The 71,722-nt window shown below is 38.6% G+C and overlaps 4 protein-coding genes across 6 annotated transcripts; 2 read left to right on the forward strand and 2 right to left on the reverse strand.

Annotated features, from left to right (window-relative positions):
* Positions 1-1,707: 1,707 nt before the first annotated feature.
* On the forward strand, positions 1,708-33,894 carry LOC145775589 (uncharacterized). Of its 2 annotated transcripts, none has more exons than XM_082586902.1 (10): positions 1,708-1,868; positions 2,524-2,596; positions 6,492-6,727; positions 8,164-8,340; positions 8,551-8,649; positions 8,884-9,151; positions 30,341-30,526; positions 32,475-32,646; positions 33,052-33,191; positions 33,388-33,894. In XM_082586902.1, the coding sequence occupies exons 1-10, from the start codon at positions 1,716-1,718 to the stop codon at positions 33,606-33,608; spliced, it is 1,725 nt and encodes a 574-aa protein (XP_082443028.1). In that variant the 5' UTR covers positions 1,708-1,715; the 3' UTR covers positions 33,609-33,894. The 2 variants fall into 2 exon arrangements, with proteins under 2 accessions (XP_082443028.1, XP_082443029.1); XM_082586903.1 differs by having other exon boundaries at positions 8,176-8,340.
* On the reverse strand, positions 10,640-14,031 carry LOC145775772 (uncharacterized). Its single transcript, XM_082587138.1, has 3 exons — positions 13,231-14,031; positions 12,703-12,924; positions 10,640-11,901 (listed from the first exon to the last, which is right to left on the reverse strand). Exons 1-3 carry the CDS (start codon positions 13,935-13,937, stop codon positions 10,749-10,751), a joined length of 2,082 nt encoding a protein of 693 aa, XP_082443264.1. The 5' UTR covers positions 13,938-14,031; the 3' UTR covers positions 10,640-10,748.
* A 5,231-nt stretch (positions 33,895-39,125) lies between the features above and the next one.
* Positions 39,126-44,744, forward strand: LOC145775792 (acyl-coenzyme A thioesterase 1-like). 2 transcript variants are annotated; one of them, XM_082587161.1, is made up of 4 exons: positions 39,126-39,277; positions 40,568-40,669; positions 42,483-42,583; positions 42,914-44,744. In XM_082587161.1, exons 1-4 carry the CDS (start codon positions 39,190-39,192, stop codon positions 43,205-43,207), a joined length of 585 nt encoding a protein of 194 aa, XP_082443287.1. In that variant the 5' UTR covers positions 39,126-39,189; the 3' UTR covers positions 43,208-44,744. The 2 variants fall into 2 exon arrangements, with proteins under 2 accessions (XP_082443287.1, XP_082443288.1); XM_082587162.1 differs by lacking the exon at positions 40,568-40,669.
* An 881-nt stretch (positions 44,745-45,625) lies between these two features.
* Positions 45,626-51,818, reverse strand: LOC145775867 (uncharacterized). The gene is made up of 6 exons (XM_082587253.1): positions 51,488-51,818; positions 50,929-50,979; positions 50,604-50,666; positions 50,018-50,092; positions 49,707-49,793; positions 45,626-46,702 (listed from the first exon to the last, which is right to left on the reverse strand). The coding sequence occupies exons 1-6, from the start codon at positions 51,753-51,755 to the stop codon at positions 46,506-46,508; spliced, it is 741 nt and encodes a 246-aa protein (XP_082443379.1). The 5' UTR covers positions 51,756-51,818; the 3' UTR covers positions 45,626-46,505.
* Between the last annotated feature and the right edge of the window lie 19,904 nt (positions 51,819-71,722).

Raw genomic sequence — 71,722 nt, forward strand, 5'->3', positions numbered from 1 at the left:
GAAATACAGTCAATCCAAGGATTAAGAGACTTTAGTGAAAAAGTTGAAATTTGGCCCAATAATTTGAAGCCTCTCTTGACAGCTATTTCAACTTTACCTTGTTCGACAGCAGAATGTGAACGTGGTTTCAGTTTAATGAACAATATTATCACATATCACGTACAACACTGATTATGGTTGTTTGTGAATTATTCCACTCACTATAGATGTCACTGAATGGAAAGCTGTCCTTAAAAATGCGTTGCTCAAGCGCACACTCTGAAAGTCGAACCAGCGCCGCTTGATAGCGTGCATAATACAAATGCCAAGGATGGTTGCAGTAACCTACGCGGAGCCTAGCAACGTTTCAGCTCAAAATGATTGAAAAGTTGTTTTTACATTTATATTTGTTTGATCGCTTCGCATGCTCTGTTAGTTTCCTTCCAATTGCTCGTTGATCATTTCCGTGACCAGGTCCCTCGATACGTTGAAGGGCGATACTTTTCTCAATCAAGAATGTAGTTGGAAAAGGTTGTCATCGTTGAAGAGCAGGCTACCCTTGTATTGTTTGCCAGTCAATATCCAGATTCACCAGGGTTAAGGGAGATTGTTCATTCGATAGTAAGCAAACCTGCAGTTTTATTGGTGTTGTACAATTAAGTGAGTAGGTTAGTGATATTTTGGTGAGATTTTTCACACTTAAGAATAGCCTACTGCTAATTGAAAGTTTTGGTAAACATAAGTTCAATGCAAGCACAAGAAGAATCCCCGCATTTCATCCAGCAATAGCCTACATCGTTAGGCTACATCCAGCGAATCCAGCGAAACTGCCATAACATTACATTCTCTTACCAATCGAGAGTAGCCTACTGAGAAAAACTGTTCAAAATAATCAGATTGTATGCTAGCCTATATTGCAATCAACTTGAAATGAAATCAAAGATTAATTCAATTTGATATCACAAAACTTGAGGTTGAAATCTAACAAGAACAATTTAACTCTCCTTTGGTGTTATAAATTTCTATATGAATAAAACATAAACCTACACTGCTTTCCACAACTGCAACCATTAGCCTACTGATCGTGTGCAGCAGCCGATTCAAGTGGGCCACTTGGTTACGTGCCCGAAAACAAATGAGAAAAATTATGCAGTTTCTCGCTGCGTTTGCAGTTTCTCGCTGCGTTTGCAAACATGAAATCGCTCGCTTAGTATAAAGCTTGCCTCAATCTAACCGCCGATATTAAAGTCAGAATTTGTTTCGAATCAGCAATGGATGTGAAGAGAGAACAATAGGTTAACACAGTGATTCTAGACCTTTTGCAGTCAGTGGCCCCCATAAAGTAACACTCAAAACCAGCGGTCCCTTTCTCCCCAATAAAAAGTGTAGATACAGTAGACCTACTTTCGAAACTTAAAGTCAAGAGTTTGATAATTGCTGTCAGTGGAAAACTTGCTCTTAGTCAAAGAAACGAATAAAAATAAAAATAACACAAAACGAAACGAATCAAAGACAAGAAACAAGCCTGTGCTAGCATACAATAGTTTTATAATAATATTCGTGGCACCCTGAGAAACGTCAGAAAATATTTTAAAAAGTTTCAGTGCGTATCCGAGAAGTATCCGTTATCCGTTGATAGAATTGCCATGTTTCATCCACGAAACTATTGAAGCAACAGTTTAAATTTTATTTTAAGAACAAAAATAAACCAGCGTTTGTTCAGAACAATGAAGTTTATGATAATATTTGGGTGTGCTTTCATAATGTCCTGGCTTGTCTCCCTTGACGCCGGCCCACCCCCATCTCGCCTCACAAGTCCATCTGCCATCCGAAGAGCAGGCATGGAAAACCAAAAGAAAGTGGCTCTTAAGCGAAAAGGAAAACATAAGGTAGAAATTATAATTTATCAGTTGCTTCTTGACTTGTTTGAAGATCTATGTAGGCTCGGGTCCGTTGAGAGAATAGTTGGACACGATACCAAAGAGCGGCCCGAACTATTTTAAAATATCGATGACGAGTCTGTGAGAATAGCCTAAGGATTTTTTTTTCTAGCTTATGGGCCCCTAAAAATGTCTGCTCCCCAAATGATCTCGATCCCAAGTCTAAGTGTATCTCTTAAACACCTTGTCAACAGCTACTGCTGTCGTGGATGACAAGCATTGTTGCAGTAATGCAATCCATGTCGTGCAAGACTCCAGATCTCGATGCTCGCCACTAGGCTACTGTTGATCCTATCAATTGAAACAACTGGACATGAGTTGTCAAATGGTTGTGATGGTCGTGCGGTAAACCGAAAGCTAAATTTAATGAGCTGCAACATAATGTGTCACCGCTTAGTCAAGTTACCACACTTGTTCTTCGAATCAATTTACTTGAAAGTCAACTTATAACTACAGTACCATCCATTGATGCAGAATATTTTGTTGATACCACTTATTAAACTATCTCGCCCATTAAACTATCTCGGGCTCGGCTGCCAAAGCAATATCTGGATTCATTGTAGGCTAAACGCCGTTGGTTGAATATTTCAAAACTGCATTTCAGAAAATGAAGACAAACTGCCCGGACACTTGCCAGCTGAAGCGCAAAGTTGGAAAAGTTGAAGCGTACATGAAATGTAAGATTGGGGTTGAAATGATCTGCTTTATTAATGATTTAAGTCATTATCAACTTTTTAATTTCCTGCTAGTTGTCGGCGGAGCGAGATCTCTGAGACGAACTTGAGAAACATCTTTAATCTCAATAGTAACGTCACAGTCGTAACCTGAAACCAGGGTCGGATTAACCATTAAGCTAATAAGGCTATAGCCTTAGGCCCTGGAAAAATTTGGGCCTCAATTTCTTTTAAGGTTAAATTTTTGTAAGGCTGATAGTGATACAGATCCAGTACCAGTACAGTTTTTGCTTAAAAACGAATGACCAAGTTGAGTCAATACATATGAAGAGCCCATTTCCAAAACCACGTAGGCGCCACTTTTACCGAAATTGAGTTTTGAGCAAGGGTTTTCAACCTGGGGTCGCGATCCTTGTGGTTTTCGTAGAGTCGCTAGGTGCTTGAAATTCCAGTTTATTCTTTTCAATTCTTTTTTTGCCAGAAAAGATTAAAAACTGTGTTTTTTCGCAATCCCCCATTCCTCTACTTGAGGTTATTATATCGTTCAAGCTTTCAGACGTTGCAAAAGGCTTTATCTATAGGAAAGCATTCGATACTTTTCACCAAGTTCTTGTACGTTGCTTTGTGCAGACTAAAATTAACTAGTAACCACGCTATGGTAAAAAAGCAAAATTATGTAGAATCCTATGCAAAATATAGATTTCTCAGTATTGTTTTCAATGGCATTGAAAATTAGTGTCGGCTATTTTATTAGAAAGTTCTTTCAGCAACAGGTGCACGCATTGACAAACTTAATACAGTAGTTAAAAATAGGCTATGCAGCACCAACCATCTCACTGAAATTGATTTAAATAAACCCATAACAGATTGCCATAAATTCAACCGGCGAAAGTTCAAAAACGTAGATTATTCTCATTATTTTTTCTCCTATTATCTAGCTAAGATTGATAGAAAATGGAAATAACTGGTCACAGCGAATAACCATATAGCCTATCTCCGTGGGAAAGTTGTAACATAAAATTCCCGAATCTTTTAGTCTGTATGCGATAACAACCAGCGAAACACACTTCTGAAAGCCTCTTCACGAATTGTATGTCAAAAAAAACTCAGCAACACGGGCCGTTAAAAATTAGTGCAATACGTATGCACTACGCAGTAGAAAACTTGTCACCGCAAAACAGATTTCTGGGATAAAAGACGGAAATTTTGCCTAGTTGGTAAGCACAAGCAAAACAGTTTTAATATTCGACTAACCTTTCCAGCGACAATTCTAAAATGACGAAACTGACTTAGGATATTTCAAACCACATAACTTGCATCTGTGACGTAACAGTCAATAGTGTTGTTGTGTCATTCCAGCACGAGGTAAATTTGGCTTATGCAATATTTCGTAATTTAAGATGATGAAATACCTTATAATTCGAGAGAGATGATGCAATATTTCCTCGTTTATAGAAATATTCTATGACGTTTAGACGCCAGGTTTAATGGTTGAACAGAACAGCTTTATGTGTCATTTGATCTGGGGAACGATTGTCCGTAACAATAACAATCGGAGGAAATGTAATAAAAGCCCTAATAACATGGCAAAAATCTTTTTTCGATTTGGAAGTTTACGTTAAAACAGCAAAACTAAACACAACTGGATGTCGGCATCAATCAAATTTGGTTAAATTTTGCATTAAATGTGCTTTAGTTGAATACTTTTATGGGGGGTCGCGAGACTACATTGATTGCTCTGAGGAGGTCGCGGTGGGAAAAAGGTTGAAAACTCTTGGTTTAGAGCAGGGGTGACGAACCTTTTTTCAGTCGCGGGCCACTTTGTCAATTACACATGAGTTATCGGGCCACACAACTTTTGAATCGTAACCTACTATGAAATCTTTTAGAAGCGACTCAAGATATTATTCATGAAAAGTAACAAACGGCAGATGAAAGTAATAAAACCCACACAGTTGAAATTATCTTATTTTTATTTTTTACTGCTGTATGTTTCGATTCTGCGTAAGCCTTACGCAGAATCGAAACATACAACAGTAAAAAATAAAAAAAAATCAACTTGAGCAAAAAGGATAGAGCAACAGTACTTGCACTGATAATGAAGACAATTTAATTTTCGAAGCGTTTGCTTTCATATGAGTATGATTTCTTCTTTTTTTTGGCTTTATCTGTTTTGCTCAAGTTGACTAAATGTTTCTACCATTATACTCCGAAGCAACAAATCAGTTAATAAAATTTCTTTTTCAAACAACAAACAAAAGCCCATGCGAATCATCTACAGCTGAAGCTATCTAATGCAGCATTGAAGCATAAAATATTAAAAAATAACATTGAAGCATTGAATTTGTTTGCTTAGTGGGATTTTTGGAAAGTTTTTTGCTTGAATAAGCGTTCAGTATTAGGTCGAACAGACGATGTGGCAACTCTCAACTGCATACTATGATTTTCATCTGTCAGCCTCGACCTGTAACGACTTTTTGTAAAGTGCATTTTAGAAAAGAACTGTTCGCATAGGTACGTGCTGCCGAAAACAGATGACCATTTGAGATTGTCGAATTGTTTTGGGGGCCGCACAAAATTCTTTGACGGCCGCATGCGGCCCGCGGGCCGCAGGTTCGTCACCTCTGGTTTAGAGTGTCATTAGGTAGAGTATTAGTATTGCATATAGGTACCTACTATCCATTTCTTTCTTTCCAAAATCTTTTCCATCTGCTTCAAATTTGACACAAAAAATTGCGTTTGTTTCCAAAACCAATTACGCGCCATCATTGGCTATTTTTCTGTTATGTTTATGTTATTTTGCAGTAAATAATTTTAATTTTTCATGTATGTATTCTTATTACTTTTGTAGTTTGGTTTGCAAACTTAGGCCCTTCTCTAGTAAACAGCCTTAGGCCTACAGTAACCAACCCTTAATTCTGCCCTGCCTGCAACCTACTGACTTGCTATTTAACCCATGATTGTATGTAAACATCTTAAACACGCTTAAATTTTCCATTATCTCGCTTCTACAGTACCTTTTTCTAGATTTCTGACAAGTATTGTTTTTCGCTTTGAAGCTTAGAAATAATAACCAATCAAAGTGATATCGCATGGATGAAATAGATGCCATGCTTGTAGTAGCCTAGTCTAGAGGTGCACTGTGCTAGGGTCAGTATCAGTAGGCTACGGTATTTATTTTATTACCGTATGTCGAAAGTTAATCTAACAAAACTCGATGGTGAGTTAATTTTAAACTTGAAACTACTCAACACCGCATCAGACAGTTTTCAGTTATGAGTCTTTGATTTTACGTTAAGGCTTTCTTTAATTTACGATGAGGATCTTTGTTGGTCAAGCTATTTGTATGGCAAGATCAGATAGATGAGATTCATTGATTGATTGTGTTCCACATACTTGTAGGCTACATACTGGCAGTTCCGCATACTTGCAGAGACACAAACTCGGCCACCAAGATTGGCAAAGTGACGTTTTCGATTAATGACGTGATGTTGTCTGTGAACTACTCCATCCACCAGGTGCCGCTGGAGAGCTCTCCTTAAAATGCGTCACACTGGTCTTGATGTTTCTCCGTTCGTGAAGTCTTCGTTGCGTCTAACTGACTGAGCTATTGTGACGGACATATCAGCCTCGACGGAGTCGGGTCGGATATTTCAGTCAAAACAATGACCCGGTTTTATGAACAAACAAACGAACAGCAAGATGAAGCAACGATGGTTCGACCTGTCTTGGATTCCGCTGCAACAACGTCCTTGTGCGTTACTTCAAACACCATGATAAATATTTTTCAATTGCATGCAAAACCTGGCCAGACAACTTGCTCTGTTGCATTGCTTCAACCTCGATGGCGTTAACTTATAAATAAGTTAAATTTTAAACGAAATATAAATTTGTTTAGCTCGATTTTTACAAATTGAAACCATGAGGATGGCAAACCAATCAGCTCCTATCTGCAACAGCTCAGCTACGGATATTTTTCCTGAGTCGTTTTCTTCAATCAATGTTGAGGATTATCTCCGCCAGTTACACAATAACCTGAGTGCGCAAGTCCAGGCTGAATTGGATCAAAACATTGGTGAACTGAAAGCAGTGCTACTGGATGGGCAAGCCACTATCACTGCCACGAGAGAGGAGGTAAGTTCGTTAAGGCTGATTCGTCATTATGTGGTCATTATGACCACATTTCAACGTCCTTACTTCAGATCGACGTGGCGTTTGCTGACCTAGTGTTTTACAAAACTTTGAAAGCATGGTTAAACTTGGCTTTCTGGCTTCTGCAAGTACAAAAAAAAATACATTCCCTGAACTCATCTGCTTAATATTGTATCCAGACTACCACCTGATGGTTAAATATTTAGATTAAGTGAGTGCGAAGCTAGAAAAGTCCATCTTCGAGATCACTTTCAGGCGTCGCATTAATGTCTTGTCTAGACACGACCCGTTCTCTTAAATATTAGATGATGATGTCGAACCGACGTCCTCCTTGGAACTGTTCATTGGACTTTGCCACGCGGCAGAGCTGTTATCCTTTATCAATGGGGAAGACACTAGCAGCTCCAAATGGGCATTTTGTCATACGCCTGCCTTCCATTTAAAAAAAAATAGAAAGAATCTAATGTTTTACGAAACAGCAAAAGTTTTGCTCACCACATTTGCTCATCTCAAAATTTTTGCTCATCAACCACATCAAATTAAGCAGCCAGCTGAGAAGTGATGGATTCAAAAGGTCGGGAATGTATTGGTCAAGCGCCCCTAAAAGATTAAGAAGAAATGTAGTTTCTTAAGACCCACAATACTTATGCCCACGCTGTAAGGGCACAGCAAGACCTTCCTTGTGAAAATAGGGAGGAGTTCTTTAAACTTTTCCTAGGCTGACTTGCGCCGCGTCATTCCTGCAAGCTTACACCCCCCTCCAGAAGACATGGCATCTCCAAGGTAAGAAAAACATTCAGAAGGTGGCACACTTGACGTGGTAGCTGAATGTTTTTCTTACCTTGGAGATGCCATGTCTTCTGGAGGGGGGTGTAAGCTTGCAGGAATGACGCGGCGCAAGTCAGCCTAGGAAAAGTTTAAAGAACTCCTCCCTATTTTCACAAGGAAGTAACTTCCTGCTGCAATCAAACTGTGGTCAGTTTTAGTCCAGCTGTATGAGAAGTGTCATGCTATGTGGCTTCGAAACGTGGCAACTATAGGCTACCAAGCACCATCAAGCGCCTACAACGTAATGACAGAGCGGTGGTATAGACCCTGCCTGGTTAAGCCTGAAGACAACATCCAGTTTGAGAATCTTTTATCCAGGCTTAAAATATGAGACATTGATGAAGTCTTTCACTCGGGAAGAATTAGATGGCTTGGACACGTTGAGCGCAACATTAGCTGAATCTCGCAGGTCAGATGCAGCAATATTGCAGCACACCGGGGTCAAAGTATAGCAAAACTTTCTTGGGGAGAAAAGAACTTATTAAGCGTAACATTGTAGCCTCGAACATGGACTCTTCCAACCCAACAGCGATCAACATATAAAATACTTTATCATGTTTCTATTTGTACATATCTCAAACACGCAATAGGTTGATCAACAGGTGTACGAGCTACTTCGGAGCATTCCTGTCACCTTGGCTCGCTTCAGTTCAGCGCCATCACCTTCGGTCGCCTCACCAGTGCTCCTCCAACAGACAGTGACAGCGATGAACCAGACGATACGGAGGATGAAGCAACAGAACTCACTTTTACGAAAACGAACCAAGGTGTGGAAAAGTTTATCATGTGAAGAGTCCCGTTAGAAATTTTGCACTTATTGAAAATAGTTCTAAGCTGCTTATCTAACAGCAGCTGATAAACATTCGTTGGAACATAATTAGCTGTTGAAAGAACATCATGACATCAGTTTTTGTCATTGGCTAATTAATTTTCTATTGGTAAACTTTCCACACAAAATAAGGTCACTTTATTCACAGGAAGCGCAGGATTCGACAAACGTGATCCGAGATCAAAATCACGTGCTCTCATCCCAGAACAGGGAATTGAGGCTGCACTTGCAAGGCATTGACAGACGTGTAAGACGAATTGTTTTTCTCCAGTAACATGAAAAGACCAAACTGGCTCCAAATTTTGCAGATAGGCTATCATTTATGCAATCTGTTGCTTTCATAAAGAGCACAGTAGCTACTATTAGTGCTTAATGTCACTGCTACATAATGTTGATGATAATTGAGAAAACCAAAGTCTATATTCGAACAGTTGAGTATCCTCACGGCATAGACTTGCTGCTTACATCATAACTATTACAGAGCCAAAGTTTCCAAAAGAGAATTCAAGATTTGGAAGCGGCACTGTTGGAATTGAACCATTCCCGCTACAGCGAAAATCACCAATCACAACAGAAAAATGAAGAGCTAGCAAGATTGGAAGGACGGATTCGGAATACTGAATTGGCCACCGGAAAAGCTCAAGAGAGAATAAGTAAACTCGAACATTGGACTCAAAGAGCTGTTCTCCAGGGAGGTTTGACACTTTCAACGACTACGCTGCATCCGCAACCGGAGAGTCCACCAAACGGTAAATATTTTTGATATTTAGTTTAATAATGTTCTAGATGTCTTGGAAACCCCTTTGCATGCCTGGTCAATTGGTTGCCGAGGTCTAAGTTTTCTTTTCCTTCGCTCCTTCACCGAGGCCTTCAACATTTATGTTTCTCACCATCGCAAGTATAACAACATATGAAGATGTCTCCTGAAAAAGACTTTGTGATCTCCTTAACCGTTTGTCCAATGGGGGGTCGGTGGGAATTGTCACTTTTCAAACCAATATTGCTAAACAACTACACGATCAACACTTCAAATTTTATGACTTTTCCATAAAATTATTCAAATGTTTGGCGTTAAATGACGTTGTTATTGTAAATAGTTTTAAAGATATGACATGATTTGCATAACATTGGTTGAAGTCTGATGTTTTAGCTTGCTACTAGCTAGTTCTTTGGTTTTTAACACACACAGATTAATAGGATTACTGAACGCCACCGTGTGTAGAACTGCGACACAGATATCCCATGAACTGGCTTTGTTGTAAAGCATTTAACTGCAATTCTTACGCATTTTGTTTGCAAACCCGGGTTTTGAGTTGCTCTGATTAATCTTTCGATTACATTTGAGTTTCTTTGAAATTATCAGAAAGCATAGGATAAACCATGCTGAAAAAGTGGACTTTTTGTCGGAAAGCAACAACGAGCGAGTTCTTGACCCGCCAATAAACTTGTGCATGTCGGTACACTTATATTGACACAAATATTTATGGATGCTGTTGACATGTGTTATAAAAACGAAATATTGAAAGATACTGAAGAGAACTTGATATCGGCTATCAAAGTTGCTATGCTTTTGTGGAGAAAACACTCGCAGCTAAATTGTGGTTTGAAAAACATTGAACACATTGTATCAGCATTGAATCTTTGCGTAAATGGTAATTTTGTAGTTGCTTGAGGGATTACAAATTTATTTTTTTCTTTACGAGAATTCTAGGTCAACAGGAAATAGGATTAAGTGTTGTGCACTTCAAGTTGTCAACCTCCACGTGGTGAGCCCTGGATTCGACTAATGACAACAAACCGACAAGTAGCAAAGAGAAAGCAAAGCTTATCTGCTCCGATTAATTCCGACCCCGATCAAGCGCCCTTATTAGGGCGGACATCAACGAATGTCGTAAGGGAAGGAATAACCTTGCTGCAGCTCAATGTATCTTGGCTGCACGAGGAGGCATTGCCAATCTAAGCTACTACAAGTCAAACGAGAGAGAAAAGAGAAGACTTCTTGTTGAAAACTAATATTTTATGCTTTTCTTTGCATTTTGAAGTTACAAGATCAAAATATTTTCTATCTTTAGACACTTCCGTTGGTTCGCAGTTTAACGCATGTGCTAGTAATAAGTTACGGAGGTAGTTACTTCTGAATTAAGACTTTTTATTTTATTTCTTTGGGTTATCAATATAGAATGAGGAAAATCATATAATTCGGTAGGCCTACTCAGTTCCAACCTGGCATCTTACATGGTTGACAAATTTATTAACACTGACATAAACAAATAAATAAAAAAATGATCGAGAATAAACACAAACAACAATTTTCTAACAGTTGTGCCAATAATGTGTCATGCAAGATTATGAAATATGAACATCGCGGTCTCTCCTGAAAAAACGAGTTGTGCGACTAAAATTTCTACCGATCGCTTTCGGGCAGGAATAATTCTGCTCATGATGACAAGTCCTGTTGATTATGTGGCTCAACGCACTACGGAAGTACGGCATTCTGGTTCCGTAAATCAAACAGTTCCAGAAGCTGTTAGAAAGCAACAACGTGGCTGTGACAACTAATGTGGTCACGTGTGTATTGTTATCCTTTGATACAAGAAATAGAGCAACCAGCAATGGCACCACCGCCACAGTGATCGCGATGATGACAGCAAATAATGTTTTGGCGATATTCGATTCAAAAGAATTTGACCGCAAGAATTCTTTCGCTCGATAAACTGACGATCTTCTTCTTGCTCGACTTGGCGTCCGCGCATACCGCGAGATGTCGCTACGGCGTCCTATAGAAGGACTCGGAGTGGGCGAAGGATTCTTTAACATCGTCGAGGAGGTTTGTCGCATACTTTCTGCTCTTTTAGGAAGAATAGGAGAAATATTTCTACTTGGAGATAAATTTTTTGTTTCGGTTAAATATCCATTCCAGCTCCGTCTGCACAACATGCGCTTGGCCACGTAGCCTGCAGGCAAACTCCCCTCACAAACGATATATTCTGTTAGATTTTGTTGAAGTTCTGTTGACCTACTGACCTTTTTTAAACTTTTATTAAATTCGTCGATCTTTCTATTCAAGTCATCATTCTCTTTTGGAACCGTCCAAGAAGAGTCGTAGCTGCTTGGACGCTTCTTTGTTAGCAAATGTTTTGTAGAACTCTCGTTGCTTTTCAAAGAAGACTTCATCAGCGCTAATGAGCTTTCTATTGCGCGTGTCCTCTTCGGAGAATGTTCGATGCATCGTTCCGCATCCTTCTCTTCTTGATGATTGGTCAATTCACAGTTGTTGTTTAGGGAGAAGGCGACAACCGGAGTCTCTGTGTTGCTATAACGACTGGTTTGAGCAAAGGAGGAATCGCCATCCCAATCTGTAGGCTTCCTGTCGCTTAGCTCGTACTTAAGACTTCGGGACGGTTTCCTTAATTTTCTCTTCCGCCTTTTTAACGAGACACAAAGAAGAAAGCTGAAAATCCAAGTGATGATGAGAGGCAAAGCAAGAAGCAAGAAGTACCTGGAAACAAAACAGGAAGGATTGAGCACTGTTAAGTTCATTAAACCAAAATTGTCACAAAAATATGCGGCCATTGATTGCGGAGTGGCCTATGCTTACAACTGGTGACATGAAAGGATAATTCGATCACATCAAAGGAATTATTTGTTTCTTTACAATGTAAAGACACATTGTTGACGCAGTTTAAGCTCAACATCTTAGCAGAAAGCATTTACGCAGATGACACGGAGACACAGGCTATCGCATCGATCAGTGTTGCCAATCTACAATGCTCCGTGACAGAAGTAAAAGTGAAATCATTCCAAAAGATTAAAACTATTTCAAGAATGAGATGTGTTTTAAACGTCACAACAAAAACTCTTCTTTATTTGTTAAGACAATGAACAACTACGCGACGCTTAACTTCACAGAAAACCAGTTTTCACTTTAATCGTTACACAAAGCTTCTTAACCAATATGACGTAATCAAGCATAATGTCCGGTGAAGAAGGAGCGGAGTTTGTCGAAGCTAGCAATTACATCTCGTCATATAATGAAATATAAGACAATTACTTCAGTTATCTTGTGGAAAGTAGCAGGTTGTCATTATCACGTCCACACGAAGAATGCAGCTATTGTGGTTGTAGTTGGAACGCTATTGTACCTCGTTGATTGATCGATTCGATTTATCGCGAGAAACAAAGAAAAAGCTTCGTAAATCAATTGCAGGCAGCTTCTCTACATTTTTGTACCGAGATTTTTGGAATGAATCTTAAACAAACTAAGAACATGAGAAACATTTGCCTCATGTGCTGCACTCACCATAGGAAAGCCAGGGTGGGGCTGGCATTGAAGACGACTGCCACAAGAAGATGTCCAATCATATGGTAGCCTCCTCCACTGATAAAGTAGAGAGGAGAGATGGAAAACAAAAGTCCGCTTAACCAGATGAAGAAGACAACCACAGTGGAGCGGCTTAGATCAATGTTAGAGCATCTTCCTCCATCTGTTGACGTATTGATCCTCACTCGGCGAAAGGAAGATCTGGTTTGAAAAACATTGAAACTTATTACGTCACAATAATCCACGTCGATAAAAAGTACCGGAAACTATTCCGTAGTCGTCTGCCGAGCACTTATAGATGGCAGATTGTCTTATCAGAGATTGGATGGATCGGATGGTTACTTTGCCGCAGGAAATGAAATCCATTTATTACATTAGCAAGGCTTGATGATAACTTACGTAACAAAGAAATTGTAGTCACTTTATCATTTTATTTCAACCGCAAAACCAACGCAAAACCAACGTATGCTAATACACATAATGTAACGAAAAAACTATTGCACCAACCTTGATAGTCTGATAGATCTGCTGATGACTGGCTTGGTAGAAATATAAAATCTATCGGCGCTCGCAGCAGCAAGAGTGTACATTGATACGAACACCGCAAAGTGGGTTAATACTCCCAGGCACGTCACCAGAGGAGCGGTATTTCTTGTTGTTTTGGTTGAGTTCCATACAGATACGTTCCATAGGGCCTTTGTTCTGTCTGTTAATACGTTATGGGAAGACGCGGTATCGTTTGCAAAAGTTATTATTGTTGAAAAATATGATAATGTGAGATTGTTTGTCGTGATGTTCGTCTTTAAAAGGGGCGAAGCTTCTCTCGCTACGACCATTTCTGACCAGAGTAAAAAAGCTGCCAGAGGTAGCACAAACGCTCCCATCATTGCATCTGCTAGAGACAAGGATAAAACGTAATTGGAATAATTTTGCATAGTTAGATTCCTCCTCAATATCCGACGAGTGTACTTCGTGAGATTGGCTGCGACCACAATCAGATTAAATATGGTGGTTAACAAGGCTAGGCCAACAAGGACGGCTGTGTAGATTTCCAAATGCTGTCTACAGTGAGGGGGCAAGCATTTCCACAAATACAAATCATTCTTACTTGTAACCGACAAAGACTGGTTCGAACTGGGACACTGGAATGGCTGGCAGAAAGGTACTTGATACTTAAAGACGTCTTGCTCCCCTTCTGCTGGGATCTTCGCCATATCTCAATAATGAATACCACACGTCAACCACATGTAGGGCTGCCAATTCAGTTTCTTTGCATGCTTCAGTCAAAGATTTTAGTATAGAAACCAATAAATATTTAGTCCTGTAAAAGCAACATAGATTACTTTATTTTTAAAGTCGAGGGTCGTTTGAATTGGAAGCAAACCTTCACTCTCTAAACATTGGCAAGCTGATTTAATGAAAGTATTTTCCCTTCTGCAAGCATCTGTTAGCGCCATACATCGTACAGTAACTTCATTACATGCTGCACTTTATTACTTTAATCATTTATAATTGCCAAACTCCATTGGAATTTCCGTGCGCTTAAACGAGGATTTTAATTAACAAGATTTTTATTTGTGCAAAGATTAAAACTTTTACCAGCTAAATTAATCGACTGAAAGTTTTAGCAGTAAAGTCAAATTTTCTATTTATACAAGCATTGTAAATCTTAGACGCTGATGAAAATGCAAACATTGTTATCAAGGATAAGAAAAAAATAAACGATTATTTTCACATTGTTTCAGCCCAGAGTGACGTAAAACAGATTTTATTGAGATCGTGACGTCATTACTTCAAAATGTCTTTGTTGTATTATACATCTTTCAGAAAAGGGTTAAATTTATTTTTCTGCGTGGTAAGCCTGATTTGTAATCGCAACTTGAGACACGTGGTTGGCTGCTTTGCTGATACGTCAGAAGCCTGGTTGGCACCGTGACCTTGCTGGTTACCGTCTACAAGTAAAAACAGACCAGACACGAAACGCCCAGCGCAACACAAAAGTCAGTGATTTTAACATAAATAAGTAATAGACTAGTTTGAACTTGCTTCACCCAAGCTTGTTTTGAAATAACGGCTCCAGCTGCTGATATCATGTTTATTTTCACTCCAATACAATTTTTTTGTCGGAATGCAACGGTTATGATGATGTTCAAAATAGAGCACAGAAGCAAGACCAACAAAAAGAAAAGGTTGCAAAATCACAAAAGTTGAAGACGTGCATATGATACAGACTTAAACCTTACGTGTCGATAGAAGTAAATTCAGCACTGCCACTAAAACTAACATTAACGAAATTATTAAAGAGTATTGCCATACATGAAGGTGAGACCTGGGAGATTCACATAAAGATCTTGTTCGCCATCTTGTAATAACTATAATTAATTATTATCATTAAAATCAACTTAAAACAACTAAATGTATTGTTGCATGCGGGTTTTTGCAATTGGTCAGGAACTCCTACATGGTTCTAGTCTTTGACAGACATCTTTGATCAGCCAACCAACAGAGTAAAGTTGACTTAAGAGGGTAAACATTCTTTTATTACATGACATCCATCTTGTTGTCACAAATGTCGATGACCATGCTGTTATCAAAGTTTTATGACGCAAGAAAGAAAAAGATTTCATAAATTGTTCCAGAACTTTCAAGACAATGAAGACCACTACATTTTGTTGAACAGCCACAAATACGACTGCAAGAAACTCACTGAGTATTTCGGCCCCATATAGATGCAACCCGAAGCCACGCTCTCAGTCATCGCGGTATAGCGCGATCGGGACTTGGTAAGGCTTAATTCTAGTTGCACAATTTAGTTACATTCGGCGGCCGCGCTTCAGAAACTGCCGCCGACTCCCAATCGCGGTGGTTAAGAGTGGAGAGGTTCGTGTGGATGCGATTAGAAGGTTACTCTACAACCGCCGTGGCTGCCTATTCTCATAATTTCAGGTCTTAAACAAATAAAACACCTTTAATTCTTATAACAACCATTAGGCTCAACAAGACATGGAGCAATGGTTTCTTCTACATTTAAAAAATGCAAAATTAGTCAGAAAAAGCGGCTGAAAAATTTTCAAGTTTGAAAAAATATTTTTGGCCATTTACATCACTATTTAAGAATTTTAAATGCACGCGCCATCACTACAGGTTTCAATTTGGTCACCTGTGTAAATCCATCACACTTTGTTTATCTACTAAGTTAGTCTACTACATCGATTTTACTCATCGCCTGATAGAAAGATCACAAAGAGTAAACAATCAACCGTCTGCTGCCCCCCTACAATTCAACAACCATGTGCAGTTTGAGCTTTGTAAGAAAAGATTGATCTTTTGAGATTGGCTGCTACACTTTCTGATCGTGTGCCAGAAATGGCTTGGAGTCTTGGACAAGCAGTAGCACTGATTTTGACAGTGGGATGTACAGAAATATTAGGATTGAGGCTCATTAAAGCTTTCTCAGTCAAGGACGTCTTAGTCGAAGAAGAAAACAAATTCCAGCAACTCAGCAATGTTGATAAAACTAACACTCGGCTTATGACGAAATCACCTAGGGGCTTGTCATGTTCTGTCCACCATAAACAATCTAACTCATGACAGCAGACAATACAACCGCGCTCAGCACGAGTCTACAGCTGCGAACTGTTATAACCTCTCAATTCGCTTCGTTAAGCCTATGACGTGTCACTCAAAATCCAGTGACGAATCTGACCGCCAAACAAATAAATTGATTTGAATCAGATCGAATTTCAAAGCGAAACCTTGTTTTCTATCATCGCAATTTTAAGTAAAATTTTCAACAACATTCCGTTTCCAACGTGTCGAGCATCATCGTGAAGCCTTCAGAGGGGGGACGCTTATTTCACCACCCACTCCGCTAACCAAGGTTAATTTTTATAACAGCTAATATATTGCCAGCGTCTCCGGTTTGATGCAATGATAATATTGGTATTGTTTATTTATTGTCGCTTTACAACTACAAAGGTCTTTCAGTGACTATAGTTTCCAATTTTGTATCACTATCACATCACCCCGTTGTTACCCCGGCTTGTCCTTACTAACTTACAAAAGAACATATTCGGTCCCTTTCTAAAATCTTTGATACACGACCTGGGTTCGAACTAAGGTTTCCTAATGTTATCTGGAACAAGGCCGTTCTGATGGAGTTAGCTTCTGCCAGCACCACAAACACACCAACCACTTGATCACTGAACTGGTACTTAGCTGGCTGGGAATATTTTCTATTACAAAATATCCATTAGAATTACCATCACAAAATATTGATCAACGAAAGCGTTTGATCTACCTCAGCACTTTTCCCTTCCTATTCTGAAGGTGATTGTAAGATAATGCTCTGTCACAGTTGGAACTTTTTGAACAAGCTGTAAGTGAACCTGTTGGAACCAATCAGCCGTTCAGTTGGAATCAGCTCCAGTGTCAAGTGAAACGTCACCAAATGCCTATCTATGACGTGTTTGTCTGAAGAGCCGGACAGGTGGTGGATGGCCACATTTTGACGCGAATGATCATTTGATGTGGATACAACGTTTATGATTGTCAGTTACCTAACTGGTCTAAACAATTTTTTGAAAACAAAGTAATTATTATCTGCAAATAATATATCATGGACGAGTGTACGTGCTGCAGTAGTGACTGATAGCGTAATCATGTAAGCTTTGCTGATCTACCTTTGGTTGGCTGCTGCCAAGAAGTTTCCCATTCTGGCAAACAAAGCTATTGTGACATTGCTCCCATTTTTCACGACATATCTGTGTGAGGTGAGCTTCTCGAGCCTGACTGCCATCAAAACTAAAAACAGAGAGCGACTGAGAAGCTGTTGAGGAAGTGCTTCGTGTGTGTCTTTCTTCAATTCCTGCCAGGATATCAGCTTTTTGTTTATCCAAACAGGCACAAGCTTCACAGAGTGAGTAAAATACACTGAGATTGACATTTTTTACATGTAACTCTTCATATTTCTCAGTGTAGAACAGTGAAATCTTTTCCAAATTTAACACCGGTCGAAAATCAAAATTACAACAGCTTCGCGTTTGTCTTCTGCAGCTTCTGCCCGAATATCAACTTTGTGATCATCCAAACAGGCCCAGATACCGCACTGACAAAAACTAAAAGTAAATGAATTGTTGTTGTGTTGTTTATTTTATTGTATCATTATAAAATTTCGTTTAGTATTCCGTCAGATTATTTTAATGCATAAAGTGTTCCGTGGCTCAAAAAAGGTTGAAAAACACTGGGCTAATGCATAACGCCCGGTTGATGACATGATACAGCCAACCAAATTACGTCATCGCGACACGGTTTGTTATCTTCATACACTTTTCTAGATATTTTGCTTCGGAGTAAAGAGAAGTTTGATTTTTACGAAGAATTTATGAAATGTTTTTGTAAAGCTCTGGGTAGAGAGTTCACATTGTTGAAGCACAGACATGCAAAACTGTGAAACATCTATGGTTAAGCTTATTCAAATAGAATCTAAGCTTATTCAAATAGAATCTACTAACTGAAGATGATCTAGCTGCCAGCTGATCGAAATTGATTTTTAGCTGTTTATGATTGAACTGACTCGTGTAAAAATAAATTCCTTCCTTTTACAAGACATGGAACCGAGTCGTTCATATCAAGCATTTGTTGTGGGCAGTAGCGTAGCCAGGAATTTTGAAAGGGGGGTTTTGACCACCCAGCGGCGGGGGGTCTGGGGGGCCTCCCCCAGAAAATTTTGAAAAATTACTTTGAATTTGGTGCATTCTGAGAGCATTTTCAACAAAAATGTGGGTATGAATATTCCTGTAAAATGGTGCTGTCTGGTAGCATAGCAAAAGGAAAAGATCATGTTTTCTTCGGCATTTTTCGAAAATAAAGCTAAGTCGCTATGTTTTCTTGTTGCTAATTTCTGGCTGAGATGGTTGAATGTTTGGTATTGGCAAAACCCGCTCTTTTAATGCAATTTTGTTTAAAATTAGGCAATTTTTTTTTAGACTGAAAGCATCATTCTCAATATCGTGACGTCACACGCGTGCCAAAGGGGGGGGGTTGTGACCCCCAAAACCCCCCCCTTGGCTACGCCACTGGTTGTGGGTTTGACACCTGTCAGAAGATACTTCATTTTCTTGATGGTTTTATCATTTTTCATTGATGAGAAAAAGTATATGTGGGCTACATGAACAAACGAGACAACACAACGTTGTGTCCTCATTAGAAATAGCCGAACAATCATTACATAAAGAAAACGACAATTAGAGTTTAGTTTATAAAAGTGAATTACTGACAAATGCTAACATGACGCAAGACCATGCGCAGTTTTACATCGTTTTTGATTTCTGGACTTCTCATGTGTAGCGTATCGTTTCAAACGCACAAAAAAAACAAAGTTATTTGGGTTTCGATACAAAACTAAGCAGAGAAATTTGCGCATACAAAATTCCAAACCACAATAAGACGCCATTGACTGTTCTCTATACTTTCACAATAGCTGCTCTCAATATTGCCACTACCATGGCCACCTGGAGATGTGGCCTGATTTGTCACATTTTACAGATTTTGATTACAGCTACTGCTAATGCTTGACTGACATTTTTTGAGATGTTTTTACTTTTTGCGGTTTCCTAATGACATAAAACTTTTTTGTTGCCTTGGGGAAGCAGTAGCAAATGAGAAAAAGTAAGTTGAAAAACGCAAAATTAGACTGTTATTGAAAATTAACAGTCTGACTAAAATCTTCGAAATCAAATTTTCTTTGTTTTTCAACATGTGAGGATGTTAAAACCTATTGTGTCATCTGGGGAAAAGAATAAAGAAAGCTTAAAAATTTAATTTTTAGAAAAATTTATTTAAACGTTCGCCCAAAGTTAGAAAAACCTGGAAATTTTTACAAAATGTGACAAATCAGGCCGTATCTTTAGGTGGCCATGCCACTACGAAGGTTGCTTGACAAGCGTGACATAGGTCTCCACGTCTGCACCATCCTCTATCGCTTGGCTCACTAATTAAAACTCAACTGTGCGACATTAAACTTGCCAGCGCCTTTCGTGAGCCGCCTTAGGGTTCTCGTTTTCTCCGAAAGCGTCAAGTGCCGATTGTTGCTTGGCATGATGGGAGAAAAAAGTTGTTTTGAAGTTTCTTCCAATTCCAAAACAATCGACGCCCAAAACTATCTTTCATTCAATTATCGTATCCTGCAGGTTGTAGTATTGAATACAAACAGATCATGGCGTTGAATACAATGGTGGATCTAAATGGTGAGTCGGCCATTGTCATGATTGGCGCTCCAAAAGTTTTGCTTTAATTCTTATTTTAATTTATTTTGCTGGATTTACAATCATCCTTTCCCGATGTACGTTTTCATGCGTATCCATCTCATGGGATGAAAGATAAAATGAAGCAGAGGAAAGCTTTTCCATTGGAAAGCGGAATTTGTCAGATCTGGCCTGGATTAGAAGCAATTTTTTATATTTTCCTTTTCTTTGTTGATTAGTTTAACTTTGATGTCACATGGCTGCCTTTAGAGTTTCTCATAAAACTTTTTTATTTTTCAAAATTACGCGACGAAGCTTTTTGCTTTTTAACAAATAAATAGAATTGTTGATTTCTCCGGACATTATCTCGGCATTAAAATTCAAACAACCAAAACTTCATTTTTCTGGTCTCTTTCCAAGTTCACGGCTTTTAGAATAGAAAGATTTATAGAATACAGGTTGATAGATTTAGCAACGCAACATAAAACAAACTGTTTTATTCCATTCTGTATCGTGTCATACTTATCAATCATCCAGTCTCAGATCAATACTGGCGCTGTCTGATGAAACCTAATGTTTCCAATGCTTTTCTCGCTGTGCCTTGCAATATGATGACTTCATAACCACTAAAATAGATTTGTGCGCATTGTCTTGCAATAGTTCGATTATAAATCGCATTTTTAAATATTTTTCAGCCCATTTTATTAAATGCTTCCGCTTAAATATTCATTGATTTAACTTCATCTCGCCGACCAGGTTTTAGGTTTGGTCGATTCCGCTCTGACTTTGAGCTAATAAAATTGAACTCATTAATATTCCAACAGTTCAATGCAACACGCTGGAAGCAACCAATCGTTTAAAGATGCGACAAAAGTAGCTGCTATCATTATGACACGTTTTATGATGTATTGGACGGTTTTGACAACAGCAATGATTTTAAAATGCCCTCAGTCGCAATTACGTTATGATCTCTTTATTGAAGCAACTTTTTTCTAAAAATACATTGTTTCAACATCTATGATGGGATTGCCATCCTTCTCATCCAGTTAAAGTGCTTCTTTTGACGTTGATTTAATGTCTGCTGCTTTCTTAGATCTGCTGAGAAATCTTCTGGCGGTAAACTATAAGTGAATGATCCCGATAATATTCCATTATTTTGCGCTTGTTTTGCGTAAGAGAAAACTGTTTAAACTGCCACAGTCAGCTAACGACTAAGGGCACCTGAAGTCTGTTGCTGTGTGGAGCCTAGGTCTCCTCATTTTGCAATTGAATGGACGTTCAAGATGTGACACAGACTTGCAGAGGTTATAAGACCTGCCGCGCTTCAACAAAGCATAGCGATATGTTTGTCATAAATACTTTAAGATAAGTTCATCAATAACGTTAGTCCTACAGAAACTGTCCATCTCGATTTGATTGACAGTATTTTTATGGCAACTGAATTAATTAGTCAGTGACCAAATTCGCATAAACTTAAATTTGGTTTCAACATCGTTCGAAGGCTGCGGGTCACCAAAGTTGCTCCAACTACAATTTTGAATCACTTCTGAAAACGTTTAAAAATCTAATGATATTTACAAAAGGTGGTTTGACCCTTGCTGTTATTTACTTGAAATGTAGCCATTGACGTCACAATGACGTAGACAGGTATCTTCTAATGATTCACCGTCGAACATGATTTCGTGAAAGTTTATGCATTTTGTCAAAACAAATTGCTTCTTAAATTTTTTTTTGTCAAACCGAGTCACAGTGCCGACCACAAAGCAACATGTTGAAACATTCTCGCGGCAAAGGATACTTTCTCCATTCTACAGTGAGTTGCATTAAAATAGCCAAAGCAATGGGTGCGATCATATCCAGCTTAGCCTTATCCATCTGTGCGGTCGTTAAATCTGTGATCTCATTAAAAAGCTTTGCACGTTCTGTGCCGCTATGTTCCAATTTTACTTTTAAGCAGCAAACCTTACAATTAGAAATAAACGCTGCTAATATGTAAGTAGGTCCATATCATGTAGTGACCAATGCGTCGCGGTTTCTTTTTATAGAGAATTAACGTTTTTCAAAATCCATTTTGAATCTCAATTTGTCAAATCTATAAAATATTAAACTTGGCTTTGACACTAAGGCATTGAACACTTGGTGGCGCTTTCAGAAGAAATCAAATTCAACTAAATTTGTGCGGTCTGTTACTTGGGGTCATTACACATCTTCAGCAACCCATAATCCACCCATAGGTAAGCCAACCGCTTTGTCATGTTGGCGACTTATCTAAATCGTCAAAGAAACGTTTTTAGTATTTCTTTCGCGTGTGGATTGTTTTAGTAAAGCTTGCAGCTTTTAAAAGACAATTTTGTGGTGAAATAACAATCTGAGCACATCATCCCAGCAACAGAGAAGGCATTTTGAACAGGGAAGGCATTTTAAACAGATACTTATTAATCCTATTCTCCATCGAACTGTGTGCATTGAACAACGATGCGTGATTTTGTTGGTCTGCTTTTGAGTTGGAGTTACATATTTCTTACTCCTTAAATTCTGCTATAATTTCGAAGTTTTGCTGAGTCAGCAAACATCTTTAACACAAATGCAATAAATTTGTATCTAATCTACCTTCTACCAATAACCAGCAACCTTTGCTCATTCGCATGGGCTAATAAGATGCTTAGTTTGCCGTATTTAGGCTTACGCCCGGTGATTGAAGATTTAGATTAAGTGGACGAGAAGGCAAGGAAGTCAATATTCGTGTCCACCTTCAGGCATGCCTTTAGGTGTCTTATCAAAGACACAGCCGCACGCTCTTGAGCGGTGTCGAACCCGCGCCCTTTCGAACGTCGGTCCAGGGTTCTCACCACTCCGCAATGCAGCCGACATTCAGATACTGAGCGTCAGAAAAGGAAAAAAACTACATGTTTATTGCAGTAAGCCTAAGGTATTGCTGAATGTGGTAGAATGTACAGACACTAATGTAACACCACACGGGGACTTCAGCGGCCATGCCAACTCAATTGAAGGTAACAACTAACAATATACAGCTCAATCAAAGCGACTGAAAACAAAAGCAGGAAAAGAACAAGCAACTTACATGAGAAAGTAGTTGAAAGAAAGTTGGCTACTGGCAGCGTTTTAATAATTATTCTTTCCTCTTCAAACTTGTTTATTGATGAACCCGACGATATTCTACAAAAAATCCAAATTACGGTAGTTTCAGTTTCTTTCAATCCTGGCTAACTTGATACAACTGACTTAGAATCAAGGCTAAAAAAAAACACAAAAATGTTACAAAAATCTAAATTTATTCTACTCCAACAGATTGTGAATCAATGTAAAAATCATGAATTTTGCTGCCTGGCTATAAACTTCTTGAATTGTTCCAACAGTCCAACACAAAACCTCTTTGTGGCAGCTCGGCCAGTTTCAAAAATGTATTCCATTTCGGTCAAATAAATTTGGCTTCAGATAATCATACAAAAATCAACTAAAATTGGAACATGGGCTTCATGTTTGAAATAAACAAAAAGTAGGAACAATTTTGAACAAACCAAAAAATATTTCTATCTTTTTAACTGTGTCAGCAGCTAGAAGAAAGAAATATTGTTGATTGATTACAGAGAACAAAACTTACTCATTGTGTAAATTACATGTTTTATTAGGTCTTCTACTTCTAGTTACCTTGTTATTTACTATGACGTCATTGTAAATCTCTCAATGTCGAACTTTAATTGCTTCAAATATTTTATGTTTATTAATTTTAAGGTTTATCCACGTTTAGTCAAGTTGTCACGTTTATGGTTTGATTTGTTATCATGTCAGTAAATTTGCTGATCTGATATTTCCGAATACCTCCTACCTGCGGGTTCGCTGACTAGTCGCTTACCTGGGAAACAAATTAACTTCACAACATTTGTGAGCTAGAATCTTGGCAACCAAGACGAGTTTGTCACCGTTTTGCAGCAAGGCATTTTACAACATGAAAAATTCGTTCTTACCAACTATTTGAAGTGAAGGAAAATCGATTCCAACGAAGTAGAAGCACACCACAAACCTTACACGTAAATGTCCTACGACTTCTGTATAGCAGAATAAGTTGATCAAACTAGCTTGTTCATACATTCTCCGAGATTCAGAGGAAGCTTAGCAAGGTACCTCGACTCCCCAGCCTGGCCCTCGCGACCTAAGCTGGTGGACTTAACCCTCCGGGTGCATCGTCACCCCATAAATCACGCCGCTCCCCGCCGCCGCGGGGTGTGGCAGGCCGGTTTCTTAAAGTCTTCGACCTGGCTATGTTTGTTTGTACTCTCTCACCGTGTCAATCTTTTGTACCGTGAGCCACTGATGCGAATAAGACAGTTCAACACTTTTGTTTGACAAAGCGATGCCACGTGCTTATCTTTTGTATGATGATTTTAAATTATGGCGAAAATAATTGACCTCGATCTGTTTGATTGCTTGTCACATCTCAATCCATTTACACTCAGTAATCGTAATATTCTATCGTTGTAGCTTCGATGAATAACAACAATTTCACAGTTTAGCATCAGATCGCTGTCGCTGCCAATCGCTGCTGCATCGTAATGCACGATGAGACATGAGAGTTGTCAGTGTCAGCTCTTTCTGCGGTTTGTCCGCAAATCTCACGCGTTTGCTGTCTTGTGGTTTCGCAGAGGTGTGTGCTTGTGGCGATTCAACATTATTTAACATTGTAAAAACGTGACAAACTTGGATATTAGCTAAAAAGCAGGCGAGCCACTGGCTAATCGTTCAGCAACTGCAGCTTCTCCACTTAGTTTTATAATCCCTCTTTAAACATGACTGCCACTGGCTTTAGTCTGTTCATAAATTCTACAGGAATAAATTATCATCATAAAGAATAGGACTAATTTGCTGGTTAGAAGATGGGGGAAAGCGCAAGGCTAACATATCGTATAAAACAAATGACAGGGTTTCTCGTCTTAACAAACATGTTTTACTTTGTTTCATACTAATTCTTGATTTCGTTTCGAAATTCAAAGTATTTGGTTTGTTTTCAGCAAGACAAAAAATTACAGCTGTAGAAGATTGAAGTCAGGCTTTAACCTTCATTCAATGGTGTATTTTATATAATTAAATTTTGTTAAATTAAAGTTTTGTTAAGTTAAAATTCTTAAAGCAAACAAGCTTCCTTTGTTTATACCAGCACAACACATTCCACCAACTTTGTGCACAGGTTTGGATTTTCCAACTTGCTCATATGTCAAACTAATTAAAAGCGAAAGTTTAATGTGACACCAGTAAACAGTCCCAAGGAGTCTTGCAGAGGCAATAGTTTGTGCATGAGCAGACGCCTGTTGTCAACAAACGTCGTTTCAACCATTGCATGTTGTATCAATGTTGTCGCACTTACACCGCAGGATATCATTAGATCGACCTTGATTTTAATAGCAGAGTGCGCTGCTTTCCCATGGACGGAAATATTTCATTGCTGTTAACCTGATGATTTATTTAAGAAGCAGTTGCTTTCATTTTTAAACAATGATGCGCTGACAAACGATTGTTTGTGATTGTAAGTCACAGAGACCAGCAGTTCACTCTTAGAGATATTACTATTGGGTAGATCTGGATTTGATTCCAAGCGGGACTGTGTTCTTTCCTGCATAACAAAGTAAAGATAAGTCGGGTAATAGTTTAACCTCATTTTAAATACGTTATAAAAGAAAAAGCTGATATCCGGTAGTGACAACAATTAAATGAAAACAGCATAGTATTAGCAAAATTAAAGATTGGCAACACTAGCAAGCTTCCTGTGATCTCTTTGCTGCCACATTTTGTCGCATCGTTTGTGATGCCATGGAGCGCTGTGTTGAAAGGGTGGGTGCTACAGTATTTCCCTTTTTGGGCGCATTATCGATTCCCTCAAGTCAAAGAAATCGATAGACCACTCCGCCATGCAACGACAGGTCATACCACCTGTCCGCACGTCTAAAATCACTGATGTAAGATTGTGGCTTTGAACAAAACGTTTCACAAAACTCAGAATTTCCAGGATTTCGCGTATTTTTGGTCAAAAAAATCGATAGTTTTATATTTTAAGATTTTTTTTCTAATATTTTTCTTCAAGACAGTTGACTCTAATATCTTCTCCACTAAATGGATGAAACTTGCAATCTACAGATGCCACTTGCTAAAAACTAAATGTTTGATCAAATAAATACTGTAGATTTCGTTTCAGTCAATTTAGATCGGGTGACGTCAGGTAGAGGTGTCGGACTGAGACTTCCCCACCTAAAGATGGGGAAGTCTACACTTTGTACAAATTGTTCTGTCAATTTCACACCGAACTTGGTAGAGTCAAAGCAAATATATCACGAATGTGCAGCTTTCTCTGGGTCGCTCTCTGCTGCGATTCCAATGTCAAGTGAACATTCCACGACATTGGATTGGCGCAGAAAATTTAGGGCTTGAGCTCGCAACCTTTTATTGCTTCCCCAGACAGCAAAATTTCTCCTTTTTGCATTGATTCAACGTCTGTAACGGATTTTGCTGTCTGGGTCGTTTTTTCAAAAGTTGGAATCACTCAACCGAATCGAAGCATCGGCTTACATCGCGTCTTGACGCGAATAATAATCTTTTCTGACTCACCACTTGGGGCGCTTATCATCATAACGTCATAGGGTAAGAGGGTAGTCTCTCACGGCGTCATGGTCCCTAACTATTCAAGAGCTCTCTATACGTTTTCAAAGACCTTAAAGTCCTCTAGTAACTTCTACGAATTGTTAAATTAGAAAGGCGTTCTGATAAGATCAGAATAAACTCACAAACAACAAACAAGGCTTGTGGGATGGTGGGAAGACAAACGCTTTCTTTCCCAGAACTTGTAAAGTTCACAAAAACAAAAACACTGAGCGCTGGATGGGACTTTGTTAAGAGCACGTTTTCAAAGGAGTCGGCACAAAACCTAAAAAAGAAATCTTCATCATTGGCACCGCGCAGGGAGAGTGAGAGAAAAGATTCAGTGGTGATTTGTCGATATTTGAAGGAGTCATAATTAAATGCGTGACTGACACTATCCAGACTCCATCCTTTCGTTTGCTCACGTGCTTTGTTACATCACAATTACTTGCAACATATTGGGTTGCTTCACTGAATAAATATAAGTAATAGACTACCTATGGCAGGGATGGCCAAATAATTTTGGCCATGATCCACTACCGGCAAATCTGAGAACTTAGTGATCCACAATGAGCTGAAGACGACACCCAGCGGCGGGGGGTCTGGGGGCCTCCCAAGAAAATTTTTAAAAATTACTTTAAATTCGGCTGGTGGGATGGCGCAACGGATAAGGCGTTGGCTTTCCAATTATGCAAACCTGGTTCGACTCCCGGCTTCAGCTGGTTGTTGAAAACACCGCTCACCTCTACCCAGGGTGTAATAAATTGGGTGGGCGTAGTTGCTGAAGTAAAGGCGGCCGAGAGAAAGGAACTGGCCACCCTGCTCTCCTTAGTGCCGAAGGCTTAGTACAATGAGAACCTTATCTTCTCATACCCGACACTTGAATCAAGTATGGGACACTCCTTTACTTTTTTACTTTAAATTCGGTGCATTCTGAGAGCATTTTCAACAAAAATGTGGGTATAAATATTCCTGTAACATAGTGCTGTCCGGTGGCATAGCAAAAGGATAAGATCATGTTTTCTTGGGCATTTTTCGGTAATAAAGCTAAGTCTCTATGTTTTCTTGTTGCTAATTCCTGGCTGAGATATTCGAATGTTTGGTATTGGCAAAACTCGCTCTTTTAATGCAGTTTCGTGTAAAATTAGGCAAACTTTGTTTTAGAGACATAGAAACTGAAAGCATCATTCTCAATATCGTGATTCGTGACGTCACACGCGTGCCAAAGGGGGGGGGTTGTAACCCCCAAAACCCCCCTTTGGCTACGCCACTGGCTGAAGATGTGCATTTTTCCTTTTGTATCATACAAAAAAGATGGAATTATTTGGGTACATCTAAAACAAGGCGTCAAGATACGATATATACATAATTTGATTAAAAATCAGTGAATGAGTGTGCTGTAATGAACAGGTCTGGTATTAGAGAGAAAAATGATGAGTGGGCTTTGATTTTACAATACTATCGAAACGTGGTTTCCTGTTACTTACAGCGACTTTTACGAGTTCATGAAGATGAATATTTAAAAAAAAAGTAAAAAAAATTAGCAATTTTTAAAATAAATACTTTGAAGTTTTTTTCAGAGCCAACTTGAAAGATCCACAAAAAAAGTTGAAAAGATCCGGAACCGGATCGCGATCCGCCATTTGGCCATGCCTGACCTATGGCATATCTGCCCATGCACCGTACTATAAAAGATACCCAGAAACCAAAATCCGTCATTTTTACATTGATTCAACGTCCGCAGGTGTTGAAGGATGCTCAGCGGATGATGGACATTTCACGATAGATGAAAATCACCTACAACTCAAAGCTATGTCTCTTTTTGTGAATCTCCAAAAAGGCGTCAGTTGATGCAACTTTTCAAAACTTGTTGAACTCACTTTTGGTTGATTTTAGATGTAGAACAGACGAACGCTTTTGCCAAGCCGTTTCCTGAAATTGAAGATTGTGACGTCACAAAGTAGACAAAGCCATGTATTGTCGTGACTGTCTGCTTGCTTCCAATCTCCTATCCGGAAACCTATTTCGACCAATCAACGCAGCTGCAAAAAAACTGCAACGAAACAATGGATTTGCTCAACAACAACAGCTGTGACCAACAGAGTGGTGTGCCTCAAAGAATTCGATGGGTCGATTTCTTGGAAAGATCTAGTTACGACATTCTGACAAGTAGTAAATGACGAAGAATGTTTGTTGAGTGCCAAGAAATGTTAATGCAATAAATAAACACGTTGATTCAACATGAGATTGGTTGAAGGTCAAGATTGGTCAACAGGCTAGTTTCATTATCACATCAACGTATAAGCATTGTAAGGCTCGCAACAACCTGTCGAATAAACTGAATAATTTTTATTTTTGTGCTCATTGAAGCGAGACAATGACGTCAAACGAAGCGGTGACTGAGTTGTTGCAATGTTGGTGCAGCAGAGAAACACATGGATGTGGGGTCAGACGACATACATAGGCTGCTCGATTTTTAACGGCCCAATTCTGATGGCAGTGTTGATATATTTTGTTTAGATAGACAATAGACATAAGGATCAAAAATGACTTTTATCCAATAGTTCCAAATAACTGTACCAGAAAACAGATAAAAGTTTATTTGTTATGGACCAAGAAAATTAGCTCTTTACCAAAGTTGTACTGCGCTAGTTTGCTTGAAATGTCATATTCATGCATTATATATTTCATTGACTAATACCCATCGTTTTGTTATTCTATTATTCATTGTGGAAGGCTATAAAGGACAGTATAGCCATCATCATTGCATTCACAGCAATGGCAAATCTAAACATGTGTGCGCCACACTGCTTGAATTTTCAGCGAAGATTCGAAGCTTGTTGCTTTTGGAATGAGTTGTAACGACAGCGCGAATTACAAAAATATGTTTTTTTTTTAATTTTAATGTCTGTTTTGATGCAATGATATTTCTTTGGTGTGGAAAGCTTACGTGGAAAAAAATCAGCAAACACTGTGAATTTACTCATAATCCACTGACCTAAGTGAGCACAACTATGCGCTTGATGCTCCTTCTAGCGGCAATAATACTTTCAGGCACCATGCATCAGGAATTGCATCCAAAACCACATTAAGCCACCCTCCTTTGTTTGATTGTGTTATGCTCATATCGGTACTGGCACAGTCTTATGATTGTGAACCCAAGCGCAAGACTGAGGTGTATCGCCGCATAACACCAGGCTGTCGCATCTTTACTTGGTCATGCTGAAGGTGTTTGACTAGGCACGGGTCGGCAACCTTTAGCATTGAAAGAGCCATTTGGTCTCGTCTCCATCAAACTAAAACCTGCTCTGGGCCGCACCATCTAATTGACTGCTTACAACAAAAAACTAATGCTTACAGGAAAGCCTTTTGTTCGAGTTATTCGGCCGCATTATGTAGAACTGATTTGTAGTTACCATTCCAACAGCTGCCAACTCTTAACATGACTGGGAAACACAACTAATCGGTTCATGGTCACCACAATTATTGCACCACAATGGTTTATTTGTGACACGAACTAGTACAAAAAAGTATCACGTGAACCAGAACGCAGAGATAAAAGAGCCACATGCGGCTCCAGAGCCGCAGGTTGCCGACCGCTGGACCAGGTAGACCCACGTAACGTTTGCGTCATTGTTACGCAACAGACAGTTTTATAAATAATACCATTAGGCATTGTGCTCCCACTTGGTTGTTGTTTTATTATAAAATTTTTATTTTATTTTCAGACTGTCAGGAGCTCTTGCAAATGGGATTTGCCACATCTGGAGTATATCGTATCCATCCGTGGCAGTCTCAAGAAGCATTTGACGTGTACTGTGACCAGAACTACTACGGAGGGGGGTGGGCCGTGATGCAGAGACGCAGAGATGGGTCAGTGGACTTCGATAGATCTTGGGACGACTACAAAACAGGTTAGACAGAGAACAACCAAAAGACCGTTGCAACTACCCCCCCCCCTTAGTCCTCAACATAGGCCCTATGGAATGGATATGAAAAAGTGGTGCTTGGCACATATTTTGATTTACAACCAATAATGAACCCTTAGATTTCTAGAAGTACGGAGTGCTAAGCTACCTTTCCAGAGTAGAGTGCGTTAAACAAAAGAGGTGCCAGTTTTTTCAACAATAGTTTGCAAAATATATAATACATTTTTCATTGGAAAATATCACTGTATTTCATAAATTATAACAATTATGTAAGCTTTGTAAACTCGTGATTTTTGCACAAATTCGCGACGATTATTTTTCAATGGGGGAGCGCTCCCCCTGCTCCCCATTTTCTACAGCTATGCCTCTCTCAGTGAAACGCAATCAAACGCACATGTTCATACGCTACATCTGTGTAGTCGCATTTGCACAACACGCACCACATATCGTGGAAGCTTAAGGCAGTTTCAATGGCTCTTTTACTATCATTCCAAATATCATCAAGTAGACGAAGTTCCACACTTCGGTTGGGACTTTGACTTTTACAACTACAATCTTTGTAGGCTACTTGGCATACTTTAGAGTTTCCAGGTTCAAAATAGCCAAACTAGCAACCTTGAACTGGGGTTAGGCCTGCCTATTTATGGGAGTGGGTGGTATACCACAACTGATTGGTTAAAAGACAACGTACCCAGACAGAAAAAATCGTCATCTTTACATTGATTGAACGTCTGCAGAAGTTGAATTAATGTAAAAATGACGGGTTTTGCTGTCTGGGTAGGCTAACATTTTTATTCTTGCACTTGCCTCAAAAGCATCGAAATACTTGATGGTTATGAACCACAACGGGAGATGTGGTTCAAAACTTGCTTGTGTAATATGTCATCCAACAGCAAGGTGTTTCCATTTTTTAAATCACGATTTAGTACTTTTCTTCATTTCCATGATTCACATTTGGCAACGATTGACCACAAAAGCACCAAGGTGTGGAGATGGACATTCCATCAACATAATCCTCAGCGATCATCCTTGTTCTCTCGTCCACTTTGAAATATACTTTCGATTTTAGTGATGGCACTTTTGCTGGTTGCAATCACATTTTTAATTAACATAAGTGCTGAGATACCAAACGCCTGTATAATTAGTTGTTATATTTTTCAATAATCTGCGCAACGAAGCAGTGACCAGGTTCATATATCTTGTTGAAGGATTCTCTGCTCAAACGGAGGGCAGTTTGTGGCGCTTGATGGCGGCAGTGAGCTATAAAATATTTATTAGAATTATAAAGCTTTGGATATAATCCATCTCTCAATTGGCAGTTATTCACCTGTGGCTCGTCGTTCCGTTTGTGTGTGTTCTGATTGCTTGTGACGTGCCTGTAGTTTACACACAGTATAATTTACTCGTAATCATACTTGTGTCATTTGTCCAGTTTGTGCTTTTCGGTCCGGAGTGTCGTTACAGTTGCAGTGCATAGTCAGATTTATCTTATAATTTTCATTTTATGTATATTGCAGATTTAAGTAATTCTTGATGATGACGCATGTACGTGTAGAAAATATTTGAGTTGATTTTTTTAAATTATTGTAGGCCTACATCTTTTTGTAATAAAACATGTTAAACTCGCTAAAGCTACTTTGTTTTGTTTGTTGAAATTAGATTACATCTTTTTTCATTTTGATGACAATTAATCCCAGAAGCCAAAATTTATGTAACAAAAATTAAACAAACCTCAATAAAAGGTTTTCGGATAGCTGCATGAACAAGGTGGCAAAGCAAAGACAAGAAACGTCATGAAACAATCTTGTAAAAATACACTTATAAGGCTCTTCTATGACTAGGAGTGATGCTCTTTTGGTCCAACGAGTGGGGAACGGAGTTTTCTTCATTCACCATTCCTACATTAGATGTTTCTTCCTTTGTTTATTTCAAGGGTTCGGAGATCTCGATGGAGAATTCTGGCTGGGCAACGAAAAGATCCACCAACTGACGAATCAGAACTCTTACCGGCTCCACATCGTCCTACTGGACTGGAATAATGAGAGAGTGTATGCTGAATACGATGGCTTCCGGTTAAGCAGTTTGAGGGATTACTACAGTGCAAGGTAGGCTTCTTGTGAATAAAGTTGTGTGGTTTTTACGTTAGCCTGAGTACCGGTCGATTTCGGCCTTTTGCTGTTACATTTGGTGAGTTGTTTTTGTGAAGAAAAAGCATGTTGCGTTAATGTTGCTTCATGCAATAAACGTTAATTGTTTGTTTTGTTATGGCCAGGATGTGTTATGGACGACTATGGAAAGAAACGTGTATTTCATGTCTGATAAAGCACGTCTGCTGTAAAAGTCAAGAAATAAATTGCTAATTTTTTAACTAGGTTTTCCGGAGAAGCTCAGCTGAACTAAATTAGAAACTTGTTATTCGACAACTTAAGTGTCCACAAAGTCACAAACAATAATCCAACTCACAATCTGACGCAAATTGTTTAACTGACGCACATCGCCACCACGCGCAGGTTTGGACAATACGAGGGGACAGCTGGGGACGCCATGAGGGGAACATCAGATGATGGGTCAAGGAATCTTTATCTCTCACGTTTCGGAACAAAAGATCTCGACAACGACAGTTGCCGTCCTTGTTTGTATGAAGGCGCCGGTATGTTTTTTTCAATTGTGACATCGCCATGACGTGGGTTCAAATGTATCCGATCTGTAAAAAACAACTTTAACCTACCGGTTATAAATTATATAGTAGACTGTAATGGAAGCTCTCGAAATACTTTTGCAGCAATTCACTAAATTGCTTGACTTGGAACTAGTTTAATTGTCTACATTGCGGTTTTGCTTCTCAGCCTTTGAAAACTGCGCTCAACTTCAACACAGCGGGTGGTGGTACCGAGCATGCGCAGATGCCAATCTGAACGGAAGATACATCCCTGAGGCAAACCTGACGGACTGCAGTGGAGGAGAATGTTTCGGTATCTTATGGAGAACTTGGCACGGGGAATCCAACTACTCCCTCAAAGCAAGCTTGATGATGCTCAAGCCAAACGGAGCAGAAGACGAATCTTAAAATTTATGTCCATGAAGCGGTGCTAGTGCGCTGAGCGACAAATTAAAATTGTTGATGAATTTTAAACAGTAAATACTTTGCATTGCCTGAATCTTGTTTAAGACAAACTAAAACAGAGAAAAATTGTTTTTCATTTTTTGTCAATAACATCTTCCTCAATCTTCCAAGAATGTTTTAATTTTACAATGATAACTATCTTTGTCTTCAATGCTCAAACTTTCCCGGCTCTAGTATCGTGATCAGTCAATAAATTGATGAAAGTCGGAAGTTGTCAAAGCACTCGTTGAACACGCATTGGTATAGCCAGTGGCGTAGCCTAGGGAGGGGGGTTTTGGGGGTTACAACCCCTCCTTTGGCACGCATATGACGTCATGATATTGAGAATGATGCTTTCAGTCTCTATGTCTCTAAAACAAAGTTTGCGTAATTTTAAACGAAACTGCATTAAAAGAGCGAGTTTTGCCAATACCAAACATTCCAACACCTCAGCCAGGAATTAGCCACAAGAAAACATAGAAACTTAGCTTTATTTTCGAAAAATGCCCAAGAAAACATCATCATATCCTTTTGCCATGCCACCGGACAGCACCATTTTACAGGAATATTTATAACCACATTTTTGTTGAAAATGCTCTCAGAATGCACCAAATTCAAAGTATTTTTTCAAAATTTTCTGGGGGAACCCCCCCAGACCCCCCGCCACTGGGTGTCGTCTTTGGCGAAAACACCGTCGGGCTTCGCCCGCCGGCCGTCAAAACCCTCCCCTTTCACAATTCCTGGCTACGCTACTGGGTATAGCCAACAAAGTAAGTCTAAAACTATAGACAAAAAGTAAATATTAACCACAAACATCAACCATGAATCTCAAACATGTCAGACAAAACAAATCTACGCTAGTTTCATTAACCCACTAGTGTCACCAACTCATGCAAGAAGATGCAGACATGGCGTGGAGGGATTCGCTTCAGTGGAACCAGAAATCATCGGCAGGCATTCACCTTGGTTTCGGATTGGTTTGCATCGTCACCAGGGATCACGTGACTTTGTCTGCGATGATATCTGCTAACTGGAATTTGTTAAATATACAAAAGCTTTGAATGACCTTTTGAATTATCATCATCATGGCGACAGCGTACTTTGACAGAAACTTGCCTGTCCTGTAAACAAAATCGAAATGACCATTTAACAATGTTTTATGATGAACCAAAACAGGAAAAACTGTTTGCAGCTGTCTTGCAACATTATTAACGTGTTTTAGTAGAGTAGCAAATAATATTTGAACTTTAAAAATCATGTCAATGCTATACAATGCAATTTGACGCGAAAAGTAATTTTCAGGGGGGGGAAGGGGGCTTTGGACAAAAAGTTCCAGCGGTCTTACAATGTTCTGTTGTATTCTAAAACCAGGGCTAAGGTTGAATTTAAAATTAACCTCCCCCACCCTATAGATGATACAAGATATCGCAGGTTTTTACTTATATGTGGATAATAATCATCCTTATGGTGTAGAATTGCGGTAACGTTGCAAAAATTAAATAACATGACATACGTTCTGCTGGTGCAAACTAAGCTAAGTTGAAGTTTTTCTGGTTTAAAAATTTGCGCGCGATAATATTTTTTGCAAATTGAATTTCATTTTGCTTGTTTGGTTGGTTTACACTCAGCAACATGGTCCAGTGTTTTTCCAAGATCATGGAAAGCCTGTGTTTGCCATGCTAGGTAGGTAGTCACCACCTGATCTAGCTCCCTGACGAAATCAGTCGTGCCTGATTGACAAAACGTCGGTATAAAAGCAGATTATCACCTCTTACATCTTGTGATAGTTGAACTTAGTTTACGCTAGAAGAACGCATATCATGTTATTTAACTAAATGCCTGGTGAACAGGCAGAATAGCTTCACTTAATTTTTAGTTGCAAAAATTATCTAACTTTTAAACACGATTGAGTCTCTGCGTGTTTGTAGTATATAAAACACTGTTTCCATTTTATATTTCCAACTTTATTTGATTTTCTAGTTGGCGTGTCAAAAATGTTTGATAAATGAAAGTTTTGAAACTTTTTGGACTCCCAAACAAGCAGATGTCGTGCTGACGTGTTTATTAAGTTTTGTCTTTCCGTTGAGCAACGTTTGAACAAACCAGGGTGAACAGTGCAGCATGTTTATTGCAATGAAGAATGTTGGTGCTCATTGCTCAGTGATGTTTATCTTGTTGATGGAGAGCATTGGGTTTTCTACCTTCATCGTTTAATAACTATATTCTATAGTTTAAAAGCGATAGCACAGATCACACAGGGATCTTTCTCACTAAAGAAAAGACAGTCAGCTGCATAGTCGAGTGTGGGGAAACCTATGGAACAACGTCCGATAGGTCACTTGTTCAACACTACTCAAAAGCATGTAGCTGTTTTTGGCAGGATGCTCAATGGCATGGTTATTATTGGTTAAAGGTGGATACAAAGATTGGCTTCTTTGCCTGACTGTTTCATCTTCTATGCAAGAATTTCAATTTTCTGGCACGAAGCCAGGATATGATAAAACCATTGACGAGTGTCACAATTCGTTCTAGTTTTAAACGTAAAGAGACGTTGGAAAGATTGATGACGTAGTTTATTGGGATATTAAACGTTAAACAGTCAGATAAATGGTCGAACAGTTTTACTTGTGAGATGATAGATGAAAATTCTTGAGATGACAAATGGTTTACCACTTCCAATATATACAGAAATCAAATTCTGAACAGCAAACGTCTTCGTCGATGTCAAAAAATATATGCAATACTATTTGCAACAGTTACTTTACAATTGGCAAGAACTTCCACTTTATAATCTTTTCAATATCGGCCAGAACTTTACAATCGTTTTCAATGTAGGCTACAGTACTTTTCATTACAATTTCAAATCCCCATAATACACAAGCATGGACTTCTAAATAGTAGCATCTGGACTGGAAACTCAGTGGGCAACAGTAGGCCAAACAGTTGGTACAACAGTTGGCCAACAGTGGGCCAACAGGGTTAGTTACTTGGCTGTTGGCCAACTGTTGTACCAACTGTTTTGCCTACTGTTGCCCACTGAGTTTCCAGTCCAGATGCTACTAGCCTATTTAGAAGTTCATGACACAAGTCTCAACACAACTCTAATAATAATAAAAATCAACTCACGTGGCTATTTATAACAGGTTTGCTTGGACCAGAAGCTTTCAGAGACTAGGGTAATATTACATCATAAGAACTGATTCTTCTGGTCAACATACCAAAAAAGTTTCCATACTCTTACGTACTCAAAAAGTGCTAGAAGCAGATTTAACAAGAAAAATTGCGTAACTAAAGGTTTCCATCGGTCAGTAATCGTCTTCTTCTTTCGTTTGAGACTCGAAACACCACAACAGAATTACACAATAAAATAGTTCACCTATTCAAAAACATGAATGCGGCCTGTCTCCCGAGCTACGCATATTGATTGTGACAGAGGCATCCTGGAAACGGAGTAAGTCCGATCCAAGACTGGAATTCAAGAGTTCTATTTACGTGAGTTATTTGTCTAAGCACAAACTTCAATCTTTCAGTGAATTGCATTGTCTATTCCTGGAGCCTATTCTTATATAGCAGTCGTTTGATAAAGACACAAGAAAAATTAAACATCTACTCATTTAATAAATAAAGTGAGTAGTAATTAACTCAGTGTTGAAATAGTTAATGTCTATGCCTCGGCTCCTGATGAGTGCTGGTTCGATACCAGGCCTGGTCTTACCACAGACTTTAAATAATAGGCTCATTCTTTCTTGTGTATAGCGGTGAGGATGTATGAGATTCAGAGCAACAATGTAGTTGCATTGCAGATAATATTAATGTATTTTTTATATAGCGCTGTATCCATTGCAAATATACGTTGCTCTTAGCGCATTACAAAGCCGACAGTGTAAGTGTAGCAGCTATAGTAAACAGCGTGCAATTGTGAAAGAGAATACTTTAGCAGTTGTAGAGTGACAGTTCATGAGCCATGATATTATTGTTTTCGCTGCTCCTGGGTAGTCAGATTGAAGGGCTAAGAAGTAAGCGTACTTAAGCTTTTCTCTGTGAATTGCAAGTTATTGTGATGTAAGCTATCTTTTGTAGAATTTGTTTGGCAAATACAGTTGTTTCACTCTCCACTTTTGAGGCTCACCAGGCTATGTGAGTCACGTAGCCGTGCAAGCAGTGAGAGTCCTTATAATTTAATTGCCGTTCAAAATTAAGCTGACCTGCACTGACTTCTAAGGTTTGCAATGATTTTTTCACTTCATTGAAACCATGTTTGTAGACGATTCTTCAACGTCAGCTGAGCGTGTGTAGGCACAGCGTCACACGTCAAGCGTGCCCATTTGAAGCTAGAGCATGATCGGCGCAAGTCATTGTTTTCTATTTTCGTGTGAAATTTAAAAACCGTTTCAAAGCAAAGCAACATACTGAAGTGCAATGATTGCCTAACAGAAAGATCTCTAGTCATAGCCAGGTCTGCAGAGGATTCAATTTTGAAAGCGATCAAGGTAACTTAGTTTGCTCAAGATAATGTAGCTTACTTTGGGTAAGTTATTTGTTAGTTTTGATACGTCACTGATGACCAACATTGATATTCTTCTTTGGATGGCACTGATGAGTGACCTTTAGTTTTTATTGCTGACAAAACAGACGCAAAGTCAAAGTCACTTCAAACATCAACTTTAAAACTACATTGAACAAACTATCGCCCTGAGCAAGGCGTCCATTTTATTGACCAATCAAACAAAAGTAGGCACTTTTTGAAAACGAATGGAATTTAAGTGCTGTATTTGTACACATAACCTTCCGTCGACCTGAGTTCGATCCCGAGAGCAAGCTTCATTTGCTAAACAAGAACAGTGCAATAAAGCGAGTCATGGCATGTTGAAGTGATTTTCAGCCAATCGTGTCGTCAGCTTCCGGTTTTATGAAGTTGCTTCAGCATTTTATCAAGTGCGAGCTAATTTTTGTTTTGCTCAGTCAGCTTCAGCTGGAGCTTCTGCAAGATAACCATACAAGCCTGACAGCACAAATTCCAATGTTATTGATTTTGTTTAATCATTAAATACATCTTTTGCAGTCTATTTGTTTCTGAATTGATTCAGTTAGGCCAGCTTGTTAAGGCCTAATCAGAATTCGTTAAATTAACGCGATATATCATCTACATTTTAGAAATGCTATAAACATGTGATCGTGGGCATGTTTGAGAAGTCTTCATAAAAAGTTCTAAAGAAAAATGTTCGCTTTCTTTCCTTTAGAAATGTCATGTCAGACTTTCCATGACCTTTAATTAATTGAATTGGCTTACTGCTTGAGCGCAAAAGGAAGTTTTTTTAGACAGTAAAAATAGTGTTTTGAAAGGTAGGCTATTTGAGAAACCGAAGTGGTCTCTAAATACAGTATCAGTAGTAGGCTGCATTACAACAGTTGAGGAAAAACGTTTTAGGTTATGTCTTTTTAGTTTGCGAGCTTTTCACTGGCTGACATATTTTTAGATCTTTGGTGAGAAATGTTTAGCTTGTCGACGTAGGCTTTCTAAGGGAACTGATTGGAAGTGTGAAGAATGGATGACATCATCATAGATCTTCCTTGCATTCAGACCTTTCCCAATCCAAGCCGGTTTGACGAGAATATAAAAATTGTCGTAAAAGGTAAAGAAACGTTTATCAACGTTAGAGCAACGTAAATTAGATTTATCTTTTCACAACAATAGTTTTGCACATCAAAATATTTTATTTGTTGGTTGCTTCAAGTTTTAGTGGCAGTAACAGCAGAAGTGTTTGAAAGGAGGCAATCATTTATGGCCAGCAACGTTGGAGCTGGTTTGCAAGCGTTACTGCATAACTGAAGATAAATTATTTACTCAAATTAATCATTTTAAGCTGCAAACACAATTTGCAGGTTAATGTATAGTTACGTTGTACTAACGTTTGATTCGCTTTAGTGGCAGAGCGTTGTCTCTCATTGAAAATGATGTCATGATTGATCATCATTCTCTCTAGACATCATTTTGTTAATTAAGAATTCGTGACTTGAATAACGTGGTGCAAAGAAAAACCAGCAATGATATAATGCCGTTAGTTCGCAGAAAACTATAGTTGGCGAAGAAGCAAATTCATGGCTGGTTGCAAAATCATTCAATTATTTTATCTTTCACAAAACAGAGGTTTCATTTTTTAGAAACTAGAACGGTGAACCAACCATGCTGTAGTGCGATTATATGAATTGTTACACACAAAACATGCAGCTTTGTGTTTTCGTCGAGCATTATCGCAAGAACGATACTTGTCTGAAGATGTTTCTTTCCCTCTTGTTTGCACTCTCAATTCTATGGCAATCTACATTTTAATCCTTCGAACAAGATGCGCTGCTGTTAAAATCACGGAGTTGTTTAAAAAAATTACGATATTAAGCTTGTGGCAGAAATTTTTGTAGCTTTAAACATTGAGTTAAATGGGAAACATGTCCTGGACATTTCAATCGTTGAATCACTTTTAATTAATGGTCCAAACCACTAAATATAATATAGGCCAAATGCAACCTTCTGTATGATGGACAACTGAACCATGTGTACGACGCCAAGAATGAAAAGGCAATTGCCTGTTATTTGACAAGCGCTTGCAATTAACCTTCGGCAGCAGGAAGCAAATTCGCTGAGTCGTTGTTTGTAGGTTTGCTTAAAGATATTTATCTGACAACAAATTTATTCACACAACGAAAATACAAATAGAACTGCATTGTTCTAACGAAGAGAATGTTTTCTCTAGTTTCCAAACCCTTGAGTTGGTTTCAGAGCTGGAATTACGACCCTTAACGGAAAGAATTGCAAAATATTAAAATTTATTTATGAAACTTTTAAGACTTGTATATTTTGCAAAGGCGTCCACTTTGTGTTCAAGCTAAACCAAACACAGAAGGTAAAGTTTTTTTTTTTTTTGCAGGGTTGACCAGCAGCTCTGATTACACTTTGTGCTCCAGCGCATCGGATGACCGGGGTTGCAACTCATTCGAGTGCATCGCTCACTACACCGCGGACGCGACAGGTACGACGGTTGGTTACGTAACTTGCGATTGCGATGGCCCACCCATGACGTAACGCAATGATGCTGTCTGGTCTTCTAATCAGAGAAAAATATCGGTTTTAGACACCCGTCAAACAAAGCAAGACTTTAATTTTGCAATTAAACGCTTTAGCCCTTTGACAGAAATTGGGAAGTCTGAAAGTAGAGTGGGCGTCAATGTAGCAACTAGTCGACTTCCATGGAAGGTTTGACTCGGTTCAATTTATTTTTATTGCCGATGTAAAAATGCAGAGAATGGATAATAAGGGCCCCTAAAATCTTTCCGGGCGCGGGTTTAAAAGTATTCCTTAAACCCCCCTGCCAACGCTACAGGCTACGGCAATAATTGCTATCATATCATGGCATTCATTTTGGAGTGAAACGAGTTACTAAAGGTTCAGATGGGAGCGTGACAAGAGGGAGTCATAACCTCATTCCGTCGTACTACCACCGCCATTCTAGCTGTCGAGGGTTCAGTCATTTGCGAAACTACCAAGATTCGTGAGAGCAGTAGCGCTACTATCGTTTCTTCGGCAGTTATAAGTTGCTGTAGTGAAATAGGGCAGACTTAAAGAGAAAAGTAAAAGCAATGGTAGGAGGGACAAGCCACGGGATGTAAGGGGGCGTGTGCAACTCTGGTAGGCTTCATCATTAATCATTATGCTAAGTTGAGATGAGATAGGGACAGTGGTTGTCTCTTCTTATTTCCCTCATACAATCAACAAAATGGATTCAAATGTCTGCCACGTCAACAATTGGAGAGATAAGAATACTTTAACTATTTTCTCATTCTTTGCTTTTCTAAAATTGATGGTGGCATTTTATAAACGACAGAATGTTTGATAAACGCTTTGCCTTCTGAGCCGTAATTATGCAACAGCACTCTGCAGCCAAAAAAATTAGGAATTAAAGAAAGCGCTGAAGTCACATCAAAATTGGTTAAGCTTACTTCGTAAAAATTACAACCGTTTAACATTAAAATTTCTCCCCTAGATCTTTACACAACGCCCAGGAGAAGATTCAGAGGAGCACTTAGTCACGTGCTCCCAAAACAACAAAAAAAAAACATGTGATTCTTATTTCATTTTTGTAAAAAAAATTTGCTTGCTTTGCTCACACAGCATTACCTGTTAACTGGGTTATTGTGATTATTACTTGTAATGTTTGTTTTTCGCATGTTTGGTAGTAAATATGGACCTTTTGGATTGATGCAAATAAAATAATGATAAAATTTTATTAATTTCTCGGTAATATTCAGCAATGAGATGAGATTTGAAAGATAGAAGTTTTAAAACTCCTCGAAGATTGCTAAGTCAACCAGTTATCTATTAAATTAACCTGTTCCAATGTAAAGAAGTATGAGCTAAGCATAATGTCGGCTGCATGGCCATTGGTGAGAACTCAGGAACGGCAATCGAAAGGACGCCGGTTCGACACCGCTCAGGAGCATGCGGCTGTGTCTTTGGCAGGACACCTAAAGGCATGCCTGAAGGTGGACACGAAGATTGGCTTCCTTGCCTTCCTGTCCACTTAATCTAAGTCTTCAACCACCAGGTGTAAGCCTGGATACGACAAAAACAAAAGCTAAGCATATTTAGGGCCTACTATAGGGAGAAACTTGGGTAACCTTCTTGCTTCAACCTTTTTCTAAACCTCTGCTATGTTTGGCATATATTGTTTTTCGTAGTGATCGTCAGAAATAAAAACAAGCTAAACTGAACATCGCTTGCTTTAAGTAATGTCTTAATTTTGAAGTGTTAAATGTAATTGTGATTTTGATATTTTATTGTTAAAGGCAGCATCGACGTGTCAGTCCAGCCATCCGTTGGTGGTTATTATACGGGAATCCAGCCCATGGGACTCATTTGGCTGTTGCGGTCATCTGGTAAGAACAAGGCAAGTAAAGCACGTTTGCTGTTGTAGGCTATTTCAACTTTCGTCAGCAGTTATAAGCAAGCTTCCTCGATTATAACTGCTGCACGCTTCCCGTTTCGTCACGACTTTGGATTATACTTGCTTTGTATTCAAAGCATAATTCATAATTTCACAGGAAAAACTAAAACGTTTGTGGCGTCAGTTTTTTGGCTGTAGTTAAAAAACTTCATGCAATGTCAGTTTTGTAAAACGCTGAGAGCAACGTGCATCTGCGATGGCTGCAGTGCAGCATGACAACATAGGCCTACATTTATAGTATTATGATGTAATATTGTGGCGTATTTAATACAGAAATCACCAGCCAGACACATAAGAAATGATGCAGTTGCCCAGATGGAAATCCTGATCAGCGTATACAAAGGCTTCATCCAAAATCTCGGTGCTGACGACAAGTCTAATCTCCAGTGCCTGTCCAGAGCGAGAGTAAAAAGAGTCTTGCTTCCACACGACAAAAGCAAATCAGCGTCGCGAAAAGGAAGCGTTCAGGACATCACATTTGCTGCGCCAGCGATGAAGCGATCCTTCTCCGAAAGCGACAGTTCTGCGTTTGAACAATCCATTCCAATTTTTTCAACAAACTTTTAAACTTTCAACAAAAGCGTTTGTTTCCAACCGATGTGAACAAAGTGTGTTTCATTGGAAGCTCTCCCGCGCGCTCGTTGCAATAATTTATCAGATTGATCCATCCGAGCACTTTACTGCACAACGGAGAAGTCATTCAATGCACGAACATTACTGAACTGTGTGGATAGTTTCCCTATTCTTGAACATGATAGATATTTAAGCCAATAAATCAACTGGCTGTGAACGTCATTTTCTAATACAGTGGAAGTGTCGTTGTCAATGAATTCCCTTCGCTTACCGCGGAGGTCATGAAGTGAAACAAAAGTCAAACTATTGCGTAATTTCCAAAACCTACAATCTGTAGAACAAACAGTTGCTACTCTGACGCCAGGACGTAGCTACGGATGAGGAGGGGTGGGATTGGGGGAACAATCACCCCCCAACAAATATTTTTCCAATACTATATTACAACGTTTTAATGACATTGTATTTTGAATGACGCTTTATAAATGTTCGGCTGCATTTAGCAGCTATACTGTAATTGTAAACAATAAACACTTTATTTCAAGCTTTAAAATCTATATTTGCCCAGTTGTGTTTGCCCCTTCCCTAACAATTTCTCTTGCCTCCTAAAATGTTCTGTGTAACTACGTCACTCATTTGATATGTTTTAGCCGCAATCTTCTTCCTCGCCACTTCAGGGGTCGAGGGGCTTTGCCTTTTACCACCCTTGAACAGTGGCGTCCACTCGGCCTAGATGTTTGGGCAGGTGTCGAGCAGCCACTGAATAGAATCGTCGTCCAGTTTACGCAGACCACGCACACCATTTGGTGCATGATAGATGGCGCCACAGTTACAGATGGTGTAGTCTGCGGTTTGTTTCTTCTTGCCACACTCACAGATCGCGAATGAAGTCATTCCCCATTTGTGCATGTTGGAGCGGAATAGTCCGACGCCAGTACGCAGGCGGTTGAGCCGCACCCAGGTCTTCCTTGTCAAATGCATTCCGTTTGGGTGGGGGCTGGTGTCGGAGATGAAACTTTGGAGTCTTGAAGAGTTCTTCTTCCACTCCGAGCTCCATTGGTGGTCCACCCAGGTAGCCGCACTGATGGATTGGTCTTCATCAGGAGTTGTGCGGCACGTACAAACGGGTGTCTCGATTTCAGTCGCTGAGGATGCTCGCTCACAGACTCGTAGAGACTTGGGTGGAGCAAGTGGTTGCAGTTCATATAGGGATGGTAGAAGTAGGGGGTTGCTCACTTAAATGCAGTAATGATGGACAACTGGATGGTCATAATGTTATGACAAAATTTTGTGCAATTGAAGCTGGGTGTCTACCGCCATATGTCGCATACCAAGGTGCACCATATGTGACCTGGCGAGATGAATGTATGGAAATATGTGATATCATGTTTATTTAATTATGCACTTGACGAAATAATAGCGGATTATAATCCGGTAGACTGAAAATCAGCAACTCTCAGAAATTGCTTTTAGAATCCTCACCCCCTTTGCAATGCATCTTCATTTAAGTTCACAACAGAGAAGGATTTGCTTGACGGAATAAAAGCAATAATGTGTGTCTTTAGTTACCGGTACTAGAAACCGCAGATATACGTTGCCCCTCAGCGCTTTATAAAGCAGACCGGATCAGTGCAGCCTAGGGTGGTCCTTATTTGCCGACGTTTGAACTTTTAAATCGGGCGCTCTCGAAAACAGTTGCAAATTAGTTAAAATCGAAAACCCCAATTTAGAAGAGGATCAAGAAAAAAGTTGGGAAAAGACCAAAATTTTATAACACAAATGAACAATGCAATACCGGTACTAAATGTCCAATTTAATGAAACGAAAAAGGGGTGTGAGAGAGCTTGCTACCCAGAAAAATTTGACAAAATTGTCCTCCCCGATAGCTCAGCTGGTTAGGTCGTGACTTTGTGAACCAAGAAGCTTCAAGATCAAGTGGCGCTGGTTCGACTCTCGGGGTGTGCGCTTGAGCAACGCATTCTAAGGACTGCTCTCCATTCAGCGGCACCTAATGAATGGAATAATTTCCCGGCAACAATACTTCAACAATCGGAAACTTCACTCTGTTAATCTGTTAACGGCTTTTGAATTGCTTAAAGATGACGAAACGTTAACAGTCCAATCACATGCAATACCGCCCATACTTCAGGTATTGACAAGCCTTCGATTTTTGCAACTGGCCATTTCCAGAGAAGTGTTGGCGACTTGGCTGGGGTTAGTCAAAGTTCTGTTTGCAGAATTGTAGCGCGTATTTCTCGGTGCATAGCTAGACGTAAGACACTGTTTATTAAATTTCCAATGTCAGATTTGTAGAAGACAAAAGTTGACTTCTACAATATCGTCGGATTTCCGTTGGGAGTTGGAGCTATAGATTGCACTCACATTGGCATTATATCACCAGGAGGTCTAAGCCCAGAGATTTTTCGAAATCGCAAGGGCAACTTTTCCATCACTGTCCAAGCAATTTGCAATGCTAATTGAGTCATTCAATTCAATTCATTTTTGTTCTTTGTTGTAACATTGTTGCAAAATGGCCAGGATCGACACATGACACGTGGATTTTTGACAACAGCATCATTCGAGATAAATTTGAGAATGGAGAAATTGATGAAATCCTTTTGAGTGACAATGGGTATGCCTGCCCATGCCGAAAATATCTCATGACGCCCTTGACGGTACAACTCTTCACGTATTCGTACTCGGTATAATATTGAACAGACGTTTGGAGTGCTGAAAATGCGGTTTCGATGCTTATGCATTCCGCTTCGAGCAAAGATTCTTTAACCATTATTGTAGCTGTTGATTGTCTGTATAATTATGCTATGGAACGAAGCCAGCCTTTGCCAGACGAGGATGTTCCACTCCTTCATCACGGTTACGATATGGGTACAACCGCACTACCAGCAACATTAGCCGGACAAGCTGTACGGCAATGGATCATCAATGAGAAGTTTTCGTGACTGCTCTAAACGCACTCGCTTTGTTGAAAACTTAAACAATAAAAATAACAGAACTAATAAAGAAATTACAATCTATTGAATTCACAGGCCTAGTTAAAACGGGACAGCAAACATAAAGGTTTGGTATGCAGGCTATTCGAGTATACCCAGATGAGATCACTCATGAGGTTTGAACAGCAACCTACTTGTTAAAACGACACCGCGAGGAATTCTGAACGCTGATGCTCAGCATATCCAGGAACGAACAGTTAATTGTTAGCACCGCATCATGTTTCACTAAAACAAGGCACCCTATAGTTGGGGCCTAAACCCGGTCCTGGGTGATGCAACATCCCTCAAGTGTATTGTTGTAGGTTCAGCTCATGTTCTTTCACACGTACTTCGTATTCCCGAATCAGAAGTTCGCGTTCTTTCAGCTGAAGTTCTCGCTCTTTCAATTGAAGCTCTTTTTTTCGGAGCTCGAGGTCCTGCTCCATCAGCGATTGCCGTTTCTCAGCTGTATCCAGCCGCCGTTTTTTTGTCGGAGTAGTGTCTGTGTTAACGTAAAAAATGTTTAATTGGAAAAATGAATCTCCGAGTAAAGTTCTTAACGAAATAGCCTACAGATCTTCCTTTTCATGGTAGCACTGTTCTGTTACAACTAGACACGAATCAGTCAAAGGAAGGTTCCGGTACTTAGGCTACCAAAATTTTGCTTTGCAAAAGAAGTTCTTTGTGTGTTTGGATAGAACGTCGTCATTTCTTCTTGACCAACAGCTTTTAAATAAGTGAAATTACCATTTGAGATTGTACTTGGCACTGATATACAACACGTTCTTTACAAACAATAGAGCAAGTAGCGCGAAAGGCGTGCTGTCACCAGGGGCTCCGGACACTTCCTGAGAGTGGGGTGGTAATTTAAGCAGGGGCGGGAACGATGTTTTGACATCGACAGGGGGCTTATTGGATTATCGCATCACATATATTTCTGAGAGGTCACTCCCCAGACCCTCCTTCGCATTACCGGAAGCTTCAATTTTTGATACAGCGTCTTAGGCGGCATGTTTCGCGCCGAAGGCGCAAACTGTTTGCCTTTCAGCACGATTTAAAATTGAAAAATTATTTCAACGAATCTAAAATCGCGAGCAAAAGCTCTTTAACATTTGCCACATTTTTTGAGGTTTTTAGACAATTTTGACTGAAAGAGGGACGTACGCAAAAATTCCTCTCTGTATTCTTCCTTGGCTCAAGTCTTCCAAATTTTGCACTTCAGACACTAAATGGTTACATTTAAAAAATCAAAAGCGTTAAGGTCAAAGCTTTCTATAACTTAATTTACAATTGCATGAATACAACACGATAACCTGTGCCATAACATCCGCAGTGAAAGAAAAAGTTTCAGCATCTAGGGTTTAAGCCTACATTCAGTGTTGTACGTTGACGGCGTCAACTTTTTGTTGACGCTGAGGCTAGCGCCGTCAGTTTATTTGCCGATTTTTAGCGTCAAGCGCTATGCGTCATTTTTTGTTATCTCGTTTCACAAAGAGAGTTGTAAGCACTTTTGTAGTCGGCTGAATAGCCGAGTGGTGAGAACCCTGGAACGGCAATCGAAAGGACGCCGGTTCGACACCGCTCAGGAGCATGCGGCTGTGTCTATGGCAGGACACTTAAAGGCATGCCTGAAGGTGGACACGAAGATTGGCTTCCTTGCCTTCATGTCTTAATCTAAATCAACTACCAGGTGTAAACCTGGATACGACAAACAAACAAAGAGAGTTTCACAATGTATTTTGGCCAGCGCGACTCAACCGAATTACCCGCTTTCACGTTGGTTGGAATGGCTACCTGGAATACAAGCGGAAGAAGTTCGCCAAATGGTGATCACTCATATCCTGAGCAGTAGCCTATCGAGAACGAGGGATCAGAGAGAGAAAGCGAAAAATCAATGAATGTCATCGCGGAGGTTGAAGATACTTTATTTCAAAGGCTCTATGCCCCTGAAATAAATTTAAATATCTTGGATACATTATAACTTTCGATAGCAAAAGTGACACTGAAATTAAAAAGAGAATCGCCATAGCAAAGGATACTTTCAGTAAAATGAGCACAGTCTTCAGGAATCGCAACATGACAATAAAGACCAAAATTAAAGTTTTAAAAGCATATGTAGAATCAATTCTAACCTACGGAGGTGAATGCTGGACAATAAGTAAAGATATGAAGAAAAGACTAGAGGCTGCTGAGATGTGGTTTCTTAGAAGGATGTTGAGGATATCTTGGACTGAAAAGAAGAGTAATGACGAAGTTATGAAATTGACAAATGCAGAAAGGAGATTAATAACAACAGTTAAAAGGCGTCAGATGCAATTTGTAGGCCATATTCACAGACATGGAGATTTGAAAAAATTAGCTCTAAGTTATTGGGGATGATACAGGAAAAAAAAGCAGAGGTCGACAAAGATTAACTTATTTAAACAGCTTGAATCAATGAGCCACAAACACAACAGTTAAAACGAACGATTTTATACGAATGGCAAATGACAGAGAAGTTTGGAAGACCATGATCGCCAACGTCTGTATCAGATCAGGCACATAATCATCATGCCCCTGAAAAGAGCGATTTTGTTGCAGTGGACCTCGTTAAAAGATTTATATAATGCAAACCATCACAGCACGCTTGGAACAGTGATACCTTTCCGAGTGAACGTATTTAAGGCTTGTTTTTAAAATACAACACACCAATACCATCCAGCGCTGATGTGGAGCACGTGTTTTCACTTGGAAAGAACATTATGCGTTCCAAACGCAGCAGGTTGTCAGACAAACGTTTTGAAATGCTTGTGTTTCTATACAAGGAAATAACTAATAGGCTAAGCAGCTAATTACATTACAGTCTCAAAACATAATACATGCTCTTTATTCATAGCTATTGTTAGCCTAAACTTGGTTGAAATACTTCCATTTTGTGACACCCTGGCTAAAATAACGCTAGAAATTAGCGCTGACGCTGTCAATTTCTTTAAAAGCTGACGCAGTACTTTACGCCGTAAAGTTTTTAGGCGATTCGCGCTGACGCTGACGCCGTCAATTTATTTCATTGACGTGTACAACACTGGCATTCAATTCAGAAAAAATAAAATAAAAGCTAAAATGCATTAACTTTTACAACAACCGAAAATCTAAAGACATTGAAACAGTGCAACTGTAGTGGGTTTCGTTCGTGAGTGGTAAAGCGAAATTAAACACTTTGTACCAGTGAGAAACTATGATGTCACACATAGCGCATTGTGATGCGTATATTTTTGACAGGATACATAGTTTGGCCATAGATGACTTGGCGTTATCTTGCGAGTTTCCAAGCAAAACCTCAAAAGTTGTGCAACAAAATAAAAAATGAAAATGAAACACAAAATTAAAAAGTATATTAAAAATGAAATTTTTATCTCTACATTAGTGGGAGGGGGTAATTTTGCATTTTTTACCTCCCCCCACTCCGATTGGTGGGGGGGCAATCACCCCGCGCCTCCCTCTAACAGAGCCCATGGCTGTCACCTTACATTTTTCTGCACATCCACCCGAAGAAAAATGGCTTTGTTCTGCATATGCACCATGATCATCAACTTCGAATATTTCTGTTGATGATGCTAAAATAAACATATAAACAATTTAAAACGTGGTGGTTCCCAGCCCTTACAGCGGTGGTAAGCCTATACTAGTAAAAATATTAGGAATAGCCTAGTTTGCGTGATTGTTTATTTGAAATCCTGCACGCATGGCACCGTAAGCAAACATTGTTATCATGAAGCTCCAAGGCTTTACTGCGAATAACTTTGGCGCCTATTTCATTGCAAAGTAAGTTAAAACTTACAGTTACTCCTTTCGCCAACATTAGTTGATGTATCGTCTGTAGTAAGTATCATCCCGTCTCTTGTAGAAGTTGAAGCTGAATTAAACAACTTATGAAATTGCATATTAATAAAGTTCATTAGAAATAGCTGAGTGATCACACAGTGACACACGTACTAAAGTGCTACCTGGAAAACAAATCAATAGCTTTTTTTCCTTAGTCTGAACCTTAAAACGTTTGACCAGGCTAACACTCACAATAGTATTTCAATAAAATTTTATTTTCCACTTAGCTTTTCCCTCTTTTGAGTGCTACCTGGATTATCATTTGAAATGACGTAATTTTTATCAAGCCCCAATCATACTCTCACTCCATGTTAACCTATTCAATATAATGGCTGTGCCTTGTGAGAAGTAGGTTAGCCACAACAAAACGTTTTATTACTGTTGTGTGACACATAAATTACTGAAGGTTATTTTATTAACTGGGTGATGTGCAGTTATTCAAGTAGACTGAGCAGTTGTTCAAGTAGCTTTGTTACGTGAACTACATAGTCTACTTTAATAACATCCATTGCAACTCAATTTTCAATAGGCATAATACTTACGGATAGCACTTGGGTCATCATCGAATTCATTTTCAAGAGATAATATTTGTGCTGCGCCAATAGCTGCAATTAAAGTAACCAATTATTTGCTATTGATAGAGTTTTTCTTATAGCAGCTTTTAGCTTTTCCTTGAAGTAAATAATTATTATTTGCCGTTCATCTTACTTGCAATGCATGTTGTTATAAACTCGCTGCAAAAAAACAACAAAAAAACGATTTCAAAGTGTTTGCGATGCACGGACGGAACAGGTTTGCTTCATTCACTAAACATACGTAATCTGTTTCTCCCAGGGGCATATGAACAGAAACTGTTGTACAACTTACCTTGGACCTGCTCACTGAACTGACTCCCTTTAAACTCAATTGTTCCTCCACCTATGTCAACAGAATGTTGTGAAATCGTTACAGTAAATTTTCAAACACAGGGGCCGTTTCAGTGTTAATGCAACTTTTAATGCATTTGGAAAGACTCGTTTTGGCAGAGTGTTTTTTTGCTAGGGTCCAATAATGTTCAATAGCATTCACACCAATACGAGATTCGGGCAAAAAAAAAACATTCCACCAGAATGGTTCGCTTGAAAGTCCAAATCTGTCCTGCCAAAAAACTGCACTACTGTAACAGCAAAAGAACTAGATTTTCATGGCTTTGTTTAGATTGCGTAGCCTAAAGCTGTTATGGCGAAAGATATGTGTTATTTCATTATCTACAAACCCCTTAAATATTTACTGCAAAGCGATTTAAGTTCGTTGTTTTTTTTAACCAAACGGCAATCAAAAACAGCCTAACAATATACATCAAAGAGTAGCCTAATTACTAATTAGAACTCCTGGTAAACAGATAAACGTGCAAATAGTTTAGCCACATTTTATCAGATGAGGCTACCTGTTTTTCTTTGTTCTCGCTTCAGCTGTGCATTATCCTTTTTTGCAGCCTGCTTTAAGTTCTTCCAGAGCTTTTTCAGCTGATCTGTGGTCCTTTCAATGGTACCGGCACTGTTCGCGTTAAACAGTTTAGCTAAGTCATTCCACGCTTTATTTTTTTTGGAAAGGGTACTTCCATCAGTTTTTTTATTTTTCACCACTGGAAAGTCTTTGATGAGGTCAATAAGCAGTTGGCGTTCAGAATCGTTGTAAATAAATCCTCTTGGCATTTTTATTGAAATAAGAAATGATAATGCAATTTATTTCAAAGGGTCACGGGAATTTGTATAAACTATGTTTATCTAAATACATGTAATACTGAATTAATAAATCACAACAACAGTAAACTCGCTTATCAAGTTGCCCACTGAATTTAAAGCAATAGTTTATATCTTAGTATAGTAAGCCATGTATCTTATAGCCTATATGGCGTCTGAAATGACAGTGTGATCAAAGTTTTTTTCAATAGCTCATTTAATTGATGCGATATTTTTAAACGGCTAAGCACTTCTATCTATTAACGTGTAAAACTGACGCAAAGAAATCTTTGCGTATAGCTGAGCTATATTTATGTTGAATCAACAAATAATGCAATGTTGTGCTACACTTACAACTAGAAAAAAGTCCTTTTTTGTGATGTTGAAATAGAAACGTTATAGTTGCATCAGTAAGTTGTTCGTTAACGTAGATGCCAAGTAATCCATAACGCAACAGATCTGCTCCAAAAAGTAAATTCACCAGCAAGTAGGCTTCTTCTTCTCTCTCTTCTCTCGTTTGACTAATACTCATTTAGCACTAAAACAACGTTATGCCAATACGCACATGGCTTTCGTTTACAATAATCCATCAATTTGAAAGAATCAGATAACTCAGGTTATTTTTGATGCCTTGAAAGTTAAAAATAGTACAATTCTAGAAATACTGTCACCAGTTTATGACTAAATGGCGCATAGACTCCCTTTTAGTCTGAAAACTGTCAAATTTATGTAAGATAGTTAATAGACTTGTTTTTTTCCTGGCATTGCAGACAAAAGAAAAAGTATAACTAATCAGACCACCCAGTTTCCAAATAGAAAAGTTTTGGTTTCGCTTGCACAATTTTATATTTCAAAAGTGATGTTACAAGCAATATTAACCTTAAACTTTCTGAAGTCCAAACAATCAGTTACCAACTGAATTTATCGCAGTAGTTTATATCTTACTAAGCTTCTTGGTAGCGTCTGGTGATTCAACAACACAAAATAGGCTATGACAATATTTACACCACCAGCAGTCACACTAGTAAGCTACAGACTAGTGTCAGCGTCTGAAAAGTCCAAGCATTTTATGGAAGTTTTTCTGTAAGCTACTATCAGACCGAAACTCTGCCTGCAACCAGTCACACCTAGTTCACACAAGAAACTATCAAAAAAGTCTCATGCTTTTGCACCAGACGGTCTGTTTAAAAGAAAATGCTGTAACAAACCTCCTACTTTGAATACCTTCACTATTAGCCAAACACTTTTCTTTCAACAGAGGCTTAAACCACCTCCGCAGGTGGCTTATATCTTTCGGCTTATAAGTCAAAGGCCTTGCTGAAGTATAGGTCTGCTTTCTGAATAGCAAAATCAAAGCTTAAAGACAGACTTTTGTTAAAACCAACTTAAGCCGCCTTAAGTCGGGTTTCCGAATTCCGCCCTTTCAAGGCGACTTATATAAGAGCCTAATCCTATTGTGCCTCTGTTTTTTCGAGCAAAAAAGCATTGCTATAGCAACTCTTCGGTTGAGGGAGTTGAGGTAATGAAGCGTAAAACTGAAGGCTGTATTCCTGCTGAATCAACAAATAAGGCAATGTTGTGCTTTAAACTCACAACTAGAAAAAGGTCCTTTTTTGTGATGTTGAAATACGTTATAGTTGCATGATTTGCATCAGTAAGTCGTTCGTTAACTATCGTAGATGCCAAATAATGCATGACGCCACAGATCTGGCACAAAAAGTACATTCACAAGCAAGTAATACTCATTTAGCAGTAGCACTGAAACAACGTTATGCCAATATGCACATGGTTTTCGTTTACAATAAAGAATCAGGTAACTCAAGTTATTGTTGATGCTTAAATAGGAAAGTTTTGACTTTGCTTGCACAATTTTGTATTCAAGCAACATTAACCTTAAACTTCCTGAAGTCCAAACAATATTATGTTGAGGCAAAAACGAAAGATTATAATCAAGCTAAAAGCGAATAGCAGAAATTTTTATATTGCAAAATGTGCAGTAGGCCTATACCTTACATGACCTTAAAAAGGCACCATTGTCTCCTGCCCCCCTATCCACACAAAAAATTGAAGGCAGGGGGACATCCATCCCATAAGCGCCGACTTCAAAAAACCTTGGGGGGTCGAGAAAGGTGATGACGTCATAACTATAACGCTATTTTACTCAATTAAAATAGTCTTTGATTAAGCTTACTGTCTTGTTTATATTGACACCTAACTAGGTCGCAAACCGAATTTATTAGAACCGCTGCTTCAAAGGATTAGTTTTACGCATGCAGTACGCGCTACACCCAGTCGTAAAATTTTTAATATTGTTAGCTCATAATGGGAACATTTGGAAAACAAGCCTATTCATTTTCTTTTCGTGCGAGTGAATAACAACAATCAAGACAGTTAAGTTGTCCAAATAAAACGCAAAATATGACGATCTCAAGCAGAGTGGAAACCCGCTATCAGTTTTATTAACCTCGTTTTGCTAATGACTTACCTTTAAAGCAGTGGTTCTTAACCTATGGGTAATTACCCACATGTGGGTAATTTCAGGATAGCAGGTGGGTAATCAGCTGAACCAGAATATTTAGAATTATAGATGTAACAAACAATGTCACAGCTGTAAGTGGTAAAGTTGCTTTATTACTTATAGGCCTACTTTTTTTTTATGTTTTGAGTCCGTTCAAAACAACCAGACAAGCACAGTGATATTTTATCATTTTTAGAATTGTTTCGTCATAGTGATTTATTTTTCGCATTATTTTTGTTGCCGGTTTTATGTATTTCATATTTGTGACATGATAGTAAGATTTTTCTTGTATGATCAGTTCAGTTACAGTTGTTTTATGAGCAAGCTTGATGGCTGCGTTGCTGTTTGAAGTAGTTTATGTAGCTAAGTGTACATTTAGAGTTAGTGTTGAGACGAGCGAGCTATATTCTTTTGAAGATGAAAGCTTGGGAAAATGATGGGGAAAGCATATCCAAAAGTTGTGCAAAACCACTAACATTGTTGACTATGTCCCCTTCCACTTATCTCTGTGAATCAGCATTTTCAAGTGTTGTTGCTTTGAAGCCAAAATTACGAAACAAGCTGTTAGATCTGAAGTCAGACTTGCTTTGTGCAGTATCCAAAATCGCACCCAATATTGCATCTATTGTACACAAAAAGCGCAAATGTCTCACTGATACTATTGATGCCGTTCTTTACATTAAATGTTGTTTTTGTTGAATAACGCTGTTATATATTTTTAATATGGTAAAATAGATAAAATTAGATTTTGGGTAATGGGACTTTGATCTGGACAGAAATGGGTAATAAGGGAAAAAAGGTTAAGAACCCCTGCTTTAAAGCATTAACAACGGCGAAGTGTTTTCGGTTCTGTTATTTTATGACGTACATTACGGAGTGTGAAATGGGGTCGGCCGAAGTAAAAGTTTTGAATACGTTTGTTTAATGATTTCTTGTCACTTCTAAACTTTATGCACTTGTTAAACAATATACAAAGCTCACGAGACAAAACAGCAGAAAGAGCTGTTTTTAGAGATCAATTTTTTTTATTTTTGCCTGTAGGATATTGTTCTTATTACGTAACATTCGATGATCGTTAAAGTCGATGTCAAACCTTAGTGGCCGCATAAAACAGTGATGTCAGGTTAGCTAGGTAATAATAGCAGTAAGAGACGTTGTTAACCAGGCCCGTAACTAGGGGGGGCGAAGCCCCCCCTGCAAAACCGTTGGCACCCCCTGGAAAAAAATTATGTTAAATTAGCTCTGTTCGTTGACTTTTCAGTTTTACACTCAATTTTCTTGTGTTTAATTGTAAACATTGTGTGTTTAAGGGTGTGGTAGAATCAGTGGCGTAGCCAGGGGGGGTTGGAGGTTGCAACCCCCCCCCCCTTTGTCACACGTGTGACGTCACGATATTGATGCTTAGTCTAAAAAAAAATTGCCTAATTTTAAACGAAACTGCATTAAAAGAGCGAGTTTTGCCAATACCAAACATTCAAATATCTCAGCCAGGAATTAGCAACAAGAAAACATAGAGACTTAGCTTTATTACCGAAAAATGCCCTAGAAAACATGATCTTATCATTTTGCTATGCCACCGGACAGTACCATTTTACAGGAATATTTTTACCTACATGTTTGTTGAAAATGCTCTCAGAATGCACCAAATTCAAAGTAATTTTTCAAAATTTTCTGGGGGAGGTCCTCCCAGACCCCCCGCTGCTGGGTGTCGCCTTTGGCGAAGACGCTGTCGGGCTTTTCCCGCCGCCCGTCAACCCCCCCCCCTTTTTTTTTCTAAATTCCTGGCTACGCCACTGACTGTTTCTATGATAAACTAGTCTAATGTAAACGTTGTATTAGGCCTACGATTAATGTTCTTGCGTGAATATACCCACATTGTGTACAAACGTCGTTTTCGTACATGATTCGGAAGGTAAAAGTTGGGCCCCCTCTAGAATACTTTTTGCCCCCCCTGCTGCTCCAAGCTAGTTACGGGCCTGTTGTTAACGCAAGCAATATCTGCGACCAAGGCCATTAAACACATTTTCTTTTATCGGTTTTCGATTTAATTCTCACACATTGCAAACAAAACAATGCGTTCTGTTGAATCATAATTGATCTCACAGCGGGAAGTCCTGGTTGAAAGTAGCGCGTCTAATTTAGCTGGTTTACTTATTATTGCCGTGAATGGTTATTACGTGACTATTCCAGCAGCGTAAGTTACTCCATGATCTACTTGGCAATGACCAATGAGAGACATAAATATTCAATGCAAAGGTTGAGAATCGTGGTATAACAAGGAAAAGTAAGTTGAAAATTATGTGGTTGTGAATGCAGCTTTGTATTGAAAAGGCAGGCTTACTGAAATTGATACTTGTGCAGAGATAGGCATCCGCTACTTTAAAAGTAGCACGCTACGCTGCTTGAGTTAACTAGCACGCGCTCCCGATTCTTCGCCCAGCACTTTATGACGTCAAAATGACCTTGAGAACCAACGATATCATTCGTTTACCCTGCCATGTCATTCTTGTTACTGAAAACACGTTCTAGGTGAAATGTTTTTTTCCCACCTTTCAAAAATGCGAGCCGCTGAGTCCTGCCCGCTTTAGTTTTACACGTCTTTTCCAACGAACAAAAGTCTTTCCACCGCAGCAATAGCGAATGGAGGTGTTGTATTTAATGAACAAACGTTTTAAATCGGCACTGGGAAAACTTGCTTCTGTCGGAAAAAAAGCCTCCACAATTGACTTGTCTTTCCTTACCGACGTTTCATGCGATGGCGCCAACACCAAAAAATTCATCCTCGTAGTCGTGACCAGGGCCTCCAAGAGCCCTGCCGGGCCCCGGTGCAGATGTTGCTGCCGGGCCCCCCTAGCGCGACATGTCGCATGATCTCACAAATCACAAGCAAAATTTGTGGTGCGGGTTAATCCACAAGGCCAATGCACACATGGTGTTCTGAACAGTGTTTCTATTTTAATATCAGATCTGTTTAAAATATAATACAAAGAATACATTAGGTTTAACACTCCAATATTTCACAAAGAATGCATTACTGTAGTGGTGTTTACAACTTTAAATTCATAAATACATGAAGAATGCATTGCTATTGGTTCATGACATTAAGAAATACCAAGTTCATTTCTGGATCAATACTCAATAGGCTGTTGCTTTTTATTTTCACTCCTTTGGTTTTCTTTGCTTGTTTGAGTAAAATTGCATTTAAGCAGGATTGGAGGTCACTTTCTCTTCATTTCCACAGCAAGTGGTCAGTACTCAGTAGAAAACAAAGTTGAATATATTTCTATTTTCAATCTACCAATAATGTAAATGTACATCTATCACTATACTATGTATCGAGACTTTACAGACACCTTGCATAACTACAGAATGCCTGTTTGAGTCAACATCGACACTGTTCCTGAAATTCAAGAATAAGATTGGAATGGCCTGGCCAAAAAAGACTGCTAAGAAATAAATAGTGAAAACAAACGAAAAGAAAAACTTAAGAAAAAAAAAATATATATATTTATATCAAATGTAGTTATTACTATCTGAAGCCTTTACAAATTGTTTCACCTAACGGATCATCAGAAGGTCTTATTCTATTTGAATAAGACCTTCTGATGATCCGTTAGGTGAAACAATTTGTAAAGGCTTCAGATAGTAATAACTACATTTGATTTAATTCGCTCTGCTTTGCCTTTTTGCTTGGCATTGAGCACTTTTTGTAGTATTAATAGTTTTCATTGTTTTTTATATATATTTATATATATTTTGTAGTATTGATAGTTTTCATTGTTTTATATATTTGTTGATATACTAAACATATTTTTGAAAATCAGCACCTTTCTGCAGTGCTGGAAAAAGTAGGTTGCACTGCAACTAGGACACTTCTAATTCTGTCTAGAGTTAAAAGTACTTGTACTTCAACAGAAGTGAAGACCTATGATTTTTTACTCAAATATCACACTTTCACTCATCTTCTAACTTTTTTTTCAATTTCTGTTAGACTGTTATGACATTTGGCCCTGCTACAAGGACAAAAATTATTTTCCAGCACTGCTTTTATGAAACTTGCTTGCATTAATATAGCAAAATGATTCAACAAACCCTAAAAACTCAAAAATATTGTACTGTATATCAGAGATCAGAGAAGCTTCATGATTTCAGTATAATTGTAGGCTGTGTTTAGATATATTTACACTATATACTATAGTGTAAATATAGCCTCAGTAGCTTAATTTGAGAAATTCTGCCTTAATTTGAGAAAAGTTTAAAGCTGTTGAAAACAAAAACTTGTATTGTGGAAATTTTTGTTAGTCCTGGGCAAAGATCAAAACCCTAACCTTATTCCTAACCCTTACCTTAACCCTTCCTGACTTTAATCTTAACTCTGGTAACACCGGATTGTAACCATGGCAACAAGTGGGTAAAAATAGCTACTTTGACAATTTGTAACCGAAAAGAAACACTTGAACAGTTTTGTACCGTACTGAAAAAGTGACAGTGAGAACATCTTGCTCAGCAACTCTAACAATATTTCAATACACATAACTGTCACTGCTTGCTTAAGTTAAGTGTCATAAATTGACAATTTGTCAGAAACATGCATAGAATACCTTCTGTGTAATTACTGTAACCTACCCTGATCAATCAACTGCTGATTAAAACATACACACCCAAATATTCACATTAAAGCACCCAGACAAACACTGAAATTAAAACATTGAAATAAACTGAAATATTCACTCACACTGCAATATTTGCATTAAACATAAACACTGAAATATTCACAATAAAACACACATACAGCCCTCCAAATCCTTGACAGACATTTCCACCACATTCAACTATGCAGGGATTGCAGGCCTTGCCGGTGGACATGTTCGCTAGTCTCTGTCATGATTACACCTAGACTTCTTCCAACAGGATTACAAAGCAGTGACTGCACATCTGATCTAACTATTGTTAATTGTAGAGTAAGAATGTACAGTTATACATTTTGGAAGTTGTCTCAGGGTATCTCTCTGGCAGATGGTGCTGACCTGCTCGTTAGCACTGCTTGTTTACCAGTAGTAGCCTTGAAGTGTTTACAATAGACAATGAAAATCTGCAAATGATTTAATTTGACTTGGTGTTGCATTTTTAACAAGCCAAAGGAGGCAGTTCAGTTGGACCTCCACAAAAACTGCAAATTCAAGGCCTGCACACACTGAAATATAACATAAAATCTACTCTCTGAAACAAGCCTATTCACATAAAGCCTATATTTTTTAGAGGAGCTTTTCTAGCCTTTCTACCAGAAAAACTTCTGATGTGTTAAAGTCAATTGTTTTGGCTAGTTTTGATTCGATGGTTAGCCTGGCCAAATCAACAAGACCTTAGCGCTAAACTATAAACATTTTGTCAGGCCCCCCTGAACTAAAAAAATTGAAAATTCTGTAGTTTTTTAAAAAGGAATGCCCATGATGGGCTAATCGAAATACAAAACTAATATAAAAAACAATATTTTATACAAAATCGACTTCAGCACGCAAATTTAAACATTTTGACGGACCCCCTTGAACTAAAAAAATTGAAAATTATGTATTTTTAAAAAAGGGCATAGGCTACTCCAGAGGGGGCCCAATCGAAACACGGAACTACTGTAATATAAAGACAATATTTTATGAAAAATCAACCTTTGCACAATTTGAACCGATGCAAATTTAAACATTTTGTCGGGCCCCCCTAAACTGAAATAATTAAAAATTCTGTAGTTTTAAATAAGGGCACACCCATGAGGGGGCTCAATCGAAACACGGAACAAATATAAAAACAATATTTTATGCAAAGTTGTTGAAATTTTTAGCGCGTGAATTTAGACATGTTGTCGGGCCCCCCTGAGCTCACCGGGCCCCGGTGCAATGCACCGGTTGTCCCCCCCTCTTGTGGGCCCTGGTCGTGACTGGTATTGGTGTCACTCTTGTTGATATCTTGATGTTTCCCGCAAATGTCGAATGAATTCTGCCTCGATTTTTCACAAATTGTTGCCATAAAAATCTCCAAAATCGAGTCCTTTTTAAAATTGGAATGTAGCGGAAGTGGGACTGACAGAACTTGCTTAGTTTCATCATTTACCAATTAAGTGTAGCCACTTGCTGAAATATTGCTTGCTCAGTTGTTACTTGCTCAACTGCAATGTGTTCAGTTCACAACTGCTGAGTTGTAGCCTGTAGGAGACGCGATTATAATTATAGGGTATATTAACCCATATATAAATATGGGTTAATAAAATATGCCTATGACATGCAGGACGATGTTCTAACGCTACTGAATGCGTTTGTAATGAAGAAGAAGATTTACAGTCAGTGTTTTCAGACTGTAGCCAGGAATTTTGAAAGGAGGGGGTTTTTTGACTACCCAGTGGCGGGGGGTCTGGGGGGCCTCCCCTACAAAATTTAAAAAAAATTACTTTGAATTTGGTGCATTCTGAAAGCATTTTCAACAAAAATGTGGGTATGAATATTCCTGTAACATGCAGTGGCGTACCGTGATCACTTTGACAGGGTGTTCAGCGACGGCAAAGCAACAGCGGGGGGTCTGGGGGGCCTCCCCCAGAAAATTTTTAAAATTAACATTGAATTTGGTGCGTTCTGAGAGCATTTTCAGCACAAATTCTGAACATGAACAGAACTGACAAAAATAATGTTGTCGGAATGGAGAAGAATACAAAATAGATATTTATTTGACAGCGCCTACTGAATGAAAGACTTAATAATATCAAACATTAAGTTGCATTTCTAAAGTCACATACTTCAGTTCAGTTTTTATTTCCGACCATCAAAACAAACAATATTACTTGCCATAACACAGCAGGAGTCTGAAGAAACGCAAAAGTTAAAGCGTGCTCGAGATGGAAATGATTTACTTCATGCAAGGATTAGGCACGGTCGCAACACCTTGAGAAATGTACAAGCGAATTAAAAACAAACATGTAGTAAAAACGGATGTAGTCTAAACGCAGCTTTAGCCACTAACCAATTTTTTTATTATCAGTACCGGTATCATTTTGTTCATTGGCTTCACATTTTAATATATATATTATATACCGTACCGGTGGTACACCCAAGACGAAACAAACATAGACAATAATTAATGTGAGACAAACCAGGAGACACAGAAATCGACTTTGAGTCAGCTGGCACCTGCTACATAATTAAGGTGTTTCAGCAATAAGGTACAATACCAGTAACATACAAGCACTTTAATTACAAAACGATTAGATGTGTTGTTTTAGAATGGTGCATCCAGTGGCGTAGCCAGGCAAAACATTTGGGGGGGGGGGGGGGCAAATATTTGATGAATTGAAGAGAACGACAAAGTGTTTGATTTAAGACTTCGCCACCTGATGTGCAGTGGTCTATCCTGGTGGCTTGAGCAAGGGGAAGATATGAAACTGGTGGGGGTTAGAGCGTGCCGAAGGCACGCGTATTCTAGGGGGGTCCGGGGGCATGCTCCCCCGGAAAAATTTTGCAAAATTACACTTAAATAATGGATTATAGCGCTTTCTGGAAACACTTTTAGGGTAATATCTGTATGAAATTTATTAGCAGATAAACAGCTATTAACTTATTAAAGGTAGCTCTTACACACGAACGGGCAAAATCTGCGGCTAAAATTAGAGAACACCAAAAACTCAGCTACACAAAAACCCAACAGAGTAAGCCATTCTGAAATTGCTTCCACAAATTAGTTAAAAGAAACGTAAATCGAGTAACTTTTGCGCGATTTACGATTTGCAAACTTTATTGGTGTCTTTCTGTGTGTCTAAAACAAGTCCTTGGGGTGTTAATAGCCAGATGTCTTGGAAAACGTTATAAATTTCTACAAACTTTATTATATTTTCAACAAAGGGCTCAACTTCGGAATCCAAACTTTGAAAATTTGGGGGGGGCCATGGCCCCTTTCGCTCTCCCCCCTGGCTACGCCTATGGGTGCATCAATGATATTGGCTGTTGCCATAAGCTTTGTTGCAGATTCAGACAAGCTAGTTCTAATTTACTGGCACTTGGTGGATAAAAAACATTTTATCTTATCTTGTTTCCAACTCTGATCACCTCAAACTCTAATCCAACAAGCTAAAACTTGCTATTGCCTGGGATTCCCCCAATGACGCGCCAAGGTGTGCAGATCAGAGAGTGCACAGCCTGGCTGACCTAAAACCATTGTTGTTTTCGCTGCCTTGTGACGTCATTTTTCTTAATTGTTTATTTTAAATAGCACTCACCAAGCTGTCAGTGCACACCCAGCTTAATTAAAGATAATGACCGAAAAAAATTAAAGGCAATGACCTCAAACGTGGGAGTATTAAAATTAGAAGGGGACGAGTTTTGCAATTGAAAAGAAAGCAATCAGCATGCAGCAAGATGTTAGAATATCATGAAAGTAAAGAACATCGACAACCGATGGAAGTTTTCTTTTTTTCTGGATTTCCTGGGGTGTTCAGTGCACACCTTGAACACCCTGAATATACGCCACTGGTAAAATGGTGCTGTCAGGTAGCATGGCAAAAGGATAAGATCATGTTTTCTTCGGCATTTTTCGGAAATAAAGCTAAGTCTCTGTGTTTTCTTGTTGCTAATTCCTGGCTGAGATGTTTGAATGTTTGGTATTGGCAAAACTTGCTCTTTTAATGCAATTTTGTTTAAAATTAGGCAATTTTTTTTTAGACTGAAAGCATCATTCTCAATATCGTGACGTCACACGCATGCCAAAGGGGGGGTTGTAACCCCCAAACCCCTGGCTCGTACGGCTATGGTTTGCTGTGCAACAAAAGTGTTGCCGTGTTTAAAGAGTACAGCGTTAACCGCCATTATGCGACAAAACATGCAGACTATGACAGTATACTTTATCAGCAGCAGAACGGCAAACAAGAGCAACATAATACTAAACTTAAAGTTTAAATTAAATATGGTGTATTCCTTGTGTAGGTGGATAAATACGCGATTGATGCATCGATTCCTGAAGTACTTCATTTTCCCATATCGGGCCGCCGACTGGAGAAGTTTCCCGCCCTGCTCTAAGTAGTGGCTGAGCACCATAAAAAAATGCCTCATAACTAAAGCTACAGTATATATACTTGTTGAGAATCAGGTCAGAATATTGTGAAAACGTGAAAAGAAATATTCAGTATATTGTTATTCTACAACATTCGATAACCGCTAGCATTCTATGATAGCTTGGTGTCATAATATCAATTGAACCCAGGCATGTAATTGTAAAACTTTGTTGGCATTGAGCATACATTAATTGTCATTCAAAACAAAAAATCTTTCATAGTACCTTAAGTGTTTTTACATCAAGTGAAACCAATGTAAGGAGCGCCAGTACTATTTCTTCCATCCTAAATTTTTATCTGCATATTAATTAGGACCACCCCAGTGTAGCCGTACAGCATTCATTCATGATGTTAGGAAAAGAACAAGAAAAAAACTTCTCAAGCGATCTCATGGTGGGACTGATGAAACATCAATAACATTATTCACAGTGAAGAAAAAAGCTCAATAAACGTCATTCTTACGCACATACGTCAATGGATTGTGCTACTCAACAACCAGCTCATGAGCCATGATCTCATGCCAAGGTATATCAGGCTCTGTTGAAGCACAGGGTTTTTCACGGGAAAACGTTTTCACTACACGTGGTCTTGTCTTGTTTCTTTTAATTGGAGATCTGTTTTTTTCTTGAAAAACATTCGCAGCATCTACCTTGGCATCAACTTGTTCAGGAGTTTCACCAAACAATAAAATTTCATGATTTTCTTTTTTGTCTTCAATGATTTCTGCAGAGATTTCTTGTTTAGAATGTTTTGATTTTCTCAATGTTTTGTGTTTTCGAAGATTTGTTTTAGAACGTTGATTATTTCTACACAATAGGCTTTTTTCAACAGGCCTTAAAATAGATCTGGCATGAGGTATAGGGGACACAGTGCACTCCATATTGATATTATTCAAATTTAAGGTTGGTTGTATTAGATTTTCAAAACCGAAAAGATCATCCTCTATTTTTTCTTTAAAACTTTGAGAAGATGGAGTTGAAGTATCAGAACTTCCTTGAGATGAAGCTGTACAGCGTAACATCATTGGAGTAATATCAACGTTTTTATTTACTGATGTTTTGCAAGCATTTTGAATAGGAGAAAACAGACTAGGCGCAGCAGATTTTCCATCAATGGATGTAAGTTTCATATTTTTGCAGCTTCTTTTCAATGATTTCCTTTCAGGTTTAAAAGGCTGGTTTGGTTGGATGGGTGAAACTTGTATTTTTTTATGCAGTCTACCAACACTTTCTCTTGTAGGCGATTTCTTTGTTGATGAATTTTCTTGAACGTTTGTGCCAGGCAAGTTGTCTAATTTCTCTTGAGTATAAATTTTCATTTGAACAGTGCAAGGCACTATTAGGAAGGCATTGTCAGACACTTTGTGACTCACACTATCACCTTGATTTGGGGAAGCCTCTTCAGAACTTTTCTTTTGCTTCCTTGCGTTTCTGGTTCTTGGTTTTGAAGGCAATGTTGGGTCAAGAATCATTACTGTTTTACTATCTCTCGCACACTTTGATTGACGCAATGAATAACGCTTCATTTTAAAAACTTTGTATCAAATCAATTTTTGTGTTTTTACGTGCATGCAATATTAACAACACTAAAAGTAAAATGATTTACATTGTTAGAAAATTCTAACCACCCTAAAGTACCAGTGGACATCACCATCTCAAGAAAACGATGAAATACTTCATACAGAAACAATTCAAATATACATATTGTAGCATCAGTATGTATATTAGGAACCTTAGTATTAGTGTAGTACCTTACCCCTTTTAAAATTACTTGATACCTTGCAGTGTAACCTTGAGCACTATAAAATATAGGTAAAATTCATTTTAAAATTTTTCCTTTGACACATACAAAATCGGATAATTGCATACAGTAGGGGAGGCCGGGCATAGTTCAGACTCGGGGATACCTCGGATAAGGCATTTGACGTCACAGTAGAGTATTGTTAAATCACGTTTACCAAAGCTTTGTGGCTCCATTACAAATCAGGATAAAGTTTGCAAGTATATCTAGTTTTCTTAGAAAGTTGAGGTCAAAAAAGTAACTTTATCAGTGATATCGGATAAGGTTTCATTCAAACCAGCAACCACCAATCTGTGGTTGTGTGCTAGAATACAGCATTTGCCAAAGTTTTACTACTGCTGTAGATGACAAAAATTAAGAACAATAATATTGAGAAAAGTAGTCATTTGCATTAAGCACTTTAAGGTGTGCACGTTACGTAAGAGTTGGTCTTTGACATTTGTTTTTAAAGCAATGGAATGGTAAATTACCACAATTGCTCGAAAAATTTAATGTCCCGTTCTTAGAAAGAAGCAGGGCTGGGGAGCCGGAGCATTGGAGCCAAGCATTTTCTCCAGAGCCGGAGCTGGAGCCCTTTTAAACATTTCTTGTGGAGCCGGAGCTAAATATTTATCAGCTCCAGTATTGAATACAGACGAAATCGGTTAATAGTATACTGCTTAAATGTATCAATCGTTTATTTTAATCAAAACCTGAAATCCCAAACCAAATCCAATCTGATGTACACAGTGCCGGCAAAAAAAATCTTTACATTCAGTCGGCAAAAAAAAACTTTACATGTAAAATCTGCAGAAGTTCTTAGCTTACTGTTCCAGCCAAAAGCATTGCGTCACAAAAACGCTTATAGTTACATCATTAGCTACTCTCTGGCAACACTTCGCCGTAAAGCCATTGCTCTGCGTGCGTAGTGTTGCTTTTCAGCTTCGTGAATAGTAAGGGGGGTGAAATCGCACAAAATTTTTTATTTTCTTAAAATTTCAAGGTCTTGCAAAAATTTTTTCAAAAATTAAAATGGGTTGAAAGAAGAAGCAAATGGAAGAAAAACCTCGTGCCTTGACTTTGTGAGAGAAGGGAGATTCTGTGATTACTGTAGCCAGAGATGTTGGGGTCTCCAGAGAGGCAATGTATCACCAAAATCTTTGCAATGAGTGAATATTTCACCTTTTTAGTTGATAAATTGCCTCTCTTGAGACCCCGATATCTCTGGCTACAGCAGTGGTTCTCAACCTTTTTTCTTTCGTGGCCCATTTTTTTCCGCATAAAAATTCTATGGCCCATTAAGTTTTTATATAACTTAAGTAAAAACAACAAAACAGGTTTATAAACAAAAAACAGCAGAACATAGTTCAAAAAAGATTATTTATTCAACCGACCAGTAGTGAGATGCTTGCTCTTTAACATTATCAACCAGCATGCCCATTGGAAGGGTTGAAGATAGCGCACAACACATACTGTCACGATTTCTTTCTATCTCTTACCAGGAAAAAGACTTGGAAAGATTCAATGACGTAGTTTAATGGGTCAAACCGAAAAGCAGTCAATTAAATGTCGAATAATTCTACTAGTGAAATGATAATAATCTGACTTCTTAAAGAACTTTAACGAACGGCTTCTCAAATAACTCTAAATTCGAACACAATTTATATCAGCACCAATTCTCATCTACTTGTATTCAATTACTTCAAGTCTCAATCACCAATAATTTCTGCATCAACTACCAATCCACAACTCATAGCACAACTCATAATAATCATCATAATCATAATGCAAATTACACCACTATTTATAAAAGGTTTGTTCGGTCTAGTAACTTCGAGAAGGTTACGTAATGTTACATCACACGAACTCATCGTTCTATCAAGCAGCATTTAAATGTAAACAACAGAAGTCTCTAGAAAGTCACGTAGGGAAAATGATTCCAGAAAACACATTTTACATAATACAGATTTCATAATCAGAGGTTACTTCAGGTCATAACCGATAATAACACATCGCACCAGAATTCTACAACCAAAACAACACGCTCGTTGAAGATACAAAGCAAGCCATTGCACCTTGATTGTGACACATACCATCTTCCACTTCAAGTTGGAATGTTGTTGGCATCTCCCTGTTGAATCCATGTGCTGATGCTTCACACTATCTTCTTTTCGTCTTTATCATTATCACACATCTTCTTTATCCAAGGTTGTAATTCAGATGAAAATTTTCCAGGTGAAATTACAGTTTTGATGGCCTCAATGAATGATGACTGAGATCTTATAACATAATGCACATTGCCCTTTTTCTTCTCTGTTATCAAACATTGATGTAAATCTATACTAAATGTAATTTTCATCAAACTTAAAGCCAAGTATTGTCAATTCCTCACCAAATAATCCACAAAATAAAATGCTGCACGTACTAAAAAGCGGATCTGCGAAAATTCAAGTAAGCTACCGCTTTTAAAGATGGCTTAATTATAACCACAAACTAGTTTATTACCGTACATCAAAAAGTGTTGTAAAAACTAGTTGATGTAAAACTTTGTGTTGTTATAAAAAAATGATGATTGCCACTTTGTAGTTGAAAACAGAAGCATTATTAATTGTAACTAAACAAACACACAAGTGTAAAATTAACTAACTTATACTGTCAAAAATGAAACAAAATGTTTCAATAAATCTTTCAGTTTTTTAGATAAGTCTGTGGCCCACCTCAAAATGCTTCTATGGCCCACCAGTGAGCCATGGCCCACTGGTTGAGAACCGCTGGGCTACAGCAATCAAAGAATCTCCCTTCTCTCACAAAGTCAAGGCACGAGGTTTTTCTTCCATTTGCTTTTTCTTTCGACCAATTTTAGTTTTTGAAAATTTTTTTTGCAAGACCTCGAAACTTTGAGAAAATAAGTAAGCTATTGAGTTGAAAAAAAATTTGGCACGGTCGCAACACCTTCAGAAAAATTTAAGATATAAAGGGAAAAAAAAAAATTGTGTGAGTGTGAGAATTAAATCGAAAACCGATAAAAAAATTGTGTTAATGGTCTTGGTTGCAGATATTGCCTCTATTAACGGGTCCACGTCTATTAGGCGCTGACAGTTAGGCGCTGGTCTAATAGGCGCGCACACTGTGGCGTCTGGATATTTAGGTGCGGAGCACTGTGGCGCCCGGTCATTTAGGTGCTATTCCTAGTAAAGTCTGCAGATTGTATCAGCTTGGCAGGTAGGGGCGTAGGGCAATGCTTTTCACACAGAATATTATATTGAACAGAAAAATATGTCATGGCTTCCGTGAGTGAAGCTGCTTAAACCGGCAATGCTTTTTCACACAAAATATTATATTAAACAGAAAAATATATGGGTGAAGCTGCTTGAACCGGCAATGATTTTCACACAAAATATTATATTATTACCGTAGCCAAAAAAGGACAGGCAAAGACTATGGATCTGCCATGATTTACGACGTAGGGATACTTCCGTAGGATTACTTCCAATAATGTTCGGAAGCTTGAATAATTTATTGATAAAGCTTTCACCAACGCAAACCTGGACTAACAACAAATAAAACAATAATAAATCAATAAAACAACAATATACTTTTCTGTTCAATATAACATTTTATGTGAAAAGTATTGCCGGTTTAAGAAGCTTCACTCACGGAAGCCATGATATAATTTTCTGGCAAGCTGTTACAATCTACAGACTTTACTAGGAATAGCACCTAAATGACCGGGCGCCACAGTGCTCCGCACCTAAATATCCAGACGCCACAGTGTGCGCGCCTACTAGACCAGCGCCTAATTGTCAGCGCCTAAAAGACTTGCTCCCCTATTAACGACGTCTCTTACCGCTATTATCACCTAGCCAACCTGACATCATTGTTTTATGCGGCCGCTAAGGTCTGACATCGACTTCAAAGATCATGGAATGTTACGTAATAAGAACGATTATATCCTACACGCAAAGATAAAAAAATTGATCTCTTAAAACAGCTCTTTCTGCTGTTTTGTCTCGTGAGCTTTGCATATTGCTCAACAAGTATTATACATAAAGTTTAGAATTGACAAGAACCATTAAATTTGAAAATCAATAAACGTATTCAAAACTTTTACTTCGGCCGACGTTTTTTCACACTTCATAATCTACCTCGGCAATGACTTTACCGCAGCAAAAATGTGTTCATTTTGAAAACTGCCGAGCTGGAGACAACAGCTTGTCCCGTGTATAAGTTGAACCTGTCTTTTAGCAAACACATGCCATGCGTCTGCGTAAACTAGCGGTTGATGAACTGCGACTTTTTAAGCTAAGCACAACATAAAGTTTAGCAACGAATTAGATTTATTACCATGAAATAAGAGACGAAAAGGTTTACTAAAAAGTAAAAGGTATATACTGTAAATGGAATGACAATGTCTTGAAAATGGAATGCAAGTAGGCTACTAACTTGATTATACGCTTGAAAATGTAGCTGTTGAAAGTAAAATCATTCACGTTTACATCAATTCAACAGCACGTCACCTTGAATAAATTTAGAAGTTGCTGACATCCGTAAACAGCTCTTGAAAAATAGTTACGGAGAGACGTTTGATTATAGCTCCCTTTTCACTACAATATCGCAACTTATGACTGACCTGCTTTCAACTTTATGGTTGACCTGTTTTCGTGTTGCAGATGAAACAAAAGATGCGCATATTCCCGCCTTTGATCAGGTTTCTATGGCAACGGTCGTGCGTGCGCCATGCAGTTTGCGCGAGTCCGTTGTTGCGTTGATTATTCCGCATGTGCGCAATGCGGTTTGTTCCAGCCCTTGTTGCGTTGGTTGGTGTTTACGTCGTGCCGAGACTTCAAGTTCATTTTCACAGCGAGCGGTTCACTGCCGCGACAATTCACTGCAGAGGTTTCGACTTTCGAAAGCAACATTGAGTCTGTTTGCAAGCGCGTAAAGCTAAACACACGCTGCGTCAACGTATCAAATTATGTTGATTTTGGGTGCATTCAACATCTGATGACATTGAATCGACACAAAATGGTAGATTTTTGTTATGTCGCAGGCAGCAAAATCAGTCATTTTTACATTGATTCAACGTCTGCAGATGTTAAATCAATGTAAAAATGACAGAATTTGTCTGGTGTGGAATTGTAGCATCCCACTCGTTCTAGTGATTATTTATCACGAAGCTGTTGCGGTTTGCATTCAAAAAATGTTGTCCTGCTGCCGATCGCTAGTTCATCTATTGTTTTATGTACAGACGAAATCGGTTAATAGTATACTGCTTAAACGTATCAATCGTTTATTTGAATCAAAACCTGAAATCCCAAACCAAATCCAATGTAATGTTAAGTAAAAACATCGGTTAAGCGTATCCCGCTTAAAAGAATAAGTCAGATAAAAGCATCAGGATTTGCTTCTAGTTTGCCTACTTCATTCATTTATTCGTATAATTGTACCCGTTAGCGAAAAGAGAATGTCTCTTTTTTGCTTCGCATAATTGTCTGCAATGTTCAAAGGCGAAATGAAGCAAAGGTGAGACAGACGCAAGCGATCAAAACAAAGACAAGTGTCTGTAATCCCAGGCCATAATCTTATGTGCTAGACATCGCACTACAAAGAACCAATTTTCGCACAGCTGGGCTTCATTAAAACAGAAGAGCACACAAAAGGAATAATCACACTTCCCAATAAAGAAGTTTAAATGCTTTTGATGTCATCGGTCGGCGACTGGCCTTGCAAGGAAAGGACACGGACAAATTATTTTGGCTTGAAAAGATATTTTTGTTGAAAAGAATGTCTAAAAGTTTAAACCAGAAAACTGTGGAGAATTTTTTTTTAAATTGCTGAAAAAAAGTAGCCTATTGTTGTGAAATGCAGTGCGTAATTTCATTTGTTGCAGTATTGTTCAGTTGAAGAACATTGCAAATTAATTATTTTACCAGACATGGCAAAACACTTGAAAAAAAAACCTTTGCGATTTCAAAACAAACAATGAGTGTGAGCTGTGTTTTTCCACCATACCACTATTTTCGTAGGCCCTTTTCTATACTCAAAACTACACAGCTGGTACAGAGCTAAAAATAGCCCGCTTGAATCAAAATCTTCAAAGTCAAAGTTCGCGTTGTGACGTCACAGAGATCGGTGATATGAAAGATTGCCGATTTGCAGTCCGATTGCTGCAGTTTGCAGAAAAATGCTTTGATGGTTCTCCCAGTCAGCAAAGCTGATCTTTTTTACATTGTTTCAACGTCTGCAGACAATAAATCAATGTAAAAAAGACCAGTTTTGCTGGCTGGGACATACAGCGTAGTGGTATGTTAACACAGAACTAGGAAATTCTTTAAAGTTTAACCATAATTGTAAACAGTTGTAGGAAGTATCAGTGGTAATGTGCGTTGCAGCCTAGTCAGCACAGACATCTTCTCAACATTACGCCCATTCACAATAAACCTTTTTTTAGTAAATAGGTTAAACGAATCAATCGTATAATTGTATCAAAATGTCTGGCAAATAGGTGATTCGATTAACCGATTTCGTCTGTATCAATACAGCATAAAAAGTTGGCGCCTA

This window comes from Aplidium turbinatum, chromosome 8 (assembly GCF_918807975.1).
Source record: "Aplidium turbinatum chromosome 8, kaAplTurb1.1, whole genome shotgun sequence".
NCBI lineage: Eukaryota > Metazoa > Chordata > Ascidiacea > Aplousobranchia > Polyclinidae > Aplidium > Aplidium turbinatum.

Bases quoted from the DNA above. Each gene is read 5' to 3' on its own strand.
- LOC145775772 (XM_082587138.1), bottom strand. From the start codon at position 13,937: ATGGCGAAGATCCCAGCAGAAGGGGAGCAAGACGTCTTTAAGTATCAA. The intron at 12,925-13,230 runs GTTGGTGCAATA...TTTTCAAACCAG, and splicing joins AGATCTATCAGACTATCAAG to ATCTTCCTTTCGCCGAGTGA. The intron at 11,902-12,702 runs GTGAGTGCAGCA...TTTTGTTTCCAG, and splicing joins CCCACCCTGGCTTTCCTATG to GTACTTCTTGCTTCTTGCTT.
- LOC145775792 (XM_082587161.1), top strand. From the start codon at position 39,190: ATGGATGACATCATCATAGATCTTCCTTGCATTCAGACCTTTCCCAAT. The intron at 39,278-40,567 runs GTAAAGAAACGT...TTTTTTTTGCAG, and splicing joins TATAAAAATTGTCGTAAAAG to GGTTGACCAGCAGCTCTGAT. The intron at 40,670-42,482 runs GTACGACGGTTG...TTATTGTTAAAG, and splicing joins CTACACCGCGGACGCGACAG to GCAGCATCGACGTGTCAGTC.
- LOC145775867 (XM_082587253.1), bottom strand. From the start codon at position 51,755: ATGCCAAGAGGATTTATTTACAACGATTCTGAACGCCAACTGCTTATT. The intron at 50,980-51,487 runs GTAGCCTCATCT...CTGTTGACATAG, and splicing joins GCGAGAACAAAGAAAAACAG to GTGGAGGAACAATTGAGTTT. The intron at 49,794-50,017 runs GTAAGTTTTAAC...TGTTTATTTTAG, and splicing joins TGTTGGCGAAAGGAGTAACT to CATCATCAACAGAAATATTC.
- LOC145775589 (XM_082586902.1), top strand. From the start codon at position 1,716: ATGATAATATTTGGGTGTGCTTTCATAATGTCCTGGCTTGTCTCCCTT. The intron at 8,341-8,550 runs GTGTGGAAAAGT...CTTTATTCACAG, and splicing joins TTTTACGAAAACGAACCAAG to GAAGCGCAGGATTCGACAAA. The intron at 9,152-30,340 runs GTAAATATTTTT...TTTTATTTTCAG, and splicing joins ACCGGAGAGTCCACCAAACG to ACTGTCAGGAGCTCTTGCAA.